At 32.5% G+C, this 63,506-nt stretch overlaps 8 protein-coding genes across 9 annotated transcripts; 2 read left to right on the forward strand and 6 right to left on the reverse strand.

Moving 5' to 3' along the window:
• Window positions 1-7,443: 7,443 nt before the first annotated feature.
• Window positions 7,444-9,769, reverse strand: LOC112792477 (zinc finger protein SHOOT GRAVITROPISM 5). The gene is made up of 3 exons (XM_025835733.3): window positions 9,078-9,769; window positions 8,588-8,999; window positions 7,444-8,369 (listed from the first exon to the last, which is right to left on the reverse strand). The coding sequence occupies exons 1-3, from the start codon at window positions 9,166-9,168 to the stop codon at window positions 7,646-7,648; spliced, it is 1,227 nt and encodes a 408-aa protein (XP_025691518.1). The 5' UTR covers window positions 9,169-9,769; the 3' UTR covers window positions 7,444-7,645.
• Window positions 9,770-21,265: 11,496 nt separating this feature from the next.
• On the forward strand, window positions 21,266-23,383 carry LOC112792482 (protein BASIC PENTACYSTEINE2). The gene is made up of 2 exons (XM_025835740.3): window positions 21,266-21,499; window positions 22,227-23,383. The coding sequence occupies exon 2, from the start codon at window positions 22,232-22,234 to the stop codon at window positions 23,057-23,059; it is 828 nt and encodes a 275-aa protein (XP_025691525.1). The 5' UTR covers window positions 21,266-21,499; window positions 22,227-22,231; the 3' UTR covers window positions 23,060-23,383.
• Window positions 23,384-24,870: 1,487 nt separating this feature from the next.
• On the reverse strand, window positions 24,871-27,139 carry LOC112792479 (putative clathrin assembly protein At1g25240). Its single transcript, XM_025835736.3, has one exon. The coding sequence runs from the start codon at window positions 26,254-26,256 to the stop codon at window positions 25,150-25,152; it is 1,107 nt and encodes a 368-aa protein (XP_025691521.1). The 5' UTR covers window positions 26,257-27,139; the 3' UTR covers window positions 24,871-25,149.
• Window positions 27,140-27,231: 92 nt separating this feature from the next.
• LOC112792483 (uncharacterized) lies at window positions 27,232-29,059 on the forward strand. Its single transcript, XM_025835741.3, has 3 exons — window positions 27,232-27,798; window positions 27,875-28,087; window positions 28,634-29,059. The coding sequence occupies exons 1-3, from the start codon at window positions 27,766-27,768 to the stop codon at window positions 28,898-28,900; spliced, it is 513 nt and encodes a 170-aa protein (XP_025691526.1). The 5' UTR covers window positions 27,232-27,765; the 3' UTR covers window positions 28,901-29,059.
• A 269-nt stretch (window positions 29,060-29,328) lies between these two features.
• On the reverse strand, window positions 29,329-34,704 carry LOC112792478 (IAA-alanine resistance protein 1). The gene is made up of 11 exons (XM_025835735.3): window positions 34,105-34,704; window positions 33,841-33,924; window positions 33,666-33,715; window positions 33,296-33,347; window positions 32,371-32,487; window positions 32,014-32,258; window positions 31,337-31,489; window positions 31,145-31,252; window positions 30,454-30,555; window positions 29,950-29,994; window positions 29,329-29,868 (listed from the first exon to the last, which is right to left on the reverse strand). The coding sequence occupies exons 1-11, from the start codon at window positions 34,403-34,405 to the stop codon at window positions 29,713-29,715; spliced, it is 1,413 nt and encodes a 470-aa protein (XP_025691520.1). The 5' UTR covers window positions 34,406-34,704; the 3' UTR covers window positions 29,329-29,712.
• Window positions 34,705-34,843: 139 nt separating this feature from the next.
• LOC112792481 (oxoglutarate-dependent flavonoid 7-O-demethylase 1) lies at window positions 34,844-37,056 on the reverse strand. The gene is made up of 4 exons (XM_025835739.3): window positions 36,257-37,056; window positions 35,922-36,169; window positions 35,529-35,853; window positions 34,844-35,261 (listed from the first exon to the last, which is right to left on the reverse strand). Exons 1-4 carry the CDS (start codon window positions 36,491-36,493, stop codon window positions 35,004-35,006), a joined length of 1,068 nt encoding a protein of 355 aa, XP_025691524.1. The 5' UTR covers window positions 36,494-37,056; the 3' UTR covers window positions 34,844-35,003.
• Window positions 37,057-37,545: 489 nt separating this feature from the next.
• LOC112792480 (oxoglutarate-dependent flavonoid 7-O-demethylase 1) lies at window positions 37,546-40,700 on the reverse strand. Of its 2 annotated transcripts, none has more exons than XM_025835737.3 (4): window positions 40,189-40,700; window positions 39,867-40,114; window positions 39,469-39,793; window positions 37,546-38,136 (listed from the first exon to the last, which is right to left on the reverse strand). In XM_025835737.3, the coding sequence occupies exons 1-4, from the start codon at window positions 40,426-40,428 to the stop codon at window positions 37,882-37,884; spliced, it is 1,068 nt and encodes a 355-aa protein (XP_025691522.1). In that variant the 5' UTR covers window positions 40,429-40,700; the 3' UTR covers window positions 37,546-37,881. The 2 variants fall into 2 exon arrangements, with proteins under 2 accessions (XP_025691522.1, XP_025691523.1); XM_025835738.3 differs by having other exon boundaries at window positions 39,520-39,793; window positions 40,189-40,521.
• A 23-nt stretch (window positions 40,701-40,723) lies between these two features.
• Window positions 40,724-46,050, reverse strand: LOC112792484 (uncharacterized). Its single transcript, XM_025835742.3, has 8 exons — window positions 45,584-46,050; window positions 44,817-45,501; window positions 43,300-43,613; window positions 42,941-43,057; window positions 42,001-42,039; window positions 41,680-41,927; window positions 41,288-41,594; window positions 40,724-41,216 (listed from the first exon to the last, which is right to left on the reverse strand). Exons 1-8 carry the CDS (start codon window positions 45,821-45,823, stop codon window positions 40,950-40,952), a joined length of 2,217 nt encoding a protein of 738 aa, XP_025691527.1. The 5' UTR covers window positions 45,824-46,050; the 3' UTR covers window positions 40,724-40,949.
• Window positions 46,051-63,506: the final 17,456 nt, after the last annotated feature.

Below are 63,506 nucleotides of genomic sequence, written 5' to 3' on the forward strand. Positions count from 1 at the left end.
TATATCTAATTCTTCAAGACTTATTTGTTGTTAACACCTTTTAGAGATAATTTTTGTTAACAATATATATGAATATAGTTTAATTTTGATCCATTGACGTTATAAAATGTTTTACATGAAATCACAATTGTTTTCTTTGATGACTATTTACGCAGTCAATATAAAAAGTAGTTATATTTTTTAATATGACGTTATATGATTGGATACACATGTACAACAATTTTACATTTTGACAGCACATCAAAATAAAATTCATATTAATATTATAAAATAAAAATATTTTTATTAAAAAGGTTAAGTACAATTATGGTCCTTAAAGTATAAGCTAAAAAAAATTTTCGTCTCCTTAAAAACCCTAAAAAAATTCTAGAAAAACCTTAAAAAAACATTAGAAAATCCTTGAAAAACAAAAAAAAAAATCCGAGAAAACCTAAGAAAATCCAAGAAAAATCCTAGAAAATACTAAAAAATTCTAGAAAACAATAGAAAATCCTAGAAAACTCCTAGAAAAACCTAGAAAACCCAAGAAAACCCTCAGAAATCCCTAGAAAACCCTAGAAAATTCTAGAAATCCCTCAAAAATTATAGAAAACCCTAAAAAACCCTCAAATTGCACACAAAATCGTCCTTAAGGTTCAATGCAGTTTTAAAATCGTCTTTCGGACTAAAACACTCTTCTCTTATTCTTTTTCTTATTTTTGTTCACGTATCTTCTTCTTCATCATAAACAAAAACAGAAACAGAGAGCCAATGAAATCAAATAAAGTAGAAATAAAAATAGAAGCAGAAACAAACTGAGAAACAGAAGTAAATAGCCAATGAGATCAAACAAACCCAGAGATATTGTAGCTCTCTTTTTCTATTTTCACTCTTCACTTGTAAACACCAACCAATGAAAAAAGAGAACCAGAAAAAAACTGATTCATTGATTAATGGATTCGATAAACTCGTTCAAGGGGTATGGCAATAAGATCATGGACGTGCAATAAGATCATATCAGAAATAGAAACAAACACAGAAACAACCGCTCATGGACGTGCAATAAGATCAAATCAGAAGCAGAAGCAGAATGAATCAGAAATAGAACCTGGAGAGAACCAGCGGCGAGGATAACAAGCAGCGGTGGCAGTGGCGGAGCGTGACGGCGACGAGACACCCCTCTTCATCTCCCTGTCCTTGCGTTTTCTCTCTCTTCACAAGCTCTTCGACGGCGGCAAGGCTCGCATCTCCTCTCTCCCTCTCGTTCTAATTCCTGATGGCGACAGCGACTCCAAGTCTCGTCGGTGCCGTCTCCCCTTTCCTCTTTCCCCTCCCCCTCCCTCCAAGTGTGATTCCTTTCCCCTTTTTTCTTTAACCCATTTTCTTTTTTTATTATTTTATATTTTTTTTAGTTAGGAGTAATTTGATAATAAAAATTGAAATTTTGTTAAAAAAGACGATTTTAAAACTAAGTTAAACTTTATGGACGATTTTGTATGCAAAAAAATGTTGGAGAGAAAAAAATTTTTTGGCCTATACCTTTGGAACCAAAATCGTACTTAACCCTAATAGTAATCTTATCGAAAAATTGCAATAATGGTAGAGGGATGGCCATAGGGCATGGCGGGGGGGGGGGGTGGAAGATGCCTCCCTCCTTCCGTCCTCGCCCCTAGATTTTCTCCCCGTCCTCATCTCCGATTCTTATCGTGATGAGTATTGCTCTCCATCTCCATTTTTTGTGGGCCCTATTCTCCATCTATTCGATAGTATCCATCTTATATAGAAACAGCAAGATTTTATACAAAAACATTAAACGACAGACAATGATTTCTTTCGAATTGACGCGGTGGGGAGACACAACGGTGAGGCAGAACACAGAGCAGTGGAAGAAGTGAGGGACGCAGCAATAGAGAAGAGAATGAATACGACGGCATATTTGCGGAAAGAAAAAAAATGCCACGAACAGAAAGAATGACGCGGTGAGAATTGATGGCACAATAAAGGGTGACAATATAGAGAGAGGTAACAGTACGATGAAAAAGGAGAGTGGCTACAGAAAAAATTAGAAATATAGATGACGTTAAAGATCTTTAAATTGAAAAAGGATTATACAAATTAGGATTAGTAATTTAGGATATATATATATATATATATATATATATATATATATATATATATATATATATATATATATATATATATAGGGACGGATTTATGCTCATGGATATGTGCCCCAGTCAGGGTGGAGCTAGATGAAATATTAGATGGAGACCAAAAATATTTACATAATAAAATAAGATTAAAATACAATTTTAAGGGGTTGCTAAATTGAAATTTACATATAATTTACATGTAAAAAATTTTAATTAGGGGGGACGATTGCCCCCCTTTCTTTATAGGTAGCATCGTCCCTGGCCCTAGTGGAATTTAAAATTTTTCTAACTAATACATAGTAATAAAATTTATTTGCTCCAACTATATAATTAAATTTGACCCCACTATGATTGAACTTCAGTCATCAACTTCAATTATGTAAAAATAAATAGTAATTCAAGATTCAAATGAATTACAATAACCTTTAAAAATAGAGATAACTACCAATTTAGTATCCAAAAGATTCAGGTGCAGACAAAATAATTCCTAAATAATTTGAAAATTTAATCATTCACAATTAAAATTTTTTAAAAGAATTCACTTGACATAAAATTATAAATTTTTGAGAATGAAAATGTCCTTTTTTTTCAATATTACTTGTAAAAAAGTGCATCAAAATATGACATCTAAAGTCTTTTTTTAGAAAATATATATTTAATGTATATCTAGTTCTTCGATACTTATTTGTTGTTAATACTTTTTAGAATTATTTTTTGTTAGCGATGTAAATTTCGATACTATTTTAATTGTTTACTCGTTTAAAATAATATGTTTCAAAACTTCTCTCTTTTATAAATTACTACTAGATTAGCATCTTAATTTTAAAATAATAAAAATATTTAGTAGTCAATAGAATTCAGCCCAATATTTTTGTTAAATTTGATTACAAATGTATAAAATTATTCTGTTAAATTAATTTTAAATTAAATAAATTATCTTATTAAAATAATTTTAATATTAAATTAAAAATTACTAATAAAAATATTAATCTTATATTGACTATTAAATAAAAAATGGTTAAATAAATAATAATAATAAAATAAAAAATTAAAATAATATTATTTATTTATTAATATTTATTTTAAAGTTAACTTTAGTTTTTTTTAAGAAAACGTCAGATGAAATTTTTTTTTAAATATGAATAGTATAAAAAATTAATTTTGTAATAGCATGAGAGATGAATTTTAAATGATTATTTAATGATATATATAAAAAGTGAGATATTTAATTATATTGACAATAAAAAAATTATTTAATTTTTTTTAAATATAAAACCTAAAAAATTAAAATTTTAATTTATATATTATTATTTAAATTATTATTTTAATATTTTAATTTATTAGTTAAATAATTTAAAGATTAATTATATTTTATAATAACAAAATATAATTATAAAAATTATTATCGTATTATATATATTTTACTTCGCCCATAAAATTTTTTAGATCTCTCACTAAAATATATATATATAATGATTAAAAAAAATATATAAAAAATAAATTATTAAATAAATTTATGAATTTTAGAAAGTAGTAGAGACAGAATAAGAATCTCCACTCGAATCTCTGAGAGAAATTTTACGCTGTTTCTAACAAAAAAAAATCTCACGATTTTTGCAAATAAGACTCCCGTAATTGGGAGAATTTCAGCATCCCTAAATGGTGGTAGATAGTAGCGGGGATGCATTAAAAGGTGCGGAAATTAAAGAAATAAAGAGGAGAAGAGGTTGCACGTGGTCCCAACAAAGTATTCATGATTAACAGTGTAACCCCCTCTCCCCATTTCTCATTCAGCAACTTCCCCTTTGAATTGTCAAACAACAGTCTCCCAACTCCATCCCCCACTTTGCCTCCTCTTCTTCTTTTTGTCTTCTCCTTTTTAATTCATTTTACTTTATTTCTTTCTTTTTATAATAATAACTAATTTCATCAACATATACTTTCATACTCATCATACAGTAGTCTAAGTAAAGTCTTTAACTTTGATACAAAAAGTAACTTTCTTTTATCTGAAAAGCACTTATTAAGAGTTTCGCTTTTTAATAAAGACTTAATGGTAAGCGAGCCAAAGATCTTTCTATGAAAAGAAAAAGATTCGAATCCTAGAAATAACATGAACAAAAGTCTAGCTATTTTATATCTGAAAGCATACAACTAAATTTTCTGTATATAAAAAATAAAAATTCAAAATTAATCATAACGTATATACAATAATTAATTTGATAAGTTATTTTTAGTGTACATACGTTAGAGCCTAGTACGAGAGGACCGGGAAGAACGCACCTCTAGTGTGCCAGTTATCGTGCTCACAGTAAACGCTGGGTAATCAAGTACGGAGTGGATAACTGCTGAAAGCCACAGTAAATGCTGGATAGTCAAGTGCGGAGTGGATAACTGCTGAAAACATCTAAGTAGTAAGCCTACCCCAAGATGATACGTCTTAAAAAAAACATACAATTCATACTTAAAAGATACATCGAAAACAAGAATAGTGAGTTAATTCGACTCTCTATTTATAGTAATATATTTCCTGTTCAGTGTATGTATCACTTTTATTTAATGTTAGATGTGTTCCTTCTATCTTTCATGTTTCATTGAATGATAGTATGTACTATGTCACTTAAATATTTTTTTAATTGTCGGATAGATCCATTCATCAAAATATTATTATATAACAAATAATGATTAATAAGTATAACATTAGATGTAATTAATAATTTAACTTTGTTTATATATATATGGTAATAAAGATGTAATCATAAATTAAAATGCAACAATAAATTATATATAATACGGGCCGGATAACAAAAATAACAGAATACATATTACAAAGAGTTTAAATGCATATTTTCTACCCGTATAAATTAGGTAACCGTATGTTACCATATTTTTTAGAGGAGTAGCAGGCATGGCAGTAAGTTTTATGATTTATAGTTATTAATTAGTTATTATTAATATTTTTAATAGTATAAGATTACATTTAATAATATGGAATTACTTATTTTTTTTTGTTGATTAAAAACTGACTAAATTTTAATAAAAATACCGATTTCTTAAAATTTTTCTATTTTTTAACTTGTATTTACTAAAAAACTAAGCGTGTGAATACAAGCTTATAATTTAGAGAAAGGAAAAATAGTTCATTGACCTTTTGATTTGTAGCATTTAAATTTTTGAAAATTTGAAAATACATTTAAGTTTTTGATCTTTTCGAAAATTGGATATATAAATCCCTCATGTTCACTTGGGCCTGTCAGACTTAACGGAAAAATTAAACATGATTCTCGTTGTACTGACAGATGCACACGTGAGAGAGTTTTTAAAATTGAACAAATTAGACTCAGGAATCGATATGTCAAACTTTTGAAGGGCTCAAAAACCTAAATGTATTTTTAAATCTTCATGGATTTAAATGTCCGCAGACCAAAAAGTCAGAAATTGATTTATCCTTTTCTCTAAAATTTACAATATTGATAAAAAGTTATCAAATATTTTACTAAAAAGATAATTAATATAACAGAATTACAAAATTAAATAATCATTCTATTCTAATCAAATTTTTTTAACGTAATTTTAAATGAGTAATTACTCTATCCAAACCGAATTCCTGACTAAGAGTTATAAAGCGATAATTTGTAACATACACTCAATCTAAATACCAAAAAATACCTCTTATTAAATTTATCAACCTATTGTGCTGTAAATATAAATTTGTATAAATTGTAAGCAAATTATAATATTTGACTATGCATCGCCATCTTTTAACCAAAAATAAAGAGCATGCTGTAACCCTCTTCTTCTAATAATATCTACTTATTTGTCCACTTTTATTTTTAATTCACAGAGAAATCAAATTGATTTTAATTTCTTCAATTAATTTTTGTTAAATAAATATCCCTTGAACATACCAATGTTGAAAATTTTTATAAATTAAAACATGCTTTAAATAGTGTTTGTGTATAGTAAGCGTATGGTATGATAAAACAAATCTAAAAATTCAGTAAATTAATAATGTTAAGAAAAAGTACAGGTAGATAATGAAAATATTAAACAACATGAACAATAAATATATTGGATGTTCATTTCATTAGGTGTGCGAATGATTATTCTAATATTAAGATTTAGGTCGATAATTTGAAGGTGTAGTGTGTTTTGATTTGATTGGTAATTATTCGTGTTGTTCAAGAAAGTTATTGGTTACCTAGTATAACCCGTAATTTGTTAGGTAGAGAATGATTTTTGTGAACAATGTAAACAATGAGCTCTAAAATTGGCCTAATAAAATAAAAACACATTGAATTGAACATCCAATATATCCATTATTCATATTTTTTTAATATTTTTATTATCTACCTATCCTCTTCCTAAAGAAAAATATAACAAGTACTGGAGTTGAAACCTTCAAAGTTAATAAGATGACAATGTTTTCACTTTATAATATTAAAAGTCAATTTAAAAAGCAACTACGTAATTCCATCCATTGACTCCAAAAGAAGAAAAAGCTAAACCTAATTTGCTTTCTTTTTTTCTTTCAAGAGCACAAAAGTTCCCTTCCATGTTCGGATGTTCCAATAGGGGAATATAGACGTCTAGTTGCTTTAAGGTTTAGTTAACATGTTTGTTATATATGCAGAATTCAAAATTTGAATTATTTAGTTTAATTTGATAATGAATGTGTTTAGTTTAGCAGGTAGTAGAGAAAAGTGATTAAAAGAAATGAATGGAGGGCGTGGCATTATTGAATGAAAAAGGTACTGTAACCCCCACTAGGGTGCTGACACTGCAAGCTCCGAGTGTGGTGTTAAAAGTATGTGCGTGTTTAGAGGCTTGTGTGCGTTTGTTTGCGTTGAGAGGGACGAGTGCACCCATTCAACTCTGGCACTGAAAAACATGGCATGGCGTCTATATGTATTATTTTATATGGATATGCATTCAATTTCATATATATGCAGTGAAAATGACCCTCCATCTTTCACCCTCTCTATTCCTCCCACATTAAATTCGACCTCAAAAGGGAGATATACCCCCCTTTTGGATGGTCCCAGGCCCCAACCCTCACTGCTATCATTCACCCAGATGAATGTCACATGTCTCCTTCAATTAATATATCAACAACATTAATATCCATTGTCTCTATAATCATTCCTTCCTTATTTTATTTTCTTCTAAAGAGTAAAGTTAACTTGTCATCATCCTTAATTCTATTAGCTATGTCAAATGAACAAAACAATTAATTAAGTTACAACTACTCAGGACCTTTAATCAAACCTTGTCAGTACTCAAACTCCTAAGCACTGCATCTCACGATCGATGACAACAACACAATATTAATAAAGAATATGAACTTTCTCTAAATCATACAACAAATTTTCAGACAGCCAAGAGTAAAAAGAAAACAGAAAAAGAAGAAAACAACCATCACTACTCAATTAGCTCGTAAACCTTTTTCATCTTTTCTTTTCTTTTCTTTCTAAACGGCATAATACAATTAAAGGGGTTATATATGTGACTGACTATTCTGCTTCACCATCATCAGTGTTGTTTGCTGATGACATGTAACTCATTACAATGGAGGTCTCTTCAGACGGAACCCCAACGCCATTGTTGGAAGAGTGAAAGTTTTGCTTGCAAGCATGGCATGTTATCTCCATGAGAGTTGAAGTCATCTTCTTGATGGCTTGCTTTCTCAAAGCTTCAGCCTTTCCAAGCTCAGCTTGTGCTTGCTTCCTTATCCTCTTTGCATTCTCAAACTCAAGCTCAGCTATCTCAATCTGCCGTTTCGCTTCTCTCCTTGCCTCTTCTGCATAGGCCTTTTCCGCCATTGCCAACTTCAGCTCCTGTCCTGCACACTCCTTCAACCTTGCCACTTCCAATGTGGAAGAAGAATCACCCACCATCATTACACTATTGTTATTGTTCCTTTCTTCTTCAACACTCCTCCCATTGTCCCCACCTATTGCGAGTCTCAAGCGGGTTTCGTGGTTTTGATGAGAGTTTATTGAAGTAGGTAGGAGCTGAAGTTCCAAGTTGTGAGTATTACTATTGTTCCTGTGAATCTCTGAAGGTGGTGGCAGTGGTGGTGGTGGTGGTGGAAGTGGTTGCAGTGGGGCAGTGACGGTAAAATTAGCGTCACTGGATGGACTTGTGCTTGAAGCTGTTCTTGAAGAGCATGCTGGTTGCAGTGGTCGGTGCTGCCTCACAGTGCACGCATCCTGGTGTTCTATGAAACTCTCCACCCTGAAATATTTCATTTAATCTGTTACTGTTATATCCATATCACCAACATACACTATATGTTAATGATCTTATATAAACCAAGATAGCAAATCCTTATTAATTTATTCATGCTTTACATACAAAACAATATATTTAAAAAAGTTGTATAGTATTATAATATAACAGAGCAGTGCAAAGAATTTTAGGGTTTGAAGAGCGAGAGGAGAGAGAAAGGGAACCTGGAGAAGACGCGGCCACAGTCACAGGAATGGCCACGGGTGCCACAGGTTTTGATGTGAGCTTTGTAATCGGATTGAACGGCGTAACCCTTGGAGCACTTATGGCAGACCCACTGCTTGTGGTTGCTGTGCTTTCTTCTGAAGTGTTTCTTGATCCCCACCAGGTCACCCAGCGCGTGGCACGGGTCATGGTGCAAGCAGCTGGGTTCCGGACACACGAACACCTTCTTCTTCATGATGGTTGTACCGCCTCCTCCTTGCCTCTTGAGAAGCTTCCAGGGCACCTTGTGCCTCCTCCTATGCATTTGCAGGTTCTGGTCCCTCTGGAACCCTTGGTTGCAGATCTCACACACGTAACGATCCGATTCCAGCAGCGTCTTGGGAGACAGAGACACCACTTCTGCATCTGGATCTGCGAATGAATGAAGCTCATCATGAATAAATGAATTATATAGTTCTATGCAAAATGAAATTGAATTTGATTAATTACCAGGGGTTCCAGCGGGTCTTCTTTTTCTTTTGTTAGGGAGGTTTTGGGCATCGGAAGAACAAGAAGCAGTATTGATGGTGTTGTCTAACATGAGGAATAATATATGATGATGATGGTGGTGAGAAGTTAAACAATAAATTGCTGTACAGGATACGCTTGCAATAGTAGTAGTGGAGTTTCAGCTTTACCCGGACCTAGCTAGCTAGAATGAACAATTTTAAAAAAGGAAGAGAGAGAGAGAGAGAGAGGGTGTTGCTTTTAATTATGTAATCACCCTGCTTTCTTTTCAGGGCTTTTGCTAAGCCTTGCTTTCTTCATTGACCTCTCACCTCCACCACCACTCACCACCCAACTCTTGTTTATAAAGATATCTTTTCTGATTACTACATGTGTTTTGTTTGAAGGCGGGGCTGACCCAATCTAATCACATGATTAAATTAAGCAAAACCCAACGCACCTATACGGAGATGGAATCTGGAGAGAAACAAAAAAAACATCCTCCTCCAAATACGGTAGTCGTAGAGAGGAGAGTGGTCTTTCTCACGTGACTAAGTGACAAATTGATATTACACCACTCTCTCTAGTCTCTACTACATACGCTTAAAAGGTGGAGGAGACAGCAGGGTGAATTATGGAGGATAGGGTAAAACAATGACAATTTCAGTTCCCATTGGCGCATGTAACGGGCGCTTACTTATATCTTCTGGACTCATGCGCATATATTATGGATTTCAGATTTCTACACCCCTAACATTTACTTTTCCAAATTAATTCAAATTAAACTTCAAACCCCACCACCACACATAACTACGTCTCTTTAATAATAATAATGCTTTCTTTGCCTACTATTATTACAAATAATAATGGATATCCAATAATAATCATTCAACCACAGACTAACACCTTCTGCTGTACTCAATCTCCATTGGTACTTTTTTGTTTTATGTACCTACTTTTTTTCTTCTTAATTTTATCTTACTAATTTTATTACGTATTATTTTCTAATACATACATTATTGTCTAGTTTCGATCAAAATCCAAACTCCCAAAGCTTTTTCAATCAACCTCTAATTTGGCATGCTGCGTCATTTGTATCAAACACTCTACTCTGCGTACAATACACTCTGTCATTCGTACCAATGTAAATAATAGAGGTCCCAAACCTATATATATGAAGCTCCCTTTAAAATAACATAATGTTATCTGGCCCGACACAGTAAAATTAAAGGAGTCTATATTTTATTTGTATTTTAACTGGGATCGGGATACGCTCTATCTTATTTTATTAATTAATTATGATGTCAGGTTTTTATAGTATTTAGGGAATTTTCTAGGGTTGAATGAAAGTATATGGACGACATGGCATTACTGCTGGATCCATTTTTCTTTGTCTTTTGGTCATAACACCGATCCACGTGGAACATCCACAGAATGCATGTCACCTAAGCTTGTATATAGTGATAAACATGCTAGGACGTAATAAAATCATTGGAAAAAGTGATTGCCTATTCTAATTAACGATACATTCTCTCACACTAAGCTTTATTTATATTAAAAAGGAAACAAAAACAAAACTACATAGCTAGCTAGCGTTGTAAACAAAAATTGGTATAAGGACATGTTTTCAAATGGGTTCTTGATTATCTGCCGCCAAAGAGAAAATCTGTTGCGGATTGGCATTTTATCTTGCTTGCTTCTAATAGACCCTTATATGTGTAGATGGGTCAAAAATGAAGTCCCCCACATATCAATTCAAACTTTAATCATTCTTGGTCAGAGGAATCAAATGGATCGGTCCTACACACACATTCAGCTAACTCTTTCAAATTTTCTTACCTTGCCGACTTCATATCAATAATTTTTTGTCTCAAGTAAACATACAGATATGGATGAAATTGTTCAGCATCACAATCACGTCATTACAATTATGTATACCATTAGCTACGGTAGCTATTATTTTTAAAAAACTTTCAAATATACTGGTATATTGGTGATTTTTTTTTAATATTGGATTATTAGGGGTGGAATCTTTTTTGATAAATTAAATTGTGTGTTGAACACTACTATGACTATTTATAAAACGTAAATGACGTTATGTGTTTTTTTAATTAAAATAAGGAAAGTGTTAGATAAACAATGACTATTTTGAACAACATGAATAACCACCAATTAAATAAAAATACATTACACCTTCAAATTACCCACTTAAATTTTAATATCAAAATAACTATCTGTACACCTAGTGAAATGAATATTCGATATATCTATTATTCACCTTGTTTAGTATTTTTATTGTTTACCTATATTTTTTTAAAAATAATATTCTTTTAACAAAACATCAATGATGTTTTGTGTTTTAATAATTATAATAATATTTTTTATTATAAAACCTCAATGACGTTTTGTTCTTTTATAATTAAATTTTTTTATTATAAAACGTCAATAACATTTTATGCTATCACCACAACCATGTAAAACATTAAAATAATTAAATATTTTTGTATTTTACATTAAAATGATCTATATAAAAAATTTTTAGCCTATATTAATATTTCAGTGAATTTTAACGGTTAATCTTAATTATATATATTATATATATTTTTTATAATTAAAATTAACAGTTAAAAATAATTCAAAAATCAGTGTATCGATACATTTGAAATTTTTTTATTATTTTAATTTAAAATATCTCAAACACGCCTAGATATAATTGTGTGTTACCTTGTGCTGCAACAACTACATTATATTCTTTTATGTTCATCAAGTGGACCATATATGCTTAAAGAAATTAAAGTCAGATTCTTTTTCCGAAACCAAAAAAAATGCTAGAATAATAGGGCATATAATCAATAATATTTAAATAGGGTATGGAATTTGTGAAATAATTATTTCTTCAAGAGAGAACAACCTCCAAGACTAAAATATCTCCTTTTGTAAAATACCTTGAAACTAATTAAAAATTTCCAAACTATAAGACCTTGCCGCATTGTAAAACCTAATGTGGAGAATGTGTATAATTAATACGGTGGTGATGAGTTGCTAGAAGGCCTTACTGGTTCAGGCTTTAATTTGTACAAGTTATTATGTGAAGGTGGGCATATTGATGATACATATGTTGTAATTTTGTTGTTGTTGTTACCCATAGTGTGAGATGGCTTAGGTTCTTCTAACACACACATGTGAGGCCTATGATCGATTCTTCATCCATAATAGATCCGTGAAAATTGATGATATGTGCTCAGTCAGGCTCATCATCATTATTCTACATACTAGCTATTCCGGCTAGAGTGACAACGAGATGGAAAAGAGCGAGTTTTTACTCTATTCGACTATATCTCACTCTACAATAATTTACATAAAATTCGTCCTACTTCTATTTATGAGTAGTAAAAAGTTAAATTTTAATCTGTTTTTGTCGGTATCCATTTCGTTTTTATCCATCTTTATAATTATTAAAATTTAATAAATAAAATTAAAATTTAAAATTTATATAATCATTATTACATACATAATATAAATTAAAATAAAATTTAAATATAATATAATATTATTAATTATTTTACATATATTACACATTATATATTAAAATTATATATATATTGAGACGAATAGAAACAGATATTATCTAAATTTAGTTATTCTACTTTTGCTCCTGTCTCAAACTGAATATAGAGACAGAATAAATACCCACAGATTCAAATAGTCGCTAACTCCGGTCACTCTGATCTGTGGTGGTCCAGAGATTATATTTATATTACATGGAACAATAACATGCCTAATATAATAATGGGCGCTTAATTAAAGATAACATATATAAGAATATTTGAAGCATAGAATTAGAAGCCTTGCAAGCGCTCGCAATATAATGCACTAGTAACGCACGTCCCTTGCAATCATTATTATCTCTGCGTTTTCCAACTATCCTAATCTATTATTTTCATGCACTCATGCCCATGCCTAAACTTAAAGATGTGATAGAATATGACGTTAAAACAGAAATAATAAGATGAAGAGACTAAAAATTATTTTTTATATATTATATTTGGATACAATGTATAAAATACTAATATAATATTTAGTATTATATTTAGATATATATGGATAAAATTAAAATATTATATAAATGACTAAAATAATTATGTGATTCCAAATTTTTTACATTAAATACAAATTAATTTAATAGGAAATGAGAGTAAGTATAAATACAGACGAAACTTGAAAAAAATGTTTGAAGAGGCTAAAAATTTTAATAAAAAATATATAATAATATTTATATTAAAATAAAATTTATAAATATATTTATTTTATTTTTAAATTTATTAATAATATGTAGAAATACATATGGTTAAGATTAATAAAAAAATAAATTTAAGTTTGATTAATAAAAAATTTTGTTTAGGTTAATAAACTAAATTAATTTTAAATAAAAAATCAGTTTTAAAGAAGAATTCGTTTTTACATAAAAAAAATAGTTTTTGTATCTAAAAATTTATTTTTATTTAGAAAATTATTTTTTATCTAAAAATTAATTTTTCTTTAAATTATATAAAATCAATTACAACTTATAAAATATTTTTTAGCATTTTAAAAGATTAATTTTATTTTTGATAATATTTATCTTTCAAAAGTTTGAAGACTAATTATTTTTGTTATTATTTTTATTACAAATCAAATAATATAATATAAGATTAAAATGGTATTGAAATAAGAACAATAAGAAGGAAAAAATTATCCAGTCCAATAAAAAATTTTACAAAAAAGAGAGTACCTGCAAAAAAAAAAGGATAACGTAAAGATAGAGAAAGAATAGGGAGAAAAAAGTATCTTTCTAGAACAATGCAATAGAAAAAATAAAAAGGGGTAATAACAAAATAATAAAAAATATTTATGAACAAAAATAAAAACAAAATTTATAAAAAAGCCTATATCCACTCTTTTATATCCATCATTGTCCTTCATAGAAGAGTAGACACAAAAATATAATATAAAAAATTGTCTCATAAACAATGTGTTATGTGTCTATATCTCTACTTCCAAACATATTTTAAATATGTGTTGTCCATGTTACTGCATCCTATCTTCGAAAACAAATGCTATTTTTAAAACATAAAACAAAAATCATAAACTATTTTATCTCAAAACGTGTAACATTTAATTATTCTGTTAGTTATTATAATTTTATCATGTAATTAAGTTTTTTATATTAGATAAAAATATTTAATTAAGTTTCTTCAAATTATTTTCTATTATAAATATAAAATATTGTTGGAATTTTAGATGATTTTAAAACACTATAACTAAACATTTAACATTATTCCATTGTTTTTTAAAAAGGAAAAGTCTAAGGGCCAGCAGTTTTATTGAATTTTAGTCAGTATGTAATCAGCAGAAAAATGTGAGCCATTGGATGAAATTTTACACCAATCTCACACCATCAAATCATCATTAATGGCTAACAATCACATAAATTACTGGCCCTCTAGCATTGCTCTTTTAAAAAATAAAAACTATATTAAATTATAAAAATCAACTTTAATTTTAGTTAATAATATTAGTCAACTTTAGAAATTAAGTTTATAATTTAGAATTTAAGTTTTAGAATTTATGGTCTAGGATTTAAAATTTAAGATAGTCAAAATAATTTTAAAATAGTTAGTTGATGTTCACTAAAAACATTAATTACTTAACATTACTCAAATTTAATTACAAATTTTATATAATATATATAAATCTAATTACAAACTCTTCAATGGTAAAACCCTAATTAGACATTTAGTTCTCTCTAACGCAAAGGATTACAATATATATCCTTAGGCTAGCCTTAAAAATGTTATTAGAATATCTGCTTTTCATCAATAATTCTCTTTCAATTTTTTTCTTTTCCTATCAAATATGAAAGATCACTGTTAGTTCACTCACCGTGTAAACATTAGAAAGTTTTTGTGAAACTACATGTACATATACACACATATCCGATATATGTACCCAAACTCAAGAATACTATTGACTAGGGTAAAAGATAATATTTTACTCTAACCAAACTATAAGTTGGTAGCCTATATTTATACATGAACCAAAATTAAATCTCGTTTTTATTAAAAAAAAATTATGCACAAACATATATAAAATATAGGAGTAATATTCTAAATGAATCAATAAAAAAAATTAGTGGAATATTTTGGATCCATTTAGGGATGGGGCCCAAGCTGCAAGGGAAATCTGGAGGAAGATTATCCTTTAGTTTGGGTAGTAAATTTAGGGAATCTGAGAAAAATGACGATTTTAGGCACGAGCAGAAGAGTAGGACCCAAGAAGCTTGCTTAGTCAAGATCAAGATGGCAGTATGCAATGCACGAGCTTCAAATCAATTCCCATTTTCATGTACCAAGAAAAACACTTGCATTTCTCAATGTATACGTCTAACTTATTCATATTGTTACTACTCTACAATCGTAATACCTGAACTTCTGCTCAGAATATGTCCTTTGTTTTCTTTTACAAATTTATTCCATCTCATCAATTCTTTCAAATCTTTAGACATTAGTTCTTTTCATCCTAGTACTATTCCATTAGCATCTTTGAGGAGAGAGAGAGAGATTTAGATGTTTTTTTTTTTAGAATTTTCAGTACAAGTTTTATATATTACTATTATATAGATATATTTTTGGTTTTTTACTGTATTTTCTAATCTAGTAAATTAATGACTAATTTATTATAATACTGAGCTCAATTTAAGAATTTTTCATTAGTCATGATGGCACTTTTTTTTGCTTTTTAGAAAAAATGATCTTACTCATGGCTATAGATAATAATTTCCTAACATTTTTTAATCAATGATATTTTTCTATTTACTTAAAGGTTCTTTTATGTTGTTATTATCACTGTGGAAATAAGGGGTCAAGTGAGAATTTTCCCTTTTTTGTTTTCAGTCGCAGACTTTTATTTAGGCCCGAAGAAGGAACTGGTTTCTTTTTCCTAAAATCATTAGATTTCGTTGAAGAAAACTGGCCTAACTTTTATAATGGAGAAGATAACAAACGAGTATACTCCAAAAAGCCCACATTATACAAGGTTATGGGTTTCGACAATATGACACAAATGATACATGATGGAAAAAAAACTTTATACTGTAAATTTAAAGTTTGGATCGTGTCGGATAAGATTATTTACGAACGTGAAAAGAAAAAATCGCATATGCAATTTTCAAAGTTGTGACAACTAAATATCAATATTTTATTTATGAGAGGAGAAAATTCTTTACAAATCGAACTTAGATATTAAAAAGGCAAAAGATAAAAAGCAAAAAGTTGAAAATAATATTCTTATATATGTCAGGACAACCTTTTTCTTTTTTCTATTCACCAACACGAAAATAGTTTAATAGTTAGTATAGTTTATTATTTAATTAGTATTTTTAACTATCAATCTAATTATTTTAATCTAATAATTCAACAACATATTTTTAATTAATATTTTTAAATATTATTAACTAACTAGGTTGCTAGTAACTTAGTACAAAACAATAAATTCTATTAAATTTCTCCACCCACATTTATCTCCTAATTTTTTATTGTGTGTCAAATAAGAAAAGTTAATTAAGTATTTGAAAGTAATATGTTTTTTTTTTAAGATAGAACATTGTATTCGTTTACTACAAAAAAACATAAAATACTATTAGATTTAATAATAGACATTACTAACGAATTTTTTGATAATTACAAACGATAATCCATTCTTTAAATTAATTACTGTCAAATTTAAAATTCTATACTTAAATTTGACAACAAATAGAAACACGAAAACTATTTTTATTTGCGCCAAAATTAGCATCAAATTTTTTGTCAGAATTTTTTGATGTAAAAGAATTTTAAAGAAAAGCAACATTTAGGCAGCGTTAACTACTCTACCGTAAGAAATAAAATAGTGTTTTTTTGCAGGCAAAGAATTCACCGTAGAATTTGACAGTAAATTGTTACTAGCCAAAATTATATCGTCAGATTATATTCGACGATAAATCTACCGGTAATATAATTACTGGCAGATTATTTTTGTTATTCTGCCGGTACTCAACATTTTTCTTGTATCGATTAGATTAATAAATTCATTAAAATCAATCATTAACTTTTTTTTAAATTATTATCTTATATCTCATTCAATTTAATATATTTTACTAACAACTTTGTTAAATAACCAATTAAGATACCGGCCAACTCTATCAATTACAATGTAGACTCCAACAAAAAGTCCAATAACACAAAAAAAAACACCCCACAATATTATCCAAACCTAACCCTATTTTGATTTTTCACAATTACTCGCCATATAAAAAAAAAATAACTGCACACCCCACTTTCTCCTCCCACTCCCACTCACGTCGTTCATGCTACCGTCTTCCTCTCCCGCTCCAGTCACATTGTCGCGTCGCCCTACAATTGTTGCTGATCATTCGCTCGTTGCAGCAATGACCCCAATCTTCTCACGCAGACGATGATGGCCACAACCCCACGAAGGAAACCAACCAATCCTTCTTCGCGTTGTCGCATCGCCTGACTTCGTTGTTGAACCGGCGCTGCAACTCATTTGCCTCAGCAAGGAGCCGCCAAAGATGACATCAACTTCGTCATGAAGGGATCTTTGGATGGCACCCACTGTGCTGCACCCAATCATGCCGTCGACCAGCCCTTACCTACTCCCCTCCCGCGCGATTCGTTCGCATAAAAGGTGGACAAAGAATCCCTTCACCGCTTATTACAACGGATACCCTAAATAAAAAGGTAACTGCTTACAATTCTATTTTTTTTTTATTAAACTTGAGATGTTTTTTTTTTTTGTGAAATATGGATAGTGCAAAATAAAACAGAATTGCCCATTCGTTATCTATAACAGTGCGTGTTCAATTGGTGTCACATACATGAGCATAGAAATGATGTAATTTTGGATAATAAAGCATTCATTCTCTTTTGAGTTTTCACATAACATTTATCAACTGTTCTCTATCTATCACGAATTTATCTAAAATGGATGAAGTTTCACTCTAAATGTTATTATCTACATAACAATTTTTATAAATAGACACGTTACACAATAGTTAACGTACATATAAACATCACTGTTAAATTTTACGTAATACATTAATAAAAAAATATAACGTATCCACCGTTTATTATCGTTGAGGACTAAATTAATATTTTTTTTCAAAAATTAATTAGTCCAAAATCAAAATCTTTAAAACCTGATCATCATTTACTCTTTAGTTACCATAAAACCATTACAATAACATTAATATTAAAATAGTATAAACAACAATAACGTCAAGAACAATAATAAAAGTAACAACAATATTAACGACAACAACAATAATCTATATCCATTCATTTATATATAATGTTCAATAGAAATGTTTTTTTTTTATTAATAGGCTAATTATATAGTGTCATTATTTGGTATTTAATTTGTTCGTAACTTATTTTTTATAGTAAAATTTAAATATTTAAAAATTAGTTATTAAATTAAATATTAATTTTTAACGTATTTTGATAAGTTAGACACCATTTTTTAGTCACTATAGCAATCACTTAATAAATATTATATGACATATCAATTTTAATATCAAGTTAAATTTTCAACCTTTTTTTTAATTTCATTTTTCCTTTTTATAGTTAAAATGTTGAATTATAATTAAAAAACTAGATTACTGATATGATATTAGAAACATAATTTAAGAAAAATGTTAGAATTTAATTTTGATATAATATTAATGTAAAATAATTCAGTGTAAAACAGTTTTACATGTACATTTAATTATGTAACGAAGCATCAATAAAAATAATTATTACTTTTTAAATTGAACGTGTGAATTATCATAAAAAAGAATGAATATAATTAAATGATTGTGTAAAATATTTTACTCAGTATATTAAAATTAACAAAATTGTTACTCATTTTAGTTTATTAATATCTCAACATAATATTTTTATGTGTTGTTAAAAATATTATACTGATTTTCTAAAATTCTGATTATCTACTGTCGAAATTATCTAAAATTATAGTTTCATTTATTTGATTAAGTTAGAGAGCTGCTATATATCCAAACATTTTTGGTAATTAAGTCCAACTAAGTTGGCCTAAATTCAACAAAAACTACGTCATTATACGTAGTGTGTACATATTCGCTTCACTAATGCAAACAAAACTCCGTTTCACTTTGCGTTTGTTTTTTGCGCGCCTCCTCCTCCTTCTTCTATTGGTGATGTTGTTGCTGCGTTTTGTTTTTGTTTCTTCTTCTCCTCTTATTTTTTATGTTATTGCAGTCATTTATTATTCTTTTTTTGTTTGATATTTTCTTCTCTTTTTTTTTTGTTTTATTCCTCTCAAGAGAGTAAATCAAGAAGAATTTTAAAAAAATAAAATAAAAAAGAAAAGATGAAAAAAAAATGAAAGGGAAGAAGAAGCAAAAGATGAGGAGGAGAAATTCAAGTGAAACGAAAACTAAATGAACCTAAATTAAACTAAAAAATGAACCGAGATTTCTTAAGGAATAAAAAATTTAGTCTATACTTAATAGCAGCATTAAGGTAGTGCTTGGTGGAGAGACAGAGACTAAGAGACAGAAATTGAAATAAATCTCAGTATTTTATTTGGTGCAAAGTGGGAGACCGAAATTGAAACAGAATGAAATTCTAATTTAATTTGTATAAAGGGTAAATTGGAATTAATTAATTGAACTGAAGGTATTTTAGGTATAAAATGTTATTAAAGTTTTAGTTTTCATCTCTAAAAATTTTGGGGACAGAGACAGAAATTTTAGTACCAGTATCTGAACCAACAAACATGATATTGAGACTCAGTTTCTTAGTCTCTATCTCAATATCTTACAACAAATGCTACCTAGGTGAATCTTAATTAATTCACAAATGAATCAAAATTAGTTCAGATTTGAACAAAAACTAATTAATAAACAATTACATATAAATAAGTTCAGCAAATTTAAGTGAAATGAAACCAAATGAACATGAATTAAACTAAAAAATGAATTAATTTTTTTTAAAATAAAAAATTTTGTCAATACTTAACAGCAACATCAAATGAATCTCAATTAATTTACAAATAAATCGAAATTAGTTAAAATTTAAACAAACAATAATATAAAAAAAACTTTATTTCATGTTAATTCAGTCATTTCTGTCGAACGTTGTATATGTTATTGTCGTCCTTGTTATTGCTATTGCTGTTACTCTATTGCGCTGTTAATGTTTTTGCTATTGTTGTATTTTATCGTTGTTGTTATTATCATTGTAGTCCTTAATATGTTAGACAAGAAAATAGATAAATTTTATCTAATAAATTGTAATCAATATAATATTAAAGTTAAAATTTTAAAAAAATATCTTAGTAGATCTATTAAATAAACGAAATATAAATAATTATTTTTAAAAAATTAATAATTAATTTTAATTATCTAATTATCTAAATATTAGAATTTATTACTCTCAAACTAAAAATAGAATTAACAAATCCCCGCCCTACTTACATAATTGGATGAGACTCCAAAGAATGTTAGTAACTTAGTATATATTTATTACACATGCAGGTCAGCTTCATATGGCAACCCGTAAAGAATGGCATTGAAAAAGAGCTTCCCTTGTAGTTTTCAAGAAGAATATAAAATGAAACATTTTCCGCTTTATATAAAAAAACTTTTTGAAATTAGATCTTATATTAGATATAGAAAATTAGGTATGCTATAAATTGTGTTATATTTAGTAAAAGGATCTCAGCAAATATTAATAGCATTTAAATTAAAAAGATACATAGAGATATAGTGTGTATAACAAAGTTTTATTTAAACTTTTTTATGTGTATAAAAATTAAGAAAATAATATTTATATTATTTTTGTGAACACTAGTTTTGTACATATTTTTAATGATATGAAAAATTTATTACTTATTTTTAATACTAAAAATAAAAAATAAATAAAAAATTGTATAAAAAAATTACATATAAGTGGGTGTAGTTAACTTTATTTGAAATTGATATTTAAGAGTCGTTAGATGATTTAATTGATTTGACTAAATTTTAATTTAACAGCTCTGAATTATCAACTTCATGGAAGTCGACTTCACCTGAGTTTTCACCTTACATATAATATTATTTTATATTTATATTTATTATAAATTAAATTTAACATAATATAGTGGCCATCGGGAACCCTATTTTTTAGATCCGATTTCTCTCTCTCTCTCTCTCTCGTTCACGTTCAGATTGTTTTAGTTTGGTGATTCTCTTTCCTCTCTTCGCACTCTCTCTCTCTCCTCTCTCTTTCTCTTTCTCTTTCTCTTTCTCTCTCTTTCAGATTTCTGTCTCTCTCATCTTTCTCTCTCCAGCAAGGGCCAAACCCTAAAGAGCCGTTTGCACCCACCAAGTAAGTTTTCTCTCTCCTCTCTCTTCTCTCTCTCTCTCTCTCTCTCCTTTAAAATTTGAATAGATAGATGGGGTCCTTCATCAACCGTCGAACCCTCTCATTCCTTTTTGCATCCTTATAAATATTCTGTTATATGAATTTTCCTTTTTAGTATTTTGGATTTTCTTTGCCGTTATAAGCTAGATCTCCTATTCAAGTTCTCACAATTTTGGAACCCTAGTTCTGATTGTTGGTTAGCTCAAATGGGAATTGGGGATCTGCGCCAGATGCTATGCTTTTGTGTGTGTTCTGTTTTGTTCTCGGGAAAATGTAGGGACCACAGGGACCTTCAGATCGTGAGTTTTCATCTTTGTGGTGATTCAAAATCGAGCAAGTTCCCGAGTTCTTCACTCGGAAATGCTAAATCTAGATTGTCTGAGCGTGATTTGGTAATTTAGCTTTGATAATGTCGGAGAGTTTCAATATTTTGTCGAACCAAATTGTGTGGGTGTTCCACTTAGAAGGCAAGATCTATTTGGGTCCATTGCTTTTGTTTTTCCCCCTCTCTGTGCTTGTTGGTGTCGATTTATTTTCTGAGGTTCAGCTCATGGACTTTGAAAAGTGCTTCCAGTTTATGTTTCCGTGTAATGGTGGTATGCTAAGGCTTTAATGATGTACACTGAAAAAAGAAGCAAAAGACATAGTTTTGAAACTTCATGATCTTTTTGTTTCTTTCCTCTTTGTGTAGTTGTCATGGATGATGATATGTTGAACATGACCAATTGGGGATACTATGAACCCTTCAAAGGAGGGCATCTTGGCCTGCAGCTCATGCCTGGTATGACAGATCGTGACACAAAACCATTTATGCCTGGTCGTGATCCAACTATGTTAGTTAATACAAATGGAACCTTTCACCCTCGAGACTGTGTAGTTTCCGAAGCACAAATGCCAATCAACTATGTGAGGGATAGTTGGATAAGCCAGCGAGATAGGTTTTTCAATATGCAGCCTACCAATCCCAATTATCCTGTTCTTCCGGAAACTTCAGCCGCCCCAACCCAAATTACACAGCCACCTGATACATCAAGAGATGAGAAGGCTGATATAGTTGAAGAAACAGTGCAAAAGGAAGGAGTCCAACCAAGGAAACGGCAGGGTAGGGTTGCCTCAACAACTCCAAAAGCGAAGAAACCAAGGAAGCCGAAGGATAACAGCAATGCTCCTGTCCAAAGATCGAAGCCCATGAAGACAATTGAGTTTGTAATAAATGGAATTGATATGGATATTTCCAGTTTACCCATTCCAGTTTGTTCATGTACCGGGACTCCGCAGCAGTGTTATCGCTGGGGATGTGGAGGATGGCAGTCTGCTTGTTGTACTACAAATGTGTCGACATATCCATTGCCAATGAGCATGAAACGACGTGGGGCAAGGATAGCTGGACGGAAAATGAGCCAGGGTGCTTTTAAGAAGGTATTAGAGAAACTAGCAGCCGAAGGCTATAATTTTGGTAACCCAATTGACCTGAGGAATCACTGGGCTAGACATGGCACCAACAAATTTGTCACTATCAGGTAGTTAGGTGCTTCTGAGACCCATGACCTCTGGTCTGTTTAACTTGTATATAACACCTGTGTTGAGTTATTTCACACAGATGTTGAGTTATTTGTTCTCAGTTATCTAAGAATGTCTTGGTATGGTACTTCTACCTGAAATTTGAACATTCCATTTCTTTTGTTCTTTTACCATCTTCTTCTTATGTGACAAGGGATGGCTATGTTGGTATGGCATTAACATTTATGTAGATGATCTTTTACTAGATTGACTATTTTTGGGTAATACTCATTCACATTTTAATTGTATTTGCTCAAGTTGTTGACTAATGTTATGATCTTTGTTTTAGATTTGTTACTATTAACAATGAATTATAGTTTCATATTTAGTTTGTCCTAAAGGTTCATTAATCATATGCTGATTGTGCTTTTTTTATTTAACCAATCAGTTTTGTAGTTGCATAGGATCTTGATAGCAATACTTTCACTTAACTGCTTGAGACGTGTACCCCATTTAGACTTCTTTTATCTCGGTTAGAGTTCTAGCACAACATGCTTTTCCTTTTTCGGATCTTTAGATCTTACATCTATGATGTATAATCTCAAGTGAAAGTTTAATCTTTAGTGAGTGTATAATCCGCCAAATATTCCATGCCTCTGTGTTGTAGCAGAATGAGATGAAAAAATCAGTACAAGGTAGACATGATTCAATCCCAGTGATTTTTAGCTGTCAATGCAATGTAACGACTCCATATGTTTTGCTGGCTCTTATTATTAGTACAGCCGTACAGGATTGTGATATTGTCGAAAATAGGAATTTGGCCTTGGTACGTTTAAGGTTTAATCACTATTGTTGTTGTGAATAACTAAGCAGTTTTGTTTGGTGCAACGAACTGGCAAGAGCTTATCAACTAAAAATAATTTTTTCTTAATGTTAATATGAATCTGATTCTGATTCTGATGTTTTGTTAATTGGCAACTCTTAATGGAATGCTGACAAAATATGGATGGATTCTTTAATTAGGAACCTGTCGATAGTATTACAACTTTATCCTGCTTGGCATAAATTAAGGTAAGAAAATTTGGACTTTGTAGTTTGTATGTCATCTTGGTTTTGTCAATTTTGTTAGAGGTGTATGAGTATTATTAGTATTAATTAACGATGTGTGTGTCAGTGCCATATAAATTCTTAGAGCGTACAAAAATAGCTTGCGAATTTTATTATAACATACTAAAAGGAAGAGATGGGGATGCTACATATTGTAGATATGAAATGCTAAATACATAATGTCACTGCCCAAATAGTCAAATGGAACCTGAGCGTAAAAGTTGTTGGTGGCAATGGATGTATATAATTTTCGATAATTGTAAGAGAAAGTATAAGTAATTAATATTTACTTAGTCAATATTAGTTATTTAAAATTTAGGTTTATAATTTATAGCATAAAATTTAATATAAACAAAATAATTTTAAAAAAAGTTGATTGATGTTTACTGAAAAAGGTTGGTTTATAACGATTTACCAGTCATCTAATAATCAGCTGACATAAATTTTATGCTGATGCTTTTTGTAATTTTGCTGGGAAAAAAAAATCTTAATCAAAGAAGCAAATGAACCTCTTGCAAAAGTGGAAAAAAGTTGATAGCACTAGCCTTGCTCCATTGGGGATCCTCTGCTTTCTTTTAAAAAATGAGTAACTTAACCCACATGTAAAGCTGGTCAAGGTTAGTGGGATTTAGCTTCTAATTTATCTTTTAACCTTGGATTTGGAATGAATGGTGGTAGTACATGGTTTTAATGCGATGCAAAAATGAATGCATGAGTGAAGGAAAATGTTGAAGACGACAAGGTTAACATACATGCTGGTGAATATCTATCTAATCATAAGAAAAGAAAAGACAGTTGTACATAGAGATTTTTAAAACTCTCCTAATAAACTGAATAGGTGGGATTCAAAAATTCCTCTGCAAATGAGGATCGGAGATTGATAAAACAGATATCGTGTTTCATAACATGTAATGGATAAGGTCTAATTTCAAAATGGTGGGAGAGCCATTACATTTATTTTAAGCAGGTACGCTTAATTGATTATGATGATGATGATGATATCCTCTCTAGAAACTAATTAGATCAGGAAGAACTTGAGGTGGAGGAGGAGGTTGACATACGAGGCTGTAGTCATATGATGAATCCAAGAAAGGGTTCTTGTTTTGCCATGATGAAGAATAATCATCAACATCATCAAACACCTCCCACTGCTCTGTGATCACCGTTTTCAACTCTTTCTCCATGCAACTGTCGCTCAGCACAATGGCCATGTTGTCTCCGCTGCTTATGATTCTTTCAAGATCCTCGATGTCTTCATCGGAGATTCTTTCAATCTTGGGGCACTGAGAGGCGTTGAGGACACCAATCACCTTACAGAACTTGAAGTAGCAAGACAGATCCTCGCCTTGGGACGACGCTTTCTGAAGAACCTTGAGAGCCACGGCAGCCTCTTCTCTCCCACCAACGTCGTAGATTCTCATCAACACATTCGCCATTCTCTTACAGAACTTGCTGTAAACGTCGAATATCTCAACTATCACGCAATCCATGGCTTCAAGGATCAGTGCATTCTGCTTCATGCTCTCGTTCCGAGGCTTTATGTGAAGGAGCGAGTCAATCAGCGCTTGAAAATTCTGCAACATTTTAAGCTCCTCCATCAACGTCTCCTCAACCTCAAGACCATCCTTCTTGTTGTTCTTCATGCTCACCCTCTTGAATTCGGAGGAAACGAACGCTGACCTTTGGTCCAAGTAATTGAAATAGGCACGCACGAAGGAGTTGAATCCCCAAGCTTTTGAAGGGTGCAGGTATCCATCGGAGAAGTTTGAAAAATCGAAAGGTAACCTTCCCATCTTCTGCACCGCAGCAATGTTGGTGCAGAAGACGCCATGCATGAGCATGAGGCCCTTGATGGCAACCACCCAGTTCTTCGTCTTCTCCATTCGAAAGGACAAGGCGAAGAGCAGGGGCTTCAGGTGCAACGGGGACGTTCGGAGCCATTGAAAGACTCTCTGGACGTTCTTACAATCGATGCAGTGCTCATCATGGCTTGTAGCCTTGATGACCACCGCTTCAAAGATAGGATTTTGATATGGACCGTTATGCATCAATTTAGCGGTCCATATACTTTTCTTATCTTTGATAGCCCCCGTTGCCTTTTGCCATAGCCTCATTTTTTTTTCTTTTCCCTCCTCCTCTTCGTGATTGCTTGTTCCTTTCTCTTTTTATTTGTTAAGGTTTTTTCTTCCTTGAATGTTCCGTTATTACGGTTAGCGTATGTTTATAATTGGCCGATACGGTTTTGAAATTACCGTTTGGGCACGTGGATATTGGCGGCAACAAGCAAACAACAACAACAACAACAACAACGAAGAAGAAGAAGAAGAAAGGTTGTTCTTCCTCCTTGTTCTTGTTCTTGCTGTTGTCTAGAATGTTTTGTTGGAAGTGGGTTTGTGCCATTCACGATGGTTGTAATAAACGTGTATTTTGGAGTTTCATGTGGTGGAATTTGGTAGTTTGCAGCTTGTAATGATGTGTCAGCCAGAAACACGCTTTGGTTATTTCTTTCTTTCTTTTGTTAATGTGATGAGTTGTCGTTTTATGGAGTGAGTTTGTTGCTATCATAATTAACAACTAAATATAGATTAATTTAATCACTAATAGAAATTGGCCTCTTGCTGAATTGCTTGCCTCTGTCGCCCTTTAAAAGGCAATATTTGGATGCATGGAAAATCATTCATCAATAATTGGTACTATTTTCGGCAGTTTGAAAAATGAAAACAGAACATATATGTATGTGGTATTTAATATTGCTAACACTTAATTTTTCGGCTATTAATTCAGAATTAAGTTCTAACAAGCCTCCTATTCATATAGTTAGTGGACTGTGGTGCCAACTTTGCTTTTTGTGTCTACTACTGTCCCATTTTCCAACATATGTTATTCAGTAATGTCTGATTTGTTGATTTGCAATTTAATTAATATGAGACATTAGTATATATAACCTAAAATTAAGCAATATAGAACATAAAGCAGAGTTGTAAAGTTAGTAGCGAAGGCGAATGCAAATGATGTAGGCTTTCCCCACCAAGTGCACCTTTGTCGTCCTCGATATCTGAGAATTAGAGTTGCAAATGGCAATAACATTGAAACTAGAACAAATGATACCAATCCCATTCCGATCCTACAAAAAGCATGTTATATATGCATCGATATAAACGTAGTAGTAGTAGGGGGCATTCAAAAGTGAGAATGAAGACTAAAGTGATAGCAAGAATGACGCTATGTTTGTTGCTTTCGGCTCTTTACGATGATGGAATGTCTTGTGTGTTGGGTGTAGCAGCAAGCAAGCACAAAATCCCCCCCTCTCTCTAGAAAGAGATTGATGCTTACATTTTCAACAAAGCAAAGCAGAAGAAGCTAAGAAAGCCAATAATAAAAGGAAAAGCGCAAAATCGTATTTGAACCCTTTTGGGGTTAAAATATTCATAACTTGGGTGAAATACCATTCTATTGTGCTTTAATTTGCACTGTGTGTCACTACTCTCTCTCTCTCTCTCTCTATACTCCTTTTTATGCTGCTGACTGTCCCCTCTCTTTTCCTCTTTCTTTTTTCTCTCTCTACACATACACAACACTAAATTAAAGTGAGAGCAGTGCTTCTGGCATGAACTTACAGGTTCATGGGATTTTCATGCGCGGATCATTTCATTCTTGTAAGTCCCTCTTACTATATAAGTAGCTGCATGAGAGTAAGAAGCTTTAATTTGTTGTGTATTGCATTATTGTCAGGATGAAAAGGAGGGAGATGAGAATGGTGGGAGCAGTGCAATAACTCAACAAGGTCAAGGAAGGGCCTTCATAATGGAAGTGCATCATCATCATCAGCATAGTAATAATGAGAACAACACAGATTTCTTTCCAGTGGAACACCCCATGGAGCCTACAGATGAAGATCGTCCAGTCAAATGCCCAATGCCCGAGTCATCCGTTATCAATAACAACGTAAGCAACGTATTCATTATCTGCATTACATGTTTTCTTATGTTATATATGGCGTTTGCATGAACAACAAATTAAGTATAATGTTCTCTTTCACCAAGGAGGACTATGAATTTAACTTGTATATGGTTCTGCCAGTTTTGCAGTACCATTTCACTCAACACATCATATCTTGAGCAATGTAGAGATCCAATCATGTTTTTGGACTTACACCCTCTATATTTCTCTCTCTCTCTCTCTCTCTCTCTCTCTCTCTCTCTCTCCTCAATCAATTATTGGTGTTTGGTGTGGTGGGTGAATTTTGTATTTTTATGGTACTGTAAATTCATATAGAACATAGAATACTGTATATGAAATGGACATGACTATTCATATTGCCTCAAGACAAATTCTGCTACAGTCATATATAATATATTGCTCATCATCTAGTGATCTTGCTGTTTATCAAGCTACTCTTTTCTATTGTCTTATGGACTACTTCTAAAGGTAAATATTTATTAAAACTTAATTCACAAAATATGTTGTGGATGTTATAAATGGCTTTGGCAGGATGGTGGCGTGCATGATAAAAGACATGCAGAAAGCTTAAGGAAGAGAGTAGAGATATCTGAAGCCACAGTGGAAGGAGGAAGAGTGGCTACCATGGATACAGAGCCTCGTGCTCGAGGAGTCCGAAAGAGGCACCACACCCTCACACATGGAGGAGACCTTGTAATGACTCCATTAATCAGAATGCCAACACCTCCTCCCCTCCCCTCACACCAGAATATTGCCATCTTTGAAATGCTTCAGCAGTTGGACAAATTTGAGCCTTAATTTTTTTTTTTTAATAAATTTTAAGGGAAGATAGAAAGAGGAAGTTCCATCACCACATTCTATGTAATCATAATGCATTTTGATTTCATGTTGGTTTAGCACATCTTCAATCAAATAGAACAAGAGGAGAAGCATAGTTACCGCATACTACTCATTATATATCTCGTGTGTTTCACTAAATCCAGACACTATTATACCTTATGTCAATTATAAAGACTAAATCAATATTTTATGAGCTTAAAATTTTTCCATTGCTTGGCACCTGGTGATTGGATGTTAGTATAAATGCTCTAAGCGATATTCCAAAATCTAAATCTGCATCCAAAAAGTTTGCCGAAATAGTGATGGACCACGAGGTCACAGCCAGGTTCAGTTCAATTTTAATAGGAAGGAAATCAACTAATAAAAGATATAAAAAGAAATATAAATAAGACAAACCCAACGTTTTAACTCACGTGTATAAGAAAGAGGAAAGCATTTTGACTGCTATACAGCTCAAAAGAAAGAAAAAGAAGAATGTACAAGCTAACATAATCTGACAAAGACAAAGAGCTTGTGCTACGGCTAGTATCATTAAAGGAGCATCTCTACTATACAAGGCTTCACTCAGCTGGGGAGAAAGGAATCATTTCAAGCATAAGCCCTGACCATTCTGTTTGATCTATCATTTTCTTCCAGTTCCTCCTACAAGCTTTTCCGGGTCCACCATTTTAGCAGAGAATAATGAAAATCATTTCTAGACACAGTTTTGCATATACCTTTTCTGAAAATAATTGGCACATCAAGAATAAATGATAATTTAAATTCCTCATTCATTCTACAAGGGAAATAACAAGGGCAACAGCCATTCCCATTGCCAGCGAGATAATTTGGACTGCTGTACTTCTCAATGTTGTTTTCCCATTGTTATTCATTTCTGCAAGCACACCAGCTATTGCAATATATATAAATCCACCTGCTGTAAATCCCTATCAAAAGGTAGACAGATATGTCATTGCCAAAATCAACTTTAGAATCAACCAATAGATTTATTATGGACAATCCCTCACCTCAATCAGAGATGACTGTCCAGGATCTTTCCCCCAGAGAAGAGCCTGCATCCATAACAGTGATTTACTATTCCATTTTGTGTTCACTCTTGGACACACAACCATTAATGGTGGTAAATCTAAAAAGCTGAGAGCATGACATGCCCTACCTCTGTTTAGGGTATGGGGACATGGAAATGAAAGTAGATGTGACACATACAATTGTTTCGGTAGAACATTTGGATAATAATGACCTTGTTACCACACAGGAATCTAAGGCAGTATAATATTCCCTCTTTTCAATCATTATGTCATTTTAGTTTGGTAAGCAAAAATGATTGAACTGTTTGCTCTTTCCAAAACATGCAATAGTTGATTGTCTTTCTATTTAACCGCCAAAAAATATTTTTGAAGACTGGATTGTCATTATTCACATTCCTATTTTTGTTTACATGTTTGCGTTTTATATCTTCAATTTCTGGATCCACTAAACAACAGACTGTATTTGGTGAAGGCAGCACTCACCAATGCAGTTCCTGCAAGTGCTACAAGTGCTGATAGAAAGTTGAAGAACAAAGCTTTTGGTATGCTGAAACCAGATCTTATTAGAATGCCAAAATCACCAACCTGTTTGTAAGGGAAACAAATAACATTAGATATTTGACCAGAAACAGACCATACTAATGCAAGGTACATGATGACAAGTGATATTATAGCCAAAAAAGATATTAGAATCTTTGACAAAAATCACTGTAAACATTCAATCGTAAGAGATGGTGGAACCCATTTTTTCATCAAAAGGCTAAGGACAAATTTATCTCATTAAGGCGAAAATTCTGACTGTCTAGTATGTATATTCTTTTCAAATTACATGCTGAGACCCAAAATGTCACAAAAGTGATCGCATGCAGCAGCTTTGCTTATCCAATATGGAAATCATACCACCCAATGAACAACTTATATTTCTCAGAACGAACTATTGAGGAAGGCTACTTAAGATATGGCAACCAGATAGATCAAAGTTCCAACAGCATGCATATATGTTACTCAATCTCTATTGAAAATGATGCTATGTATTACACAAACAAAAGTTTGGCGCCTTTAAGAAATATCTGTTGCCATTTGTGTCATGCCTGAATAAACAGGATGCTGTAGCAAAATGTTCTGCAAATAGGCGTAGTACTATGCATGATATAGAATAAGGACGGATTTGAACCTCTTGAGGAAGCTCATGTGCAAGCAAAAACAGAGTTCTAGACCAACCGCCAACAGATCCATAAAGCAAGAATGCACTTCCTAGTGCCATTCCATCGGTGAAATTATGCTGCGATATTAACACAGTCAGTATGAATACATTGAAAGCCTTCATTTAAATTCAAATATTCAATAAAAGGTAAAAATAGCTTACAACTCCATCAGAGAACAGATTGAGATAGCCAAACACAAGACTTGATGGTTGTCTAATGGGTTCCTTAACATCTGAGGATTTGGTTGTGGAGCTACCTACAGCACTAGCCTTGACATTGTCGCCTTTGCCTTTGGTTGCTTTGCCACCAGTTCTCTGTAATACAAGGATATGTCATATATACGACAAACTTGTCTCACCACTTCCCATATTCCATTCAAGTTAAAGAATCTGTCTAAGAGTTCACTTTACACTGGACTACAAATAATATTAGCAACTATCTAATGTTACTAAATTTTTAACTATATTTTCAAGATTAAAATGCAAAGCCAGCCCAAAAACTACTAGAGATCTCAATCTAGTCCATTGTTACTACATATGTTGTCTACTAGGGACATTCTATCTATATAAGTATAGTCTTCTCTAACCTATCAAATGCACTCTACACTTAATAACTTTGACTTATGAAGGGAAAATTATGTATAGTAAGAAACCATATTGTGATAAAAAAGTTTGTATTCGATTTTTGCTCCTAATATTAACTTATGATGTGATAACAAAAGTATGACCACGTTAACTATTTAGTTGTATACTTTGTATCATTGTATGCACAATTTATTTTGAAAACCAGGCTTACTCATTCTGAAATTGAATCAACAATTTGTAAATAATCATCTTACCTTTCTTAGTGATGATTCAGATTGAGCTGGATTATCTTCTTTCAAGTCATTGGATACCTGTTTGGAATCTTTTCCTTCATCTAGAAATTTCTCTTCTTTTGTATTTGAGTTGCTATCATCCTTCAACTTTTTCTTACTGTTGTGATTATGGTGGTGGTGTCCATGTGTCCATGAACTAGCTCCTCCAGAGTTTTCTTCAACATATCTCACTACTTTCTCCACAAGAAGAAAGAGTGCAATTCCAGCTGCAAGAATTGCAAACATATAAGAAAAAATATGTGATGTACCATAAGAAAAGGAAGCCAAATATGCTACATATCTTTGCAAGGTGGAAAGATCAAACATATCATTACCAACCTAGGATGGACATTCCTGTAGAAAGATCAGCTATAGAATGTGCATGTCCATGTCCATGGCCATGGCTAGAACTATCATCATGATCATGATCCCCATGAGAATGGGAGTGTTCACCACCTACAGTAAAAGAGAATCATATTAGGTACGAAAAAGGAAGAGAAATATAATTAGAAAAAAGAAAAAAAGAGAGACACAGTGAAACTAGGAAAAGGAGGAGCTATCCTCCATACAAAAATAGGAAAAGAAGGAAAAAGAGGAAATGTTCTCTGTCAACAACACAGCAATGCTGCCCAGTCTCAACCAAATCAGAGATGGAAAGTGGCTTCTAGATTGCAGTGCACAGAAAATTTATAACCTATACCCTTTTTCCAAGCCATGCATGTTGCATTTGCCCCTACCCTGCTTTTTAATCCCTCTGTCTTCCCATACTAAACACTTCATACATGTTTCATTCAAGGATTGATTAACAAGCTTCAGAATTTTTACACTTTCATAACATTATTAACCAAACTTGGAAACTATCAATGCTGAAGGGTCATCACCAGTTCAAAAAAAAAATAATAATAAAGGAAGAAAGAGATATACACACCACATATGCTAGAGAGAGAAACATAAGTTCCCTCAATGATATCAGATAATGGAATACTAGCAATTATAAGATTTAAACACACATAAAAGCATTAAAATATTGCTTAAGCACCAAAATTAAATGAAGTTAAGAGACACATTCATAGTGAAAGCAAATATTTATTTCAAGCATTTTCCTCCTTTTTCTTCTAAATTTTCAATTGGAGGGTGGGGGTGCTGAATGGAGTTTTTAAGAATGTATTTTCAAAGGAGCAGTGAATTTGCCTAATGAGTAAACTTATTTTGTGAAAATTCAGGCATCAGCTATATTGAAGACAGGTTGTGTAGCATTTCATACCAAATGCGTGCGGTAACTGGTGAAGAAAGGCATCCCCCAACATAGCTCCCGCCTGCAATAGGCATGATCAATGAGAACAAAGGGAAAGAAATGTGAATCAAAGAAAAAAAAAAAAGAAAAAGGAAGATATTACTATGTTGTTGATAGATAATTACTTAGTAACTTTCTTTGTCAATCTGGTCTAGCTTATATCAAATTCAAAACTAGATTGTCCATGTAAAGTGAGTAATGAATTACAGGACATGGTTTGAACTTATTCATAAATACTTTTACGGAAAATAACAGATGAAATAAACAGTGTGAATGAAAAGCAATCAAAAGAAGCATTCAAGGTGCCGAAGGCAAATAAAGGAGGTCGAAGAAACCTAACCCCGAATAAAGCCAAAGAATCAACAACGGCCTTGGATGGTTTCCCTTGCACTGAAACAGGAGAGTAACCCAGAAAAGTTCAGTTTTGCGCAACCTAAATAGTCCCTTTATGATGTTTGAAAAGATCAATTTGGATTGTATGATCCACAATATAGAATGAGAGATAAATTACTTACAAAAGATTAAAGGGAGGATAATGAGGCAGACAAGGGAAGCCATGCTCACGAGAAATGAACAGCCCAGCGCATTCAACCAAAGGCCTAACATCAAAATTACAAATAAAGAAGAAAAGAGAAGAGCCAGTTACAGAAGAGTTGAATTGAATGTGTGAATCAACAGAAAAGAGCTGAATTTGCAGCAGATAAAACATAAAAACAGAAAAAGCGATAGATTAAGACATAGAATGGTCAACTGGGCATATTCACAAACAGATGGAGTACCTAAACCAGATAGCTCTGTGACCTCAATATGGTGGTGGTGCAGATGCCCATGATGATGATGATGACGGCCATGATCATGGCCATGGTCATGAGGATACCCAAAGCCATAAAGCTTCATATCTTCCTCCTCCGCCAACTCCTCGGGAAGCTTGTGGTTATGATGAGCATGGTCATGGTCATGGCCATGGGTACAGAAGGAGGCGGAAGAATGGGAGTGAGGGTGATGCTGATGCGCAGTAGCCAGATCCAAAGAAAAGAGAAGAGTGAGAGCCGCAAAGAGTAATGAGTGAAGCAATGCCATGAGAAGGATTAGGAGCGTGATTTGCAGGTGCCTTCTATGGTGATGTAGCAAACGATTATTAGAAACAGCACGATTATTCCCACTATGATCCCGAACGTTATTACATCCATTTTTCACCTAACATAACTTGTACCTTCATTATTTTCAATTTTTCATTTTCTCACTGAAATTTAATATATCCAGGCTACTTGAACTCGAGTTGAGTGAGTGCGGTGCAGCCGTACGACTAATAGTCAATTTTGGACTCCAATAATCATATTCATTATCATTCTCAAAACTTAATCAATGAAAGTGTTAGATTATTATTTATTTTTCATACTTCAAACAAAATTTTAGACTACACAAAGATATTAAAATATTCTTCTTTTTTTTATATATATATTTTTTTACAAAACAAAAGTAAAGTCATTGGTAATTACATAAAAGAGAACACAAAAATGAGTATGATCTGCAGAACATGGTTATTACTTATCAGAGAGAAGAGAATTAAGAATTGAGTTAGAGAAACAGGCTCCTGTTATGAGTTGTTACAAGAGAGGAGTGAATTTATATATGTATACAAGAGATGGAGGCTAATCAACTCCTAGCCTGACATGTTTTAATGATTTTCATGGTGTATCCTGAGTTCATCAAGGTGTGATTTCCCACCAAGTTGTCGTGACAAGTACCATCTAAAGTATTCCATTACACTCATACACTTAAACTGCACTGGTCTTTCTGTGGTAACAAGGCTTGGCGCCGGAGCTATCATTGCCCCCCTGTTAGGGCTGTAAAAGGTAGCTATAGACATCCTCTCCTTCTTTGAATTAACTGTTGCTCGATGCTCAACGCTCTGGAAAATCCCGTTAGTTATCATCTGCAAAACCATGTTAGCAAGCATCAAAATCGTCACAATATAATCCACTTTGTGTAACATGTACTCATTCTAAATAAGCTATCAAACTCACTCATGTGAGTTCTATTATGACTTGTGAATTGTGATAGATAAACTATTGCAATATCCAATGAAAGATGTCCTTTTCAATGTTGCTAGCTAACTACTAATTCAGTAGTATCACATGGACTGATTCAACAGTCAAGTGGGGCTTAGACATTAAAGTTGTGAGTATTGTTGGTCAAGTACCTCTAAAGTGTCTCCAATGTTGATGATGAACGCATCAGGGAGTGGCATAACAGGAATCCACATGCCATCTTTTCTTATTTGAAGGCCTTCTACATCATCAACTTGGAGTAGGATTGTGATGCCACCAGCATCAGAATGAGTGCTCAGGCCAATCACAAGTTCTGGTTGAGGGCATGGAGGATAATAATTGATCCTCATTGTTTGTGTACCTTCCTTAAATGGCTCTTTAATTTCCTTGGGGTCTATTGCAAGAGCATTTGCCATAAGCTCCAGGATTTGGATGGAAAGGTTTTCCAGTTCTGCAGAATATGTGTCTAAATCATCTCTGCATTCAAACCAAACTTATGAAATCACCATATTATAGACTCAAAATCTAAATGCTAACTAACTGACCTGAATGGGAGGGGGATATTGGGGAACAAATGGGGTTTCCTGATGTGAGATGGGAGTGTGATCATGTAAAATCTATCTGCCCAATCTAGTTTCTGTGCCTTAGATACAACAAAGGACTGACCAAATCCCTGTATATCTCCTTCAGTCTGCCAAAACTTGTTCTTGTCTTCCATTGGAAGATCAAAGAATTGTTTAGCACCAGTTTTCACATTTTTCACCAATGAAGTGCTCACTCCATGATTAACCAACTGTTGCCAATAAGAACAAAGTTGCTAGCATCAAAACTTAAAAAAGAAATCATACTCAACAAGTACTAATAGGACTAACAGGAGAACCTGAAAGAAGCCCCATTCTTTGCAGGCATGAAGCAGTTTCTGCAGCTCAGATTGCTTGAGATCTTGGGACAACAATTTGGAGAGGTCAATCACTGGAACTTGAGGCAAAGGCTCACTAATGGTGGTAGATAATAGCGGAGGGTCTTGATCTGGACGAATATATTGATGTGGAACAGTGGTCAATGGCTCTTTTGCTAGCTCTTGCACACAAGGCACAAGAATAGATGTTGCTTCCATTCTTTCAAGTCAAACAATCTTCTTCTACTTCTTCTCTCCCTTCATTATCAGGAATCCTTCTAATATTTGCACCAAAAATAATTGTGGTGGTTACGGTTTTACTAGCACAACAAACCAAAATCCTAAAAGACAGAAAATAAAACATGAATTTTATTCATGAACCCTCCAAATAAGGTATGCTGTCTTTGCCTGGATCTATCTTTACAAAAAAAAAAAAAAAGCAATTGTACACAAAGAAACTATGATGACATTTGGATTTGATTTGGAAATGTTTTTGAAGAAATGTTGGTATTTTTGATAATCACAAGTGGTTAATAAAAAAATTATGTATTTATGTTTGTAGTTTTAACAAATCAAGTTTATGTAAATAAAAATTAAAAAATCTAGTATATTATAAAATAGAGCTAAGTTAAATTTTAGGAAGGAATTAAAATTTATTTTGCAAAAAAAAAAGGATAAAATAAAAATTTAAAGGGAAAAACTATATTAAAATTTTGTATATAATCTATAGAAAAAAATTGAAAGAGGGGATTACCCCTTCTGCTTAATGAGACTCAACTCTCGAGCTCCGAATATAATCCTATATATTATATAATAATAAATATTAAAATTTTTTTATTAATTATTGTTGTTACCTGTGTTTATACTTTTAGTTTGAATTTTTTAAATATAAGTGTCTTTTGAAATATTATCTTTTAAAATCAATTTTAATAAACTATTTATAAAAGATAAAATTTATCAAATTAAGCTTAAGAATAAAAACATTATTAGAGAGTTAGTAGAATTTATTATTATTAATTAGCAGTTAATCAGTAATATTTAAGAGTGTAAACTAAAAATATGTTATTAAATTGTTAGACTAAAAAAATTAAACTAATAACTAAAAATACTAGTAAAAAATAAAAAATTCTACTGATTCTTAAACTTTTCTCTAAGAATAATACCCCATCACGGTATAAAATGGGACTTAAACCATGCAAAGAACCATATTATTCTCGCACCAGGCTTAAAGAGGAAATTTAGTAGCTACGATACGAGCACAGACAGCGCAATAAAATTATTAATGGCAATATATAAATTCCACTTAATGTGGCAACCGATGAATTATGATAATAATTCTTTTTTTTTTCCTGGGTATAAGCTAAGGAGCTGGAGAAGTCTTCTAGACTCCATGATTGAAGTTATTTAGTGTAACTATTACAAGTTTACAACAAAATTATGCAGTGTATAGAATATGCAGTAACATGGTATTCCCCCCTTATTTCTAGCTAGTGCTATGTCATATATGATGTGATAAGAATAAGAGTAGCCGCAATTTTATCATGAACAATCAGCATACACAATTATCAGTGTTCTTATTACATAATATGAGCTTGTAAGAGGTTTCCTCACTTTCCAGTTGGGATCCTAATGCTATCAAGGAATGATTTCCCACGCAGTTCTTGTGAGAGGTATCCTTTGAAGTACTCCCCGGCGGCGATTCTCTTGAACGCTGCCGGTGTTTCAGGAGTAACAAGGCTTGGTGCAGGACCAATAATAGCATCTAAAGCAGGGTTGTAAAATGTTGCTATGGAAAGCCTCTCCTTTTCTGAGTTAACCGTTGCTCGATGTTCAACACTGCTATAGATTCCATTCGTTATGATCTGCCAAATCAAATTCACATAAATCATTGCAATTTTTCTAACTAGGATATGATATGTAGGGGTGCACATGGGTCGGTTGAAGCCGGATTTGATGTGACCCAGATCCGACCCGAAATATACACCGAGTTTATTTATTAGACCCGAACTCGACCCTAGACCCGATGAAACTAATACACTTTCGAACCATAATTATACCAGGTGAAAACAGAGCCGTTAACATTATATCACGTTAATACCTTCTTATAAGCTAGTATGTAAAAATATCCAAATTTTCAAGACTCCAACCATTATTTGACATCGTAAAATTCACTTAAAAAAAATATAACAAGAATTAACCCTTTTTCAAAATTAAAGCATAACCACAATCAATACTAATATTGTCTAATAACACCAAATATTTAAATCAATACAAATAACACAATATTATGCATTAGTCTAAAGTCTTATGCATTCTAAACATAAAACATTAACTTATAGTCTTATAATAACTAATAACACAAAATATTAAAGTTTACAATACTTAAATTCCACATAAGAATAACCATTATCCATCACTAATAACATAAAATATTAATTGTGTATGATGACTAGGGGTGGCAACATGTACCCTACCCGCGGGTACCCAACCCGATCTCACCTGATCGGGTAGGGTTGTCAACCCGATCCGCAGCGGGTAGGGTAAGGTGCGGGTTAAATTCTCGTGTGGGTCGGGTAGGATGCGGGTTGAGCATCAACCCTACTCGACCAACCCGCACCCTATATATGTATATGTTATATATTTATATAAAAATATGTTTCAAGTGGATGTTTCACTAAATGTAAAAGATCCTTAGCCACTAAAAAAAGATCATTAATTGATAATTTAATTTTTTTTTACATAAAAGTCAGTTCTATTTTAAATTATTATGAAGTTATATAATAATTTTGCATCTTTTTTATAACTCGCGGGTAGGGTTGGGTATCCGCGGGTTGAGAGCGGGAAGGGTTAGGATTGGGATATTCTCAACCCGTGGGTAGGGTAAGGTTGAGTTTATATAAAAATTTCAACTCGCGGGTAGGGTTAGGGTTGGCTTCAAACCCTACCCTACCCTACCCGTTGCCACCCCTAATGATGACCGGGCCACCGGGCCGACTTCGGGTGACCCGAGCTATGGCCCGGACCCGATCCGAAATAATGACCGGGTCAATTTTTGAGACTCTTACCCAGCCCTAAACCCAATGAAATCACATCAAATTAGCCCCTAAAATGTTCGGGACCAGACTGGGTCTTCTGGCTGGGCCGAGTCTGCCATGTGCACCCCTAATGATATGTTGCTAAAAAAATGTAAGTACCTCCAACATGTCCCCAATGTTAATAATGAATGCATTAGGCAGGGGCCTCACAGGAATCCAGAGTCCATCTTTTTTAATTTGGAGGCCTTCAACTTGATTGGCTTGAAGAAGTATGGTGAGGCCACCACCATCAGAATGAGAACTCAGTCCCATCGCAAGCTCCGGCTGCGGACACGGCGGGTAATAGTTCATCCTTAGTGATTGCTCAGCTTCACCTAACATGTCCCTTATTTCCATGGGGTCTATAGAAAGATCATCAGCCATAAGGCCAAGCATTTTCACTGCAAGCTTTTCCATTTCTCCGCAATAGTCTTCCAAATAATCTCTGCAGCTTAAAAAATTAGATGCTGTATGACTTTTGAGATAACAGAAAGAGTCAAAGAGAGAAAAGGAAGAACCTGAATGGTAGGGGAATCTTTGGGAACAAGTGGGGCTTTCTGATCTGATGTGGCAGGGTGAACATGAAGAACATGTCAGCCCAGTCTAGTTTCTGTTCATCAGAGACTACAAAGGCCTGACCATATCCCTGCACATCTCCATCTATCTGCCCAAACCTCCTCTTCTCTTCCACTGGCTGATTGAAGAAATCTTGAGCACCTTTCTTCACATTCTCCAATAATGAAGTGTCCACTCCGTGATTAATCAGCTGTATATATATATAATCATAGTCAAACGTCAAAACCATATAAACACTCATAAAATGCTTTTAAGATATGAAACCTGAAAGAATCCCCAGTCTTTGCAAGCATAGTGCAGTTTCTGCAGTTCAGGTTCCCTGTGATGTTGTGACAACAATTTGGCCATGTCAATGACTGGAACTTGAGGCAAATCATGAGGATTAGTGGAGGTGGTGAAGATTGGACGGTCATGCTGATGACGAACATAACGGTGTGGAACTTGTGCTAATGCCTCCTTTGCTATTTCCTGCACAGAGGGAACTAAACCAGATGCTGCTTCCATTCTTAACTTTTAATTGATCACACTCAAACTAACACTAACACACCATGAGTTCAATATATCCTTCTCCCTCTACAAATTCAGACGTCATCATGAGTTGAATATGTTGGGTTGTTCATTTGTCAATTTCACGTTATATTGACTAAGAAGATTCAAACCTCAGTAATAAACTAATATAGCGATATGTCACATACTCACAATTTAGTAAACTAAATTACTTTAGTTGACTAGGACTACATAATAACAATATACTATATGACAAAATAGATACCAGTAATTCCACATCGCAATTAATACATGATGAAAATATCCTCAATATTATTATGGAAACTAGCAAAGCAAGTGAACAATTAGTTCCAACTAACGTTCAAACTTCAAAGTTCTTAATCACTCAAATTTGTTACATGTAAATCAAACACTGAAATGAGACAGCTTTTGACATATTTGTCCGTCACTTTTATCATTCACGTACAAAAAGAAAAACAACAGAACAAAGAAACTGAATGGCAAAGCAATCTTTTCATTTAAGAGGTTTCCTGATTTTCATTTTGAAGCCTCATGCTCTGAAGGTATGATCGGCCGCGGAGTTCTCTTGAAAGGTATCCCTTGTAATATTCTTGACAACTAATTGTTTTGAACACAGCTGGTGTTTCTGGAGTCACAAGGCTTGGTGCTGGTTTCAGAATAGAATTGATATCAGGATTGTAAAATGTTGCTATAGAAATCCTCTCCTTCTCTGAGTTTATTGTTGCTCTGTGCTCAATGCTTCGGTAAATTCCATTGCTTATCATCTGCCAATTCCCAATTAGTTAATAATCTTTGTTAGAACTAATTGTGTTTTACAATCCATTGGTGACATTACCTCAAACATGTCTCCAATGTTAATAGTGAAGGCATTGGGGAGTGGCTTAACAGGAATCCACATTCCATCTTTTTTAATTTGAAGACCTTGTATTTCATTGGCTTGAAGAAGGATGGTGAGAGCAACAGCATCAGAATGAGGATTGAGTCCCATCACAAGGTCTGGTTGGGGACATGGTGGATAATAGTTCATCCTCATTGATAGAGTTCCTCCACCAAACACCTCTTTCATCTCCATGGTGTGCACTTGCAGGGCATTTTCCATAACAAGTTTTTCCAATTCTAAGGAATAGGCCTCTAAGTTGTCCCTTTAACCAGATCCAAACATCATGAGACATAGTCATAAAATCAGAAGCATGATGTATAAAATGACATGCACAAAACAGAAAGAACCTGAATGGTTGGGGGATGTTTGGAAACAAGTGTGGTTTCCTCAAGTGAGGTGGCATAGTGATCAGAAAGAACATGTCAGCCCACTCTAATTTCTGTTCCTCAGAGACTACAAATGCCTGACCATATCCCTCTACATCTCCTTCCTTCTGCCCAAACTTCCTCTTCTCTTCCACTGGAAGATTGAAGAATTCTTCAACTCCTTTCTTCACATTCTCCACCACTGAATCGCTCACTCCATGATTAATCAGCTGTAAGATACTCAAAAGTCAAAACAGTGAAGTGCTGTTACATGAACAACTGTGGATGAAGTTGATGACAAACCTGAAAGAAACCCCAGTCTTTACATGCATGGTGCAGGTTCTCCAATTCAGGTTGGTTGAGATCTTGGGACAACAATTTGGCCATGTCAATCACCGGAACTTGAGGTAAAGGCTCGGTAGCAGTGGCAGATAAGATTGGACGTTCATGGTGTGGACGAACATAGCGGTCAGGAATGGTGGTTAATGCCTCCTTGGCTATTTCCTGAACACAAGGGACTGTGACGGTTGCTATTTCCATGATCAATTAGCAACACTCAGTGTCAGAGATGGATCAATGAGTTTGGCTATGTAGTGCTTCAAAAATGTTCAACTGAAAACTAGAATCAGTGACATATAATGAATTTATTTAGGAACATTAACAGTGGCGGAAGTAGAATTTTACTATTACGGGGCAATTTCTTATAATTAATGTTAAATCTACAATATTTTTAGCTTTAATCTTTTATTCTACTGAACTTATTTTAAATGTACAATATTATACAATTTCTGTACTTGGGGTGAAAAGAGAAATTTATCATGCAATTTGCCCTTATTAAAACAATTCTCATTGAATTAATCAAGTCAATCTACTCATTTAAGTGACTTGTGCCGACTAAAACTGCCACTCTTTCCGTCATTTTCATTGCACAAGAAACTTATACAGAAATAATTATATTGTTGTTTTTTATTCTATTTTATTTATTTTTTTGACATGATAAAGAAATCTTGCGCAATAACAAAGGGAATGGGATAAATACAAGACAACAATTACAAAGAAACTTTTGTGCCACATGGATATATTATGTGTCTTTGACCTTTTTGTTTTCATCTTGGTTATGAATCTTGAAGTTATCAAGATATGATTTGCCACGAAGCTCTCGCGAAAGGTATCCTTTACGGTATTCAGCTACAGTAGTTGTTATGAACATAGCTGGATTTTGTGGTGTAACAAGACTAGACACTGGACCCAAATTTCTTTGTGGCTCAGCGTTGTAAAATGTAGCTATAGAAAGCCTTTCCTTCTCCGGATTAACTATTGCCCGATGTTCGATACTTTTGTAAATTCCATTTGTTATTATCTGCACCCACGCATGCATGATTTTAGAACCATAGTTGATTGACAAGTGAAAATAAAAATTGAAATTAAGGTAGCATATATTTATATAGGAAACATTTCACTCCCGGTGCACCAATTATTTTAACCGTTGATCTGAATTATAAAAAATATATATAATATATATTAATTGAAATCAACGATTAAAACAAATGCCGAATTGGTTCTCTCTCGGTGCACTTGAAATATTTCCATTTATATATATACCTCGAATATGTCGCCAATGTTAATAACAAAGGCATTAGGAAGGGGTGTGACAGGAATCCAGATTCCATCTTTCTTGATCTGGAGACCCTGCATTTCGTTGACTTGGAGAAGGATGGTGAGGGCACTACCGTCAGAATGAGGATTGAGTCCCATCACAAGTTCAGGTTGGGGACATGGTGGGTAATAATTCATCCTCATTGATAGAGTCCCTTCACCAATTTGCTCTTTTATTTCCATGGGGTTCACTCTAAGGGCGTTTGCCATAAGTTGAACAATTTGGATCGCAAGTTTTTTCATTTCCGCACAATAAGTCTCTAGGTTATCTCTGAATGGTAGGGGCAGATTGGGGAACAAGTGTGGTTTCCTCAAGTGAGGTGGCATAGTCACCATATAAACCATGTCCGCCCACTCTAGTTTCTGTTCCTCGGACACCACGAAGACCTGACCATATCCCTCTGCCTCTCCTTCCCTCTGCCTTAACTTGTTCTTCTCTTCCATTGGAAGATTGAAGAATTCTTCAACACCTTTCTTCACATTCTCCACCAATCCACTGCTCACTCCATGATTAATCAGCTGTACAATATTTCAAAGAATCATTACACGATGCCGATAGGAATTAATTAATTAAACTCCTCCAAATAAACCGTACCTGGAAGAAGCCCCAGTGTTTGCATGCATGGTGCAGGGTCTGAAGCTCAGATTGGTTGAGATCTTGGGACAACAGTTTAGCCATGTCAATGACTGGAACTTGAGGTAAAGGCTCATTAGTCGTGGTGGCAGATAAGACGGGACGCTCGTGATCTGGACGAACATAACGCTCTGGAATGGAGGTTAATGCCTCCTTCGCTATTTCCTGAACACGAGGGACTGCGATACTTGCTTTTTCCATTAGCTTCAACTAACACACATATTAGCTTGTTTTACTTCTCACTACTTGCTTCAACTATATATTAATGGCTTCCCTGTTAAATGTGCTCTATTTTCAACTCCCAAGAGTCAATAATATAATATCAAATTATCAATCACATGATACATGCACTTAACCCAATGGATAATATATTAATACTACTGGTCGTTGAAAATTAATAAATTAGAGTATGTATGTAGCTTGTACCAGTTGGTTACCCTACTAATAATCTTTGTATACTGAATGAAGGAGATTCTTAGTCATTAGACACGCGTGCATACGTGATTGCATTGACGACGATGAATAAACTAGTTCAAATAATGTCTCATTATATTGTCAACAATAATATGATATGTTTAAATAAAGACTTTAGTTACATTGTGTTTTAATTTTGAACATAGTTACAAATCTTGTTTTTTGTTTCCATCAATTATCACTGTAACGGTACTAGCTAGGAGATTTAATTACTCAGCTTCTTTTGGGATCTTCATGCTATTGAGGAAGTTTTTGCCACGAAGTTCCTTTGATAGGTAGGCAGAGTAGAATTCTTGATAGGCAACACTTTTGAAGATTGCTGGTGTTTCTGGAGTAACAAGGCTTGGTGCTGGACCTATAGTTGATCCCATGGTAGGCAGGTAAAATGTGGCTATGGAAATCCTCTCTGTCTTTGCATTCACTATTGCTCTGTGTTCTATACTTTGGTAAATCCCATTTGTGATCATCTCCAATATGTCTCCGACATTGATGACCAAAGCATTAGGGAGTGGTTTAACAGGAAGCCATTGACCATCTTTTTTGATTTGGAGGCCTTCAACATCATTGACTTGGAGAAGGATGGTGAGTGCAGCACCATCAGAGTGAGGATTGAGTCCCATCACAAGCTCCGGTTGGGGACATGCTGGATAATAGTTCATCCGCATAGCTTGACTCCCATCACCAAACAATTTTCTCATTTCCTTCCTCTCCACTTTCACTGCATCTGCCATAAGCTCAATCACTTGGACTGCTAGATTCTTCATTTCCACACAATAAGTATCCAAATCATCTCTGAAAGGTTGGGGGAGGGTTGGTAAGAGGTGGGGTTTTCTAATTTGAGGTGGCAGGGTTAACATGTAAAAGACATCTCCCCATTCTAGCTTCTGTTCCTCTGAGGCCACAAACAATTGTCCATATCCCTGTATGTCTCCCTCCTTCTGCCTATATTTGTTCTTTTCTTCCATTGGAAGATTGAAGAAATCTTTACTACCTTTCTTCACATTCTCCAACAATGAACTGCTCACTCCATGATTAATCAGCTGTATGTATGTCATATATACAATCACTACGTACAAAATAATAATAATATAATCCATGAGCAAGAAATGAAATAAAACAAACCTGAAAGAAACCCCAGTGTTTGCAGGCATGGTGCATGTTCTGGAGTTCAGGTTCCTTGTGTTGTTGGGACAGCAATTTGGAGAAGTCAATAACAGGAACTTGGGGCAAAGGGTGGTTGTTCGGGGTGGAGGATAGGGTTGGACGCTCATGTTGTGGGCGGATATAGCGTTCTGGGACATTGGGTGATGCCTGCTTTGCTAGTTCTTGCACAAACGGCACTAAAAGTGATGTTGGTTGCATATCTGATGATGATCAGATATACTTGTTGTTTATTATATGGATTCTTTTGCCGCTTTAAAATTAATTACTAATTAGTACCAGTGTTACATATATGTCAGACATACAGGATGAGATGATTCATGCACCGCTAGTTTTTGGCTTGCTGTTCCCCCTGGTATTGTTGACTCGTGCTAAGTTGGTGATTTGGCAAGTGCAGCCTAAAAATAATGTACACTAAACTTTCTCTAAACAAAATCTAAACTATATATCTATATACTTACAAATAAAATTCAAGTAAAGACAAAAATATTCATATTTTAATAATATTCTGTATTTAAGTTGTATTAGCAACTAAATCTAACTAAATTATTTATATACACACGTATATTTTTTTGGGCTTTTGTTATTTTTTTTTAAATTTTTCTCTTTTTTTATTTTTTTCTTTTGTTATCGCCACGCTTATCATCATTATCTCATTCTTTTTCTCCTCTTTTCTTTTTTATTTAATTTTTTTTTTTCTCCTCTTTCATCATCATCGTTATTGTGCTTTTTTCCTATACGTAAATTACCGTATTTTTTTTCTTCATTCTATTTCAAATTTTTTAACATGTAAGATTTCAATCTAATAAATGTGCATTCAAGTCTAATTGAAAAATAATACTTTTAAAAGAAGTAAGAGTAACAAAAAAATAAAAAATAAGAATAAGAAGAAAAAAATATAACATTAAAAATTTTTTTTTGTGTTTTTGAACAATCTTTCGATGTCAAAATTAAAAAATTTTAGTGTTTTTTTTTTTTGTTTATGAGGAGAATTCAATCTAATAAGTGTGAATCTACATTCATTCAACTAAATAAGATTCCAATATAATATAAACATGTTTATCCAAGTAATTTTGGTGTTATCTTGTGATCTTTTAGTATTTAATTTATTTTTTACATGCATTTAATTAAATAAGATTGTAATACATATTCATTCAAGTCTAATATGAGAAGTAATATTCCTAAAAGAAGTAAGAATAACAATTCAAAACTCTTCTTCCTTCTCCTCCCCTTATTCTTCATTATCTTGATCATTATGATTATTTAGCAAGATTAGAACATCAAATTAAAATATTCTTTCTCATCATCTTTAGTTAGTAAGTAGAAAAAAAAAGCTCTTATTGAAGCATAAGAAGTATAAGAAGACATTTCTGTGTTTATAGTAAAATTTTGGTATCAAAATTAAGAAATTTTTGTATTTTTGTAACAACATTTTGGTATCAAAATTAAAAAATTTTAGTGTCAAAATTAATAAATTTTGATGTTTTTTTATTTATAAAAAAAAATCTAATCCAATAAATATGAACATATATCTATTTAGCTAAATAAGATTGTAAAATAGTACAATATTGTGATCTTTTAGTATGTAATTTATTTTTTAAATTCATTCAATTAAATAAAATTGTAATATATGCTTATTCAAGTCTAATATGAGAAACAATATTTCTATAAAAAAGATAAGAATAATAATTTAAAACTACTACTCCTCTTTCTCCTCCTCTTTCTTATCATCATCATGATTATAAGAAGCAAAAAAAATACAGTATTAAAGAAGTTGTATTTTTAAAATTAAATTTCGGTGTTAAAATTAAGAAGGTTTGGTGTTATTGTTAAAAAATTTTGGCGTTATTTTTTAATAAATTTTGCATAATTTAAAATTTTTTATCTTCTTCTTTTTTATTATTTTTTTCTTCTTTTCTTATCTCACATTCTCATTGTTTTTTTATTTTATTTTTTTAATAAGAATAAAAATAAAAAAAATAAATAAATAAAAATATATATAATACTGCAAAAAAATCATTAGAAATATGAAAAAAAAATACATACAAAAAAAAAGAAATATAAAGAAGTAGATAAGAAGCGTAAAAAAAAAAAAGAAAAAAACGTGGAAAAAAAAGAAGCTCACAATGTTACCGAAAGTTTGAGCGTATTTATACACTAACTAATCAAACTGATTTTTATTAAATTTAAATCAATTTAATTAAATTAAATTAAAAAAAAACTTAAATGTGTATGAGACTGTTCATACTTAGTGCTTGAAAGTTGAAAGTGTACAAGAGCAGGCTGGAAACTCAAATATTGTCGTTGCATGTACACACATCACAATTTATCATTACACGTAGTAATAACATTTAAAAAGAAAAAAGCATTTTGAATATAATTTCAAAAAATATAAATAAAATCAACTTTTAAATCAACGAATATAAACCAACTTTTTTATTCTACCATTAAAATTACTTTTTAAAACCCTAATTTTTTAAAACAGTCAAAGTTTAGAATTTAGAATGATTAATAAAACTACAGTAGTGGTGACTTAATGATACCGAAAGAACGCCAATGACAAATGATGAAATTGTGACGGTATTAAGAGAAAGAAGAGTTTAACCAAAAAAAAAAAGAGAAAGAAGAAGATAGGTGTATAAAAGATTATAAATATATTTTATGAAAGTAGTTATTTTTATGAAGATGTCAAAAATATTTTTTAATAATAATTTTTATTTAAAAGATGTAATTTATTTATTTTATAATATTTTAAATAAAAATAATATTTTTACTTTAAATAAAATTAAGTTTTATAATTTATTATTTAATAATAAAATAATATATTTTTATATAATGACAATTATTAAATTTTCATTAGAATAGTGATCTTTCATAAATTTCAAGAGCCATTAGATAGCACGTCAGAAAAGCACGTGGACATAGAGATTAGAGCAAAATGCAAGTGTGTGACCGGCCAGAGATAGATTGTTAGACTTTTAGCTTCAGCTTAGAAAAATCCATCTAATAAAATATATATTCTTCTAGAAGTAACTAGCTAGCTACTCCTCACGTAACTCCTTAGAGTCTTACTCTTTAAAATATCGGTGAGGCCAGCAAGTAGCAACGTTGATGTTTTGGCCCCACCCTTCATTCCGGTCAAACTTGAATAATAAACATTTCTTTATATGTCAGCTCTTCATCTTTGAAAATCCTTCCAGTTGCGACATCGATGTTATCTTATCTTATCATGTGCAAATATAATATAATATTAAAAAGTTTTCACATGTACCACAATTTTTTTCGGTATACTGATATTTCATTTTTTTAGTATTAAGATATATAATAAAATAATTAAAAGGATAAAATTAAATAAAAATATATTGAGTGATTTTGTTTTTCTGAAGAGCACCATAAAAAAAGATAAGTTGTTCCCTTAATCTACAGAAAAAATAAAAAAAATTACTATCTTACATTTGTGTTGTTTACTTTTGATATATTTTTACTTTTTTTTTCTAACCAATTTTTATTAATCATTTAATTGTTGGAATAAATTAATTTTAATATCTCAGATCATCCATATTGAATCACTAAAAATAACATAATGCGGAAGCATACCTGAATTCATAAACATAAATTATGATTAGAAGAGTTTGGATCTTGTGGTTCTTTCGATATTCCTCAACCAAAGCCTTCTGTATTCCTAGGCGGCTAAACTGCAACTCTTTTGATGAGTTTGGAAAAATCTTATTTAATTTTGATGATGAACAAACATTATTAAAATATTTAAATACAAAATTATTAATTTAATCTTAATTCATATATGCTTAATTAATAATTTTGTTGTGCAGATTTTATGCTGGGCCAAAACAAAAGAAAATTAACAAAGCCCAACTGTTGCAATTAAAGCTAGTTATGATTGGGCCAGAATAAATATTATTGTTGCAAGCCCAAACAAATGCTTTCTTGTGTGCTTTCCATGCTTGATCCGAAATCAATGTTATCAGGAAAGCAAATGTTATCTAAATGGGCCAGCTTTGATTATAATGTCACAAGGCCCAAAATTCAATTTTGGTGAATGTTTCCATGCCTTGACCGAACCCAAGAAGCAAAGAAATGGTTCAATGCTTCCAACGGATTCCATTCCTCACCTTGGATGGAATTCAAATTTAATTTAATGCATTGGAAACATAAGCAAGTGAGAGAAGATTGATTTGACTAGAGGCATCATTGCTACACGCCAACTAAGGGAAGTAAAAGCAAGCTATTCCAATTAATTTGCTTAACCACTTTGCTTTGCTTCAGATTCTTTCTTCTCTCTCTCATCTCTTTCTCTCTTCGGTTATTGCACAGAAAATATTGGCAGCCATGAAAGCAAATGTAAGCTACCGAAAGGAAGGGAGAACAAGCTACAAGACCATCATGATGATGGCACGAAAAAGTAAAATAAAAGTGAGCTGTGGCTAAGATATTCACCAAATGTGGTTAGATTTGGTGAGGCTATCTTGAGCCTTTCATGCTCAAAAATGGAAGAAGAAGATTCGGCCAGCTAGAGGAGATTCTTGAAGCATGGCTTGTCTTTGATTCTGCTCAACCACCACAGGGAGTAACTAGAGTGGCGAAGTGATGGTTGAAGGCAGAGATTGAAGCAGATGAAGTCATTATCATCATGAGGCATCAAGGGCCAGAAATCCATCTTGGAGAGGAAGCCAAGGATGGAGAGCCCGGATTGATGAAGGGTGATGATCAAGAAAGGACTAGAGGTAATTGCATGTTGGTTAATGCATGGTTATCTCTTCTCTCTCTGAGTGGCCGAACCGGTTCTGTGTTTGTTGAAGGAGGAAGAAGTTGGTTCGGTTTTGGCTTCAAGTGTGGAGGCTTTCCTCTTCTTTAAAAAGGGGGAACAACCACTGTTTGAAGCAAGGAGAAAATTTGAGAGTGCAAGGCACAGAGTTCTCAGAGCTACCTGAGCTAACAGATTTCTCTTCTCCTTCAATGTATTCTATTTTGTAATTTTTCTGTTTAATTTTGTCATGTCTTGAGTCTCATGGAAAAAGACAAACAGTGAGGTTTGTAATGAAAAAGCCATAGAGCGGAAAAAGGCAGAGAGTGCAAAATTAAAAGAAAAAGCCATAGATGTCTTAGAGATCCTTTGTTCATCTATGTTGTGTATCATGATTCTGTGGGAATCCCCTTGTAAGTTGGGTTAGCACTTTACAAGTTGTAATCAGATTGATTATAGTGAAATTCCATCATGTTTGTGATGGAGACTGGATGTAGGTTGCACTGCACTTAGCAGCCGAACCAGGATATATCTGGGTGCAATCCTTTTCTCTTACTACTCCATTTCTGTTTTCTACCACACACGAGCAAAAGCCAGAATTATCTTGTGCCAAGTGACGAGACAAAGCAAAAAGTCTCGTGGCAAGGGACGAGACAAATCAAAGTTGCTCGTGTCAAGTGACGAGCAAAAACAGAAAAGTCTTCTCTGAAGTTCAGCAAGTGCTAGCATTTAAAAAGGGGGCTAAGATTCAACCCCCCCTTCTCTTAGCCACTGAAACCATCATCTTTTGATGGGAAAGAGTAACAAAGGCGGCTTTGGTATATTGGGGACCGAAACCCTGAAAGTCTATTTATATTTGAGCATGGCACCCATTAAACCCTTAAGCCCAAATAAAATAGTATCTAAAGCCCAAAAGATAATATATCTAAAATCCAAAAAGATAATTATCTAAGGAACAAAAGATAATATCCGGTTTTATTCTCATTTAATTCCAAATCAAAAGTAATAATGACTTATTCAATTAGCATTTATAACAATAAATGAGATCATCATTATATACAACAACAACAACAAAGCCTTATCCCACTAAGTGGGGTCGGCTACATGAATCAAACGACGCCATTGTGCTCTGTCATGTATCATGTCTACAGAGAGACCGTTTACATGTAGATCTCGTTTGACCACCTCATGGATGGTCTTCTTAGGTCTTCCTCTGCCTTTCGCCCTTTGTCCATCTTCCATCTCATCCACCCTCCTGACTGGATGTTCTATCGGTCTTCTTCTCACATGTCCAAACCACCTGAGACGCGATTCAACCATCTTTTCCACAATGGGTGCTACTCCAACTCTCTCCCTTATATCTTCATTCCTTATTTTATCCAATCGCGTGTGACCACTCATCCATCTCAACATCTTCATCTCTGCCACACTTAGCTTATGTTCGTGCTCTCCTTTAGCCGCCCAACACTCCGTACCATACAGCATAGCCGGTCTTATAGCGGTGCGATAGAATTTACCTTTAAGTTTTAAAGGCACTTTTTTGTCGCATATAAAACCAGATGCACTCCGCCATTTTGACCAACCTGCTTGGATCCTATGATTTACATCATGTTCAATCTCTCCATTATCCTGTATGATGCACCCAAGATACTTAAAACTTTTAACTTTTCGTAAGGTGTTCTCTCCAATTTTCACCTCTATATTGGAGTTTTCCCTTCTCAGACTGAACTTACATTCCATATATTCCGTCTTGCTACGGCTTATGCACAGACCATACACTTCTAGAGCTTCTCTCCATAACTCCAACTTCTTATTTAGGTCTTCCCTTGACTCTCCCATAAGGACGATATCATCGGCAAAAAGCATGCACCATGGCACAGGCTCTTGGATGTGCTCTGTGAGTACTTCCAAGACTAATGTGAAAAGGTATGGACTTAAGGATGATCCCTGGTGTAATCCTATACCAATAGGGAATTCCTCTGTCATACCACCTTGAGTCTTCACACTAGTTGTGGCCCCATCATACATGTCTTTAATTGCCCGAATATATGCGATCCTTACTCTCCTCTTTTCTAAAACCTTCCATAAGACCTCCCTTGGTACCCTATCATACGCTTTTTCCAAATCAATAAACACCATGTGTAGATCCCTTTTATTACTACGATACCTCTCCATCATCCTTCTTAATAGGTATATCGCTTCAGTGGTAGATCTGCCTGGCATAAATCCAAATTGGTTCTCTGTTACTTGTGTCTCTTTTCTCAACCTCCGTTCTATCACCCTTTCCCATAACTTCATAGTATGACTCATAAGCTTAATCCCTCTATAATTTCCGCAACTTTGTATATCCCCCTTATTCTTGTAGATAGGTACCAAGGTGCTCTTTCTCCACTCATCAGGCATCTTCTTTGACCTTAAAATCTCATTAAAAAGCTTGGTTAACCAGTTGATGCCTTTTCCTCCAAGACCCTTCCAAACCTCAATCGGGATATTATCAGGTCCTACTGCCCTGCCATTTTTCATCTGCTTTAGAGCCTCTTTTACCTCGAAGTCTCGAATCCTTCGATAGTAGTCAAAGTTTTGATCTTCTTCCCTTGTGCATAATCGACCAAGGCTCGGAAGAGTCTTCTGTCCCTCATTAAATAACTCGTAGAAGTAGCTCTTCCACCTTTCATTAATCTTCTCCTCTTGAGCCAACACCTCTCCATCCTTATCCTTTATGCACTTAACCTGATCCAAATCTCTCGTTCTTCTTTCCCGGCTCTTTGCAATTCTATATATACCTTTTTCTCCTTCTTTCGTGTCCAAAGACTGGTAGAGACCCTCATATGCTCTTGTTCTTGCTTCACTTACAGCCACTTTTGTCTCTTTCTTAGCCGCCTTATATTTTTCCCAGTTATCTGCATTGCGGCATAAAGACCACTCTTTAAAGCATTCTCTTTTTATCTTTATCTTTTCTTGTATACTCGCATTCCACCACCAGGACTCCTTGTCTCTTGGTCCTATTCCTTTAGATTCACCAAAACTTTCTTTTGCTGTTCTTCTAATAACTTCTGCCATCTCCCTCCACATCTCTTCCGCGCTTCCATTCCCATCCCACCTTGCCTCTTCTCCTACCCGTCTTAGGAAGCTTCTTTGTTCCTCACCTTTCATCCGCCACCACCTCGTCCTTGGGTTCTTCGTATGATGTCTTTTCCTCAACTTTTGCTCAACGCGAAAATCCATGACGAGCACCCTATGTTGTGTTGTCAAACTCTCTCCCGAGATCATCATTATATAAGTCATTTAATTTGAAATAGCATCATTTGTGATTATAATTGATATATGTGTTGCCCACAAATAAGTTAGGAAATTAAATAATTTCCTAACAATCTCCCACTTGGGCTATACATATATTCTTTCTTGACATAATCACATTTTATAAACTTTATGCGCGCATCTGAATGCTATTTCTTTCATTACTTTAACAATCTGGTCCGTCTCATACATTAGATATGGAACTACCGCAGCTTTTATCACATTAAATGCCGTGACTAAACCACGCCAATCACCATCCTAATATACTTAACGACATAGATCAAATTTGGATGAGTAATATAGAAATTACATGCCAAGTGATCTCATGCATGTCTATTTCCAGCTGGTCCAACTTTATTGAGATCAAACACAATACAAATATTGCAAAATGAACATTTCACATAACATGAAATAAACCATCAACTTAATTCTGCAGAAAAATAACTCAATATCTGTCATAGGACATATAGCATGAAATAAACTCCCACTAAACCAAGGCATCATAAATATTGACACCCATCCGAGCAGTGTGCTCATGAAAAACTTTAGGGTTCAATCCCTTGGTAATGGGTCTGCTAGCATATACTCTGTTTCCATATGTCCTATGAAAATCTGTTTTTCTTAAACTTTCTCCTTGACAACTAAGAAACTTGATGTCTATATGCTTCGATTTTGTCAAGCTCTTATTGTTATTGGAGTATAGTACTTACTGACTTATTGTCACAAAATATCTTTAATGGCCCTTTCAATGTCATCTACTATATGAAGCTTAGTGACAAAGTTTCGCAACCATATGCCATGAAATCGGAATCAGAGTACCTAATGATCTCCAAATTTTCTGATCTCCGATAAATAAGCATGTAATCCTTTGTTCTCTTTAGATAACGCATTATGCGTTTAACAGCTATCCAATGATCCATATCGGGATTGCTCAAGTATCTACCTAACACTCCCACTATAAATGATATATCAGGATGTATGTAGACTTGAGCATATATTAAATTCCCTAGTGCTAATGCATAAGGTTTATCATGCATTGCTGTCCTCTCAAGATCATTTTCAGGGCATTGTTTGAGACTGAACTTGTCTCCTTTAGTTATGGGTGTGTCCATTGGTCTACAACTTTCCATGCCATGTCTACTTAAAATCTTTTCGATATAGTTCTTTTGTGATAATCCAAGAATACCTTGAGAGCAATCTCTTAGTATCTCGATTCTTAATACAAAAGAGGCATCACCAAAATCTTTCATTTCGAATTTGTCCGATAGAAATTTCTTAGTTTCATGCAACAAGCCTATATCGTTACTAGTAAGTAGAATGTCATCAACATCTAAGACCAAAAGGATATATTTACTCCCACTGAACTTGCGGTATACACATTCATCTATAATATTTACCTCAAAACCATGAGGTAATGACTTTAATTAAACTTGTGATACCATTAACGGGAAGCTTGTTTGAGACCATAGATAGATTTTCTTCTTTCTCTATTGGATCTCCTTACTGACACTTCTTGAGGTTGTTGAGCTTGCTGTATGGATTGGGATTGAGGAGGATTCTCATTATTTTACTGTGCTGTAGCAGTATCTTGAGCAACAACGATATTCTCATTGTTCTCTTGTACTGTAACTGGATCTACAGTAGGATTCTCATTGTGCTCTTGTACTATAACTGTGTCTTGAACAATAATAGGTACAAAGACCTGATCATTGTCAGTTACAGAATCCTCATCAAAAGCAACATTCCTAAAATTTCTTTCCCCCCAAACTCAACATCCTCAAGAAATCTCGCATTTTCCGTTTCAAAAATAGACCTTAATGCAGGATTGTAAAACTTGTACCCCCGTGAGCGCTCAGCGTAACCAACAAAGTAGCAACTAATTGTTCTTGAGTCCAATTTCCTTTCATGCGGCCTATAAGGTCGCGCCTCAGCTGGACATCCCCAAATATGCAGATGCTTTATACTGGGCCTTTTTCCAGTCCAAATTTTATATGGGGTTTTGTTAATTGCTTTGCTTGGCACCCTATTAAGGATGTACACTGCGGTCTTTAATGCTTCTCTCCAGAGTGATTCAGGTAAGGAAGAATGACTAATCATACTTCTCACCATGTCCTTAAGAGTTCGGTTCCTTCGCTCTGCAACACCATTCATGCTAGGTTTGCCTGGCATGGTGTATTGCGGAACAATACCACACTCCTCTAGGAAAAGAGCAAAAGGCCCGGGACGTTGCTCACCTGAACCGTCATATCTTCCGTAGTATTCACCACCACGATCAGATTTGACAGCTTTAATTTTCTTTCCAAGTTGAAGTTCAACTTCAGCTTTGAAAGACTTGAAAACATCCAAGGCTTGGGACTTTTCATGAATTAAATATAGATACCCATAACGAGAGTAATCATCTATGAACGTAATAAAGTACCGTTGTCCATTCCAAGAGACAGTAGAGAATGGGCCACATATATCGGTATGTATTAGTTCTAAGACATCTTTAGCTCTCTCGGCACCTAATTTCCTTTCGTTTGTCCTTTTCCCCTTTATGCACTCAATGCAGACTTCAAAGTCTGCCAATTTTAGGGGTCCAAGAATTCCATCCAACACAAACCTCTGAATTCTCTGTTTAGAGATGTGACCTAGGCGTTTGTGCCATAATGATGCCGAATTCTCATTTAGCTTTTGTTTTGTGCCCGTTTGCAGTATTTCATTATTATTTTAAGTCAAGCCTATATAGATTATCCACCAAATGACCAGAGCAAATATTATTTGAATTATAAAAGAGACTGACTTTATTGTCTCCGAATGAACAAAATAACCTGATTTGTCCAAACGAGAAACAGAAACCAAATTTCGTCTAAATGACGGTACATAAAATGTCTCTAATAAATCCAAATAAAATCCACTCGTGGAACATAATCTAAAGGTTCCTATAGCTTCGACTGCAACTATATTGCCGTCTGCCACATAGATGTATCTTTCAGCATCACTTGGCGGTCGGCTCCACAGGCAACCCCTTCTTTACACGCCAAGTGGCATATTTGGTACAATCCTTCTTCATGTGTCCCGCCTTCTTACAGAAGAAACAGGTTGAAACTTGATCCTGTTTCTTAGCCTTTTTCTGCTGAGAAGGTATATCCGCAGTAGTATCACGCTTTCTTTTATACTGAGAAGATGAAATTATGTGAGCACTTTCAGTCTTATCTTGCTGTAGCCTCTGTTCTTCTTGCACACAGTGAGATATAAGCTCATTTAAGGGCCAAGTGTCCTTCAGAGTGTTATAACTCACTTTGAATTGTCCAAAGTGTGTAGGAAGGGAAATCAAAATGAAATGCACGAGTAAGTCTTCAGCAACTCTAACTTTAGTGCTTTCAACTTTGAAGCAAGATGAGACATTTCCATAATGTACTCCCTTATGTTCCCTGTACCTTTATACCTCATAGAGACAAGTTTGCTCAAAAGACTACTTGCCTCCGCTTTTTCATTCTTAGTAAAGAATTTTTCAACATCTTTTAGGAACTTTTTGGCATCTTTATCCTCAGTAATTGAGCCCCGAAACGCCTCAGGAATTGACCGTTTCATGATCATAATGCTCATTCGATTGGATCTCTCCCACTTCTCTATTTTAACCTCATTAAGATTTTCCGGAGTGGAAGTGGGTTTCTCCTCTCGAAGAGCTGTGTCTAGATCCATACAACCGAGGACAATCTCCACGGTATCCTTCCAAACTTTAAAGTTTGAACCATTCAGCATAGGAATACTGCTAATTTGCGCAGAAACATTGGTAGCTAAAGCCATAGTTTCTGGATTAGAACAAAAAGAACATGTAGTAAATATTAGATATTAATGGGTAAAAATCCATATTGAGATATCTAGCACAACATTAATTTTCAATCTTTGGATAGAAAAATTAACTGTAAGTGATACTCTCATTGCAGTAATCAAATATTGTCAAAATTTCTGTCACACATTAAGCCTTTCTTTGGACCGACTTAATTCGCACATGGAAACTTAAACTTCGCAACCTATTTATTACCGCATATATTTTCTATTAATTGGCCAAACAATAACCTTCCTTTGGGCCGATTATTGACCGCATAATTAATAGAAAATAAACAGAAGTATGCAATGCTTATTATTTGGCCAAACAATAAACTTCCTTTGGGCCGATTATTGTTTGCATAAATAATAAACATTACTTTATTCTTAATTAGTTACCCAAACATGTATTTACTATTAATATGTGTATGTAATTCGGCCAAATATAGACCTTCCTTTGGGCCGACCAATATTTACATGAATTACATAACATCATATTCCTTATGTTTTGAATAAATCAATTTTCACAAAAGAGGCTACTTTGGCAGCATAATGTTCAATCAATTTATTCTAAAACCAAATCTTTATAAAAAATGGGTATAATAATTCAAATTGTTACTAGTTTCCTCATGTAACAATTAAAAAAAATATATTTAAATTCTAAAAAAAATTAAATTTTATTAGTGTCTTTTCAGACCTTAAAAAAAATATGATTATTAATTTTCATAAGTATCAATTTTATATATATATAAATATATATAAACTAAAACGTGCTCGGCATACACTATAAGCACGCAATAATATACATACATATACGTATCGAAATAATAATAATAATAATAATATATATGTATAATAAATTACCAACAGTATATATATATATGTATGCGTAACGTGTGATACATGCATATAAAAGCAATCCAAAAACGGTATGGAAGGAATACGTTTCATATGTAAAGCATATATACGTATTGATGCACACACAATCAGAAATAATTTTATTAAGTGTGCAACAATTTCATATATAATGTAAACAACGCATATGTATATATATTGATCCAATAAAATCAAATATTTTTTATGACTAAATTATGGATGGCTCTAATACCACTTGTTGGAATAAATTAATTTTAATATCCCAGATCATCCATATTGAATCACCAAAAATAACATAATGCGAAAGCGTACCTGAATTCATAAACATAAATTATGATTAGAAGAGTTTGGATCTTGTGGTTCTTTCGATCTTTCTCAACCAAAGCCTTTTGTATTCCTAGGCGGCTAAACTGCAACTCTTTTGATGGGAAAGAGTAACAAAGGCAGCTTTGGTATATTGGGGACCGAAACCCTGAAAGTCTATTTATATTTGAGCATGGTACTCATTAAACCCTTAAGCCCAAATAAAATAGTATCTAAAGCCCAAAAGATAATATATCTAAAATTCAAAAAGATAATTATCTAAGGAACAAAAGATAATATCCGTTTTTATTCTCATTTAATTCCAAATCAAAAGTAATAATGACTTATTCAATTAGCATTTATAACAATAAATGAGATCATCATTATATAAGTTATTTAATTTAAAATAGCATCATTTGTGATTATAATTGATATATGTGTTGCCCACAAATAAGTTAGGAAATTAAATAATTTCCTAACATTAATCTCTCTATTATTTTTTTTTCCCTTTTTCGTTTCTCCAAAACAGATAGTTTTCTTTGACACGATATATTTTATTTGTCTATTTATTCTACAGAATTATTATTATTATTATTATTATTATTATTATTATTATTATTATATGAAATAATATTATTTTGTAATTTAGTTTTGTTTCTCTTGTTCATATATAGTACTTATTTAGTTATTTATTAATCCAATTTTTTTATTATATTGAAAACATGTTATTTTACTAAATGCATATTATTTTCCAAAATTTTAAATATTAATCTATTTTTATTAAGTTATTTAAAAAAAATAAAAAAAGAATGAAAAAAGGATAAAAATACCATTTTAATATTAATATAAGTTAAATTTAATTGCTCAAATAAATACCACTATAATAATATTAATAAAAATTTGTGCAAGACCAATATTACTTATATTTTAATTTTATCAACTAAACTCATTTCAAAGTATAAGTATTAAATTTATTGTGCTAAACTTTTAAGGATAATATAGAATATCACAATAAATTAATTTTATCTGATATTCGTTAATTAAAAAAATTAATTTATTAAAATATTTTTTAATTAATCAATTAATGATAAGCCTTAGAAAAAAACTAATCTCATCATTCTTGCATTGTTAATTAATTAAATTATAATATAGGATAGTGGTATGGATAGTTTTATAGGTAGAACTTGTCAAGAAATAACTTAAAAACTAATAATAGATAAATAATAAAGGATTGATAGAAAAAATAAATAATAAATTTTGTGCATCATTAATATTATTGGTGAAAATTATTTATTAAGAAAATTAAAATATTAAGTCTTTAGATGAAAAACATCTGTAGTCAAATTAAGAAAAAAATGCTAGAATTATAGATTCGTGAATTTTGTAAAGCTATAATGAATTAAATTTTTTGTATATAAGAAACCATTTAATAAAACAAAATTAAAATTAATATTAAATTTATTTTTGTTAAATTATATTAACTAATTACTTATACTTGTAAGTTAATTAAGGATAACCACTTATACTACTTATAATTGATTAAATAAAAAAATTTTAGAATTATAATTGTGCTAAATTAATATTCTTTTGTTTTTCATCTTTTTTCCTATTTTGTTTTATGATAAAATTTAGTTTAATATTTTAAAAAATAATGATAATTCTTATCAAAGAAATAAATGAGCATATATGAACCTTTTGTTGTATTTTTTTTAATTTATTTAAAATAATCATCTTTTAATTTAGATTTTAATAAGTATTATTATTAATATTTTTTTCATATCCTATTATCTTAATTAAGAAGAATAAATGAAATAAAAAAATCTTAATATTAGTAGATTAAAAATGGACAAAAAAAATATTTGTTGAGTTTAGTTTGATTTTGGGCTAATATACGATGACAAACATTATTTGGGTTGAAAGTCTAATTTGTAGTTTAATGTGTGTTTTGATGATACAGACCTATTTATAAATTGCTTCAGCCCAAGTTAGTATTATTTCAGCAACTTAACATGCTACCGCTCCAACACTTAGGTAGCGTTTGTTTTCAGGTACTGAGACAGAGATTGAGAGACTGAGACTCAGTATTGTGTTTGTTAGTTCAGAGACTGGTACTAAAATTTCAGTATTTTAGTACTTCTAAAAAGTAGGGACACAGGGGACTGAAATTTTTAGAAATGAAGACCGAAACTTTAATAACATTTTATACCTAAAATATTTTCATTTCAATTAATTAATTCCAATTTTACCATTTGTACAAATTAAATTAGAATTTTATTCTTGTTTCAATTCCTGTCTCCCATTTTGCACCAAACAAAATACTGAGATTTGTTTCAATCAATGTCTCTTAGTCTCTGTCTCTCAATCTCAGTCTTTCTGTCTCTGTCTCTCCACCAAACACTATCTTAAGGCCATAGTATATCAGCTCTTTGTATTTGAATGAGTAATAAAATGAGCCAAGAGAGAAAGCACCGAATGCTAGTGAAAAAAGAAGGATATCTGTTAACAATATGGGACAGCTGTAACACCAAGACAACAACAAAGACAGTTGGGGTCACTTTCATTACAAGGACATCAACAAAAGCAACACTCAAAAAATAGGAGAGCAAAACACAATCTTGTACAATAATAAAAGTAGTAGAGCAACTTTTCGGATGGCAGAAAAAATGGAACAGAGGAAAAAAGAAATGCATGCCAAGGATGAAAGCAAATCCAAGGACAGCAGAAATGGTGGAATGGTTCCTCAACCAGCAGAGTTAGTGGAGCAAGATTAAAAAAAAAAAGACTGCAAGTCAGCAGAGACAGCTCCAACAGATAGCAGATACAAGAAATGGAAAAGACAAATTGGAGAGCAAGCTGAAAATATAAAATCAACCTTACTCCAACATTTGGAAGGAAGAAAAAGAGAGCACGTTTCAAAGCATCATCTTAACTATTGAGCTGAATTCTTTTTCTTCTACTCGAGCTTCATTTCTAATTTATTATTATGGTTATCTTGAATCATCTTTTATATCGAGAAAAGGCTGAAAATGTGAGTGAAAAAGCCATGAGAGAAAAGGCAAAAAGATGCATGAAAGAGCCACTGAAATTCTATGTAATTGAGTTGTTGAACTAGGTCTAGTTTCCCTTGCCAAGTTGAGTTAGCACTTGGTGAGTTTGAATCTGAGCTTTGGTGAAGAAAGTTTAATGGTAGATACTAGTTGAATTAGGATGTAATTCAATAGTATTGGTGCTTGTAATCAGTTGATTATAGTAAAATTTCACTATGGTTGTAGTCGAGACTAGATGTAAGATTCATGACACTTAGAATCCGAACTAGGATATATACTAGCCTTTTTTTCTTCTTCCCTTCTCTGTTTTTGTTCTGCACGTATGAGACAAAACAAATTTTTTTTTATATAAAATTAGCTTCCACAAAAACAGAGTTTGAAACGTTAATTTTGAGCCAACTTGATTCAACTCCCTTTCTCAAGTTTAAGCAAATCCATCAATATTGAATAAAAAAAAATATGTCAACTTCACTATTAAGATGTATGTATAATATTTTTTACTTATATTATGTGTTAGTTTTTTAAGATAATAATATTTAGTTTCACCTTTAATATTTTATAAATAAGTAGATAAACAAAAGCAAAGAAATAGAAAATTTAAAAAGAATGAAAAAAAATAAAAGAAAAAAATTATTTTTAATTATAGAGATATATTTAACATTTATCACCAGTTTTTTTTTCTTTTATTTCTTCGTTCTTCTTATTTAAAATAATATAATAAAAGATAAATTTTAATAATATGTTATTATATAAGAATAAAGAAGTCAAAGAATTAAAGAAATTATTATATGTAAGACAAATATGATTATCTTTTTTAGTTTATCTATACTTATTAAAGAGAAATAATATTAACACTAAATACATTGAATAACCTAAAGAAAACAAAGTAAAATAATGCTATATATACATGCATCACAGTCTATCTTTTTGTTAACCAAGTATAATTAAGTTAATTTAACATAACAAAAATCAGTTATAGATAGTATTATTTCAAGTCTTATATTGTTTAATTTAGTTAGACTTAGTTCATAAAAAGACTTGGATGTATAGCATTACTTAAAAAAATATTTATTTGGATTAGATTTTTTTGTAAAAAAACACTTTTAAAATAATAAAATATTTTTATTAAATTTTAAACATATTTAGATACATTTAAAAAAATTACTAAAAAATTAAACTATTTGATTTTTTAAAAAATCAATAATACTTTGATTTAAAAAAAATAGAAGTAAAATAAGTTTTAATTATTTTTTATTAGGCATATCATTTATCATAATTAATAATTACAATTTATACCTTTAAAAATAAAAAATAAATTACTCAAATTGAATAATTTTATTTGAGCAATGAAAAAGTAAATTATAGCAACATAATATTATCATATTTGCAAATATTAAATTTAACAATTTGTCATGTATCAATGAGATAAGATTAAAGTTTATGATTTTATTATTTTTTTTAATTAAAATCAATGTGCCAATTATATAAAGAGACTTGCTATACATACAAATTTTTTTAACATACAAGTTTATATAAGTTAATCTAACTCAATAAAACCCACTTTCATAATGCATGTGTGAAATCACGGCGTTCTTCCTCTAACATTTGTATCCCGCGTTCCTCCTCCTCTTTTTTCTCCTACTTCTTTATATTCTTCTTCTTTTTTTTTTCTTCGCGTATTTCATTCTTTTCTTCGTTCTTTTTATTGCTGCTGTTGTTGATGCACTTTTTTCTCCTCCTTTTTCTATTGAGTTTACAATACAGTGTTTTTTTTTAAAGTAAAACAAGA

This window comes from Arachis hypogaea, chromosome 13, assembly GCF_003086295.3.
Source record: "Arachis hypogaea cultivar Tifrunner chromosome 13, arahy.Tifrunner.gnm2.J5K5, whole genome shotgun sequence".
NCBI lineage: Eukaryota > Viridiplantae > Streptophyta > Magnoliopsida > Fabales > Fabaceae > Arachis > Arachis hypogaea.

Coding starts and splice junctions, on each gene's coding strand:
- LOC112792477 (XM_025835733.3), bottom strand. CDS start 9,168: ATGTTAGACAACACCATCAATACTGCTTCTTGTTCTTCCGATGCCCAA. Junction 9,000..9,077: donor AAGACCCGCTGGAACCCCTG/GTAATTAATCAA, acceptor ATTCATTCGCAG/ATCCAGATGCAGAAGTGGTG. Junction 8,370..8,587: donor TGTGGCCGCGTCTTCTCCAG/GTTCCCTTTCTC, acceptor GAAATATTTCAG/GGTGGAGAGTTTCATAGAAC.
- LOC112792482 (XM_025835740.3), top strand. CDS start 22,232: ATGGATGATGATATGTTGAACATGACCAATTGGGGATACTATGAACCC.
- LOC112792479 (XM_025835736.3), bottom strand. CDS start 26,256: ATGAGGCTATGGCAAAAGGCAACGGGGGCTATCAAAGATAAGAAAAGT.
- LOC112792483 (XM_025835741.3), top strand. CDS start 27,766: ATGGGATTTTCATGCGCGGATCATTTCATTCTT. Junction 27,799..27,874: donor GCGCGGATCATTTCATTCTT/GTAAGTCCCTCT, acceptor CATTATTGTCAG/GATGAAAAGGAGGGAGATGA. Junction 28,088..28,633: donor CATCCGTTATCAATAACAAC/GTAAGCAACGTA, acceptor TGGCTTTGGCAG/GATGGTGGCGTGCATGATAA.
- LOC112792478 (XM_025835735.3), bottom strand. CDS start 34,405: ATGGCATTGCTTCACTCATTACTCTTTGCGGCTCTCACTCTTCTCTTT. Junction 33,716..33,840: donor TATCCTCCCTTTAATCTTTT/GTAAGTAATTTA, acceptor CTCCTGTTTCAG/TGCAAGGGAAACCATCCAAG. Junction 32,259..32,370: donor TACAGGAATGTCCATCCTAG/GTTGGTAATGAT, acceptor CAATTCTTGCAG/CTGGAATTGCACTCTTTCTT.
- LOC112792481 (XM_025835739.3), bottom strand. CDS start 36,493: ATGGAAGCAACATCTATTCTTGTGCCTTGTGTGCAAGAGCTAGCAAAA. Junction 36,170..36,256: donor AAGAATGGGGCTTCTTTCAG/GTTCTCCTGTTA, acceptor TATTGGCAACAG/TTGGTTAATCATGGAGTGAG. Junction 35,854..35,921: donor AATATCCCCCTCCCATTCAG/GTCAGTTAGTTA, acceptor GTTTGAATGCAG/AGATGATTTAGACACATATT.
- LOC112792480 (XM_025835737.3), bottom strand. CDS start 40,428: ATGGAAGCAGCATCTGGTTTAGTTCCCTCTGTGCAGGAAATAGCAAAG. Junction 40,115..40,188: donor AAGACTGGGGATTCTTTCAG/GTTTCATATCTT, acceptor ATATATATACAG/CTGATTAATCACGGAGTGGA. Junction 39,794..39,866: donor AAGATTCCCCTACCATTCAG/GTTCTTCCTTTT, acceptor TTTAAGCTGCAG/AGATTATTTGGAAGACTATT.
- LOC112792484 (XM_025835742.3), bottom strand. CDS start 45,823: ATGCAACCAACATCACTTTTAGTGCCGTTTGTGCAAGAACTAGCAAAG. Junction 41,595..41,679: donor AACATCCCCCAACCATTCAG/GTTCTTTCTGTT, acceptor ATCTGGTTAAAG/GGACAACTTAGAGGCCTATT. Junction 41,217..41,287: donor ACATTGGAGACATGTTTGAG/GTAATGTCACCA, acceptor GGGAATTGGCAG/ATGATAAGCAATGGAATTTA.